The sequence below is a fragment of the Girardinichthys multiradiatus genome, chromosome 4 (genome assembly GCF_021462225.1).
Source record: "Girardinichthys multiradiatus isolate DD_20200921_A chromosome 4, DD_fGirMul_XY1, whole genome shotgun sequence".
NCBI classification, from domain to species: Eukaryota; Metazoa; Chordata; class Actinopteri; order Cyprinodontiformes; family Goodeidae; genus Girardinichthys; species Girardinichthys multiradiatus.
In genome coordinates, this window is record NC_061797.1 from 27,746,201 (window position 1) to 27,818,289 (window position 72,089).

Below are 72,089 nucleotides of genomic sequence, written 5' to 3' on the forward strand. Positions count from 1 at the left end.
GTGTGCTGAGCAGATAGCCTGCTAGCACTAAGATAGCTGAGTTTCAACAGAAACAAAACCAAACTTCATAAAACGAAAAATGTTTAGATTATTTCGTTCTAAAATACTTCTATCACTCTGCCCAAGCCTAACCTCGTGCTGACGAAAAGTTGTCCGGTTGACAACGAAGTTTGAAGAAAGCTCTGTGAACAAAAGATTAGCTTCATCTAATCTCCGTAGTTGTTGGGTGGGGTGGCTCGCTCTGTCCGCCGACCAAACTGCACGGTTACTGCCGTAACCATGGTGATGCGTCTCATTGTCTTTCCTTTAAGAAACTGCTTCACTCGGCTTGCTGGGAACTCTCTAGAAACAGTCCGCTTCTGCAGATCTCAGAGAGAAAAGTCAAGCAACGCTTGTACCTTAATTACCCCTTTTTATGAATGAATAAAAGTGATTCAAACTTAACTTAGTGCATATGACCACATGATCTTAATACACTCTTGGATCCAGTTTGAAGAGTTATGTCTGTTTGCCTGCAAAGAGACATTAGCGCACTGTGTCCCTCCTGTCCTGGTCATCACCGGTGTGGAAGAGATCAATTCATTGGAAAGGGGGTGTTTTTATACAGCCAGTGACATCACGGGAAGTCCGCTGTTATCACCTTTCCTGGCTGGCTGGAAGTACAGTACAGACCAAACGTTTGGACACACCTTCTCATTCAAAGAGTTTTCTTTATTTTCATGACTATGAATATTGTAGCTTCACACTGAAGGCATCAAAACTATGAATTAACACATGTGGAATTATATACTGAACAAAAAAATGTGAAACAACTGAAAATATGTCTTATATTCTAGGTTCTTCAAAGTAGCCACCATTTGCTTTGATTACTGCTCTGCACACTCTTGGCATTCTGTTGATGAGCTTCAAGAGGTAGTCACCTGAAATGGTTTTCCAACAGTCTTGAAGGAGTTCTCAGAGATGCTTAGCACTTGTTGGCCCTTTTGCCTTCACTCTGCGGTCCAGCTCACCCCAAACCATCTCGATTGGGTTCAGGTCCGGTGACTGTGGAGGCCAGGTCGTCTGGCGCAGCACCCCATCACTCTCCTTCTTGGTCAAATAGCCCTTACACAGCCTGGAGGTGTGTTCGGGGTCATTGTTCTGTTGAAAAATAAATGATGGTCCAACTAAAAGCAAACCGGATGGAATAGCATGCCGCTGCAAGATGCTGTGGTAGCCATGCTGGTTCAGTATGCCTTCAATTTTGAATAAATCCCCAACAGTGTCACCAGCAAAGCACCATCACACCTCCTCCTCCATGCTTCACGGTGGGAACCAGGCATGTAGAGTCCATCCGTTCACCTCTTCTGTGGCATACAAAGACACGGTGGTTGGAACCAAAGATCTCAAACTTGGACTCATCAGACCAAAGCACAGATTTCCACTGGTCTAATGTCCAATCCTTGTGTTCTTTAGCCCAAACAAGTCTCTTCTGCTTGTTGCCTGTCCTCAGTAGTGGTTTCCTAGCAGCTATTTTACCATGAAGGCCTGATTCACACAGTCTCTTAACAGTTGTTCTAGAGATGTGTCTGCTGCTAGAACTCTGTGTGGCATTGACCTGTTCTCTAATCTGAGCTGCTGTTAACCTGCGATTTCTGAGGCTGGTGACTCGGATGAACTTATCGTCCGCAGCAGAGGTGACCCTTGGTCTTCCTTTCCTGGGGCGGTCCTCATGTGAGCCAGTTACTTTGTAGCGCTTGATGGTTTTTGCGACTGCACTTGGGGACACTTTCAAAGTTTTCAATTCAATTCAAAAATACTTTATTAATCCCGAAGAGAAATTAAATGTTGTTGTAGCTCATTACGAAGGTTTCTTCAAAGAGCCGTTGTAGATGCTGATGGCTGTGGGCAGGAAGGATCTCCTGTAGCGCTCTGTCTTACAGCAGATCTGAAGAAGCCTCTAACTGAAGATCCTATGTTGTTGTAGGACAGTCTCATGAAGGGGATGCTCAGGGTTCTCCACAATGTTCTTCATTTTATGAAGAATCCGTCTTTCTACAATGATCTCCAGAGGTTCCAGAGGAGTCCCCAGAACAGAGCCAGCCATCATTATCAGCTTTTTTAGCTTTTTTAAGTCCCTGGCTCTGATGCTGCTTCCCCAGCAGATGATGGCAGAAGAGATCACACTTTCCACCACAGACTTATAGAAGATATGCAGATCTTGCTGCAAACACAAAAGGACCTAAGGTTCCTCAAGAAATGCAGTCTGCTCTGTCCCTTCTTGTAGACGGCTTCACAGTTGCATCTCCACTCTAGTCTGTTGTCCAGGTGAACAACGATGTATTTATACTCCTCCACCACCTCCACTTCTTCTCCCATGATAGAAATAGTTTTTGACTTATTCCTGTTTCTCTTAAAATCTACAATCATTTCCTGATTTAGTCACGTTCAAAATGAGATGATTGTTTCCACAACATGCAACAAAGCGGTCCTCCACCTTCCTGTACTCAGCTTCTTGTCCATCTCTGATCCACCCCACGACTGCAGAATCATCCGAGTATTTCTGCAGATGACAGGAGTCTGTCTTGTACTGGAAGTCTGAGGTGTACAGAGTGAAAAGGAATGGTGAGAGTACAGTCCCCTGTGGTGCTCCTGTGCTGCTGACTACCTGGTTAGACTCACAACCCTTCAGTCTCACAAACTGTGGTCTGTTTGTCAGGTAGTCTTTGATCCAAGAGATTGTTGAGGCCTCCACCTGAGTCTTCTGGAGTTTCTGACAAAGCAAATCAGGCTGGATTGTATTAAATGCACTGGAGAAGTCAAAGAACATGATCCTCACAGTGCTGCTGGCTTTGTCCAGATGACAGTGGGTCTGTTGAAGCAGGTGTATGATGGCATCTTCAACTCCAACTCCACAGCGATAAGCAAACTGAAGGGGGTCCTGATGGTTTACTGTTTGCTCACTCAGGTGGGCCAACAGGAGTCTCTCTAGGACCTTCATGATGTGGAATTTCAGGGCAACAGGTCTATAGTCATTGAGGACTGATGGGTGAGTTTTCTTTGGTACCAGAACAAGACAGGAGGTCTTCCACAGCTCCGGAACCTTCTTCTGGGCCAGGCTAAGGTTGAAGGGGTGCTGCAGAATCCCACAGAGCTGCTCTGCACAGCCCTTCAGGACTCTAGGGCTGACATGATCTGGACCTGCAGCCTTATTCCGATTCAGTCTCTCGAGTTGCATCTTCACTTGACTTCTTGAGACACACAGGTGGAAGGGGGAAGCAAAGGAAGCATCAGCATCTTCTGATATGGTTGAAGGCAAACATGTAGAAGCAGAAGGGTCTAGGGCTGAGGTGGAAGATAAAATATTTGAGGTGTTACTGGACAGCTGTGGGTCCTGTGGGTCAAAGGAGGGTGGAATGTCTGTTTGTCTGTGAGCAGGAGAGGAGGATGCCGAACTTGTTTCTGAACTGAACCTATTGAAGAATGTGTTCAGTTCATTGGCTCTGTCCAGACCTTCATCGATCCGATCATCCTTCTGCTTGAAGCCTGTGATCTTCTTCATCCCTGTCCACACATTTCTGATATTGTTTTGCTGGAGCTTGCTCTCCAGCTTCTTCTTGTGCACCTCCTTGCTGTCTCTTATCTTGACTTTAAGTTGCTTCTATAAACTCCTCAATAATTCTGTCTCCCTCTCTGAAGGCTCTTTTTTTCTTGTTAAGCAGGTCCTTCAGGTCACTGGTGATCCAGTGTTTGTTATTGGGGAAGCATCTCACGGTTCTGGTGGCTTATATTTCAAGCAGAGAAAAACAAGATTGTGATCTGATTTGCCTAGAGGAGGTCTTGCTGTAGAGATGTATGAGTCCTTGACATTTGCATAAAACAAATCCAATGTTTTGTTTTCTCTGGTAGAGCAGCTGACAAACTGTTCAAACGTTATAAATGTTATATATAATATAACATTTGCACTACTGTGCTTTTGCTGAAAACATGTTTTTCTTTTTTTTTTGAGAAATTGGTGCTCAGACAAAACTTTTTTCAAAAGGTCCTGTATTTTGGTTGCATTTTACGTGTTGTTTTTGTCAAGTAATCAGAAAAGGCCTTTTTTCTAGCACCCTTTTACATTGTCAATGTCTTAGACTTCTGCTTTGAAAGCATGATGTTTTTCTAGCTCTAGTTATAGTTTCTAGTTGTGCCTGTAGAATACTGAGACTAAAAGAACAAATATGTGGTTAGCACGAGTGATCAACATGGTCCAAAACCTATTTTTCCCCCAAATCAGTCTATCTTTTTTTTCATGCTACACCATTGAGAATATTTTAACTTACAACTGAAGTATTTGGTGATGTGTTGAAGTGCAGAAGAAGGCTTCGAAAGAGCGATCTAAACAGCTCAAAGATCTACTACCACCTCACTTGAGAGACATCTATTTAAGCTGCATCCATGAGCAGAGCTTCAACATCTTTGAAGAGCTCTTCCACCAACACACTCCCTGTTCACCCTCAATGAGTACACTGAGAAATATCTGATCCTGAACAAAAACTGGACTGCGTGCTTCATGAGAGCTGCATACTCACATATGTAATTATTAAATGTGAAACAAATGTAATTTTAGTTTGTTATATTCAGTGTTTTTGTGTCATAACATTTTGAATAATGATGAATAATACTGAATTCACTTATGCTAATTTACACCTACCAGAGAAGTGTTAGATAACAGGTTTAGCCACAAGTATTAAGTAAAAGAACATATCCAAAATAATCTGAAAAATGAAATATGCTATTGGTTTGGCTTTTACATATTCAACTGAAACTGTAAAAGCTATTTCCAATACATGTTTAAATGGAACATTAACAGATAAATTGAATTGTTTATATAGGTAATGAAAGGTTAATATGAAACTACTATTATGCCATGTGAGCCAGGCACAGTACCGTGCCACAGAATTAATATCCTTTAATTAATATCTTTTTTTAATTTTTTACCCATTGCATCCTCAAAACCCATGTTTTTAGCATGGTTTATGTGGTAGATTAATCCAAAGTAATGAAAACCTCTAAAGTGGAAAGAAAATATTATAGTTTTCAAAATACAAAAACAATCTATATATTAATTTTAATTCAGTACTTTATAGACCACTTTTCTTTGTTCTTTACTTGGGGTATATCTTACTAGTTTTTAACATTAAGAAATATACCATTCTGTCAAGCTAAGTCATTTTATTTTTTGCAAGGATAGTCTTTCATTTAAGTCTAAACACCTTCCTTGTCCCTGCTGAGGAAACAATTCCCCACAGCATGATGCTGCCAGCATGTTTCACTACGGGGATGGTGAGTTTAGGGCTATGTGCAGTGTTGATTTTCCACCACACGTTGCATTTTGATTGTAGGCCAAAATATCCTATTTTGGTCTCATCATACCAGAGCTCCTTCTACCATATGTTTGCTGTGTCCTCTACATGGCTTGTGGTAAATTCTTAACAGAACTTCTCATGGCATTGTTTTGAAAATGGCTTACTTCTTGGCACTATTCCATGAGCTCAGAGCTGTGGAGTGCATGACCAATAGTTGTCTTTTCAGCAGATTCCCCCACCTGAGCTATGGATCTCTGCATCCCATCCAGAGTTACTTTAGGTCTTCTGGCTGCTTCTCTGACTAATGCCCTGCGTGCACAGCCAGTGATTCTAGTTAGACAGTCATGTCTTGGTAGGTTTTCAGTTGTGCCAAATGATGGATTGAACAGATCTTTAAAGCTTGGAATTTTGTTTTATAATAAAGCCTTGATCTAAACTTCACTGCACTAGATTATTTAGGGGTATCAGAGTAAAGTCACCTGAATACAGATTTGCATTAGTAAATCAATTTTGAAAACTGTATAATTTAATTTTCCATTTCATAACTGGGCACTATTTTGTGGTAGTCTACCACATAAAATGCTCTAAAACAAGCTAAGGCCTATAGCTGTAATGTTAAAAAACTGCAAGGCACTATTAATCAGTTCCTCTCCAGTGCAAACCTTTTAAACAAATTTATAAATATTAAATTATATTGCTGTGAAATGATTTAAAAAACGTTGCCTCAAAGGTTTAGCACACGCAGCATCATAGCACTTTCACATATCTGTGTCCTTCAGACATTTTGTTTCTGGTCATCTTTTGAGGCATTTTGACAGAATAGTCTTTTTCGAAAAAGCTTTTAGAAGTCTCACAAAACTCCAGACTCCAAACTGTGCAGCCGCAGAATTACACGGCTGGTTTCTGCTAAAAGTGTGTCCATATTTGTCTGAGAACACCAAGAAAGCAATTTATTAAAGCTTTATTTCAACTTGATAAGAACATGATGGAATGGCATTTTAAGCCTTTACTTCCTCTTCATCAAATGTAGAGAGCATCCTTGTTCTTGTTGCATCCAAAAGTGGTATGATTTGCTGTCTAATGTTTTTGCCAAGCAGGTCTCTGAGGAAGTGAAGTGTTGTCCATTAGCACCCTCAGTTCGCCTTTAGGACTGCTGCTAATTGATGTGACAGGCGATTCAGTCATGGGGAGTAATGTTTATCTGATGTTCATACAAATGCAACATGCTGTTTCATGAGCTTGCCGTCATCTCTTGTCATAATTCCTGTTACATCGAGGCCATCAAATGCCTAACGGCCTCATGAGAGACAGAATTTATATGCAGCAAGACACTAATGCTGGGCTTATGTGTACTGTTCAACTTGTAACAAAAAAGGAAATTTCTTCTGAGACTTCTAATTTACAATTCAGATTACTTGTGTTTCCAACAATAGACCTCCAAACTGGTTTAAAAACCCAGGTTTGTCAGTGCATTGTCATTTCAAAAATGATGGTACGACATTTCATTGTGGTTGGTCTTTATCAGTGTCACACCATACCAGTCAGAATTTTGCAAGTTGTTTACATCCTTGCTAAATGTTTTTAACACCATGTGTGAGAATAATGACGTTTATTGTGTTTACTAAAAATTTGCAGATAAACACAGGGTGGGTGTACAAGCTTTGTTGAACATTTCAACGTAACATACACAGTATATATTCACTGTCTTTCACTGAAGCAACTGGAATATCCAGATATTGGGTTTACACTGGCATCTTGTGTTTATATAAAAAAAAGCAGGTAAGAGAAACATTTAGTAATGCAATTTAACAATTCAAATATCAGAACCGTTGGATAATTGATGAAACTATCTTTAATTAATTTTACTGCAACTATTGTGGGCGTTTGTTATATTTGGGGATTCAGCCTTTCAAACAAACCCTTGATGAAAACTGCAGTCACGTGATACATTTTCAAGTACACCAGAAAGCCTCTTCATGTTTATTTGTAATGTAATATAGTGAAATGAGGGGACTAAACTGTTATGTCCCACCAACTTAAGCTAAAAAAAAGGGTGAAACTGCGGGTGTGAACTTGTACTGTGTGTGTATTATCGGCCATAGGTACTCTAACCTGTTAGGGCTCTTGTTGAGGTTGCAGATGGAAAGGCTTTTATGTCAATAAAAGCCTTTCTCCACTTACATGGCAGGAAAGTAGCTCATAAGAGCAGGCAGGCATACTCTTGGACACATTATTTGCTTTTAGAAGGAACAGGCTTTGAAAAGGTTATATTTTTTGATTTAATAAAGAAATTAATGTAATTTTTACATAACATTGCAAGATAGTAACTAATATTTTACATATATGCAACACTATCTGAAAATACATGTGGATTAACTTGTCACTTGTAAAGCAACATAGTTTTTTCAATGTCAATGTTGCAACTTTTTCTTTTTAATCAAAGCTTATAGTTAAGCCCATCATTATTCAAAAGAAAAACAGAACTATTAAAGTAAAAAAAAAAAAGCAGTACAAAATATTTTAAATTCTAGACAGAATTTTCCAAGAAAGCACTGAAAAAAGACTTGATGTAAAGAGATATAATGTGCAACATTATACTGTATATAAGGATATTTCATTATATAATCATTTTCCATCTTAAAAGATGGGAGCTCTCCACTGATGAGCCTTTCTGTTGTTGTAAATGCAGACAAGCTCATTAACACCTGCTGTTGTCTCCATACTGTGCCCGTGTTCATTCAGTCACTCTGGGTCACTTTATCAGTGTTTAAACATCCACTGTTATGAATTTTTGGCTAAAACTAACAGCTTACGCTAGGAAAGGAATTTGAGTATTGTAAATGTATTATATACATGAAACAATTTCACATGTAATGCAACTGATGTAGAGCTAAATCTGACTCCTGCTTCTTTATGGAAGCCCATTTCCACCACTCTGAAGACAAAAATAAACTTGTATTTCATAATTATGACTTACTGTCATATTTATGAGATACAGGTTTGTTTTTTCATCAGAGTGGCAGAAATGGGCTTCTGTACGAAGTAGCAAAGCATGCAATGTTGAAGTATTATTTAAAAACTGTGCACCGAAATACACAATGAATATCACTTATTAGAGACCGGAACAACCAGAGTGGTTACTTTGGAAGGTTTACCAAATGAAATAACTGGCAGATACAGGGGTTGGACAATGAAACTGAAACACCTGTCATTTTAGTGTGGGAGGTTTCATGGCTAAATTGGACCAGCCTGGTAGCCAGTCTTCATTGATTGCACATTGCACCAGTAAGAGCAGAGTGTGAAGGTTCAATTAGCAGGGTAAGAGCACAGTTTTACTCAAAATATTGAAATGCACACAACATTATGTGTGACATACCAGAGTTCAAAAGAGGACAAATTGTTGGTGCACGTCTTGCTGGCGCATCTGTGACCAAGACAGCAAGTCTTTGTGATGTATCAAGAGCCACGGTATCCAGGGTAATGTCAGCATACCACCAAGAAGGACGAACCACATCCAACAGGATTAACTATGGAAGCAAGAGGAAGCTGTCTGAAAGGGATGTTCGGGTGCTAACCCGGATTGTATCCAAAAAATATAAAACCACGGCTGCCCAAATCACGGCGGAATTAAATGTGCACCTCAACTCTCCTGTTTCCACCAGAACTGTCCGTTGGGAGCTCCACAGGGTTAATATACACGGCCGGGCTGCTATAGCCAAACCTTTGGTCACTCATGCCGATGCCAAACGTCGGTTTCAATGGTGCAAGGAGCACAAATCTTGGGCTGTGGACAATATGAAACATGTATTGTTCTCTGATGAGTCCACCTTTACTGTTTTCCCCACATCCGGGAGAGTTACGGTGTGGAGAAGCGTACCACCCAGACTGTTGCATGCCCAGAGTGAAGCATGGGGGTGGATCAGTGATGGTTTGGGCTGCCATATCATGGCATTCCCATGGCCCAATACTTGTGCTAGATGGGCACGTCAAGGACTACCGAACCATTCTTGAGGACCATGTGCATCCAATGGTTCAAACATTGTATTCTGAAGGCGGTGCCGTGTATCAGGATGATAATGCACCAATACACACAGCAAGACTGGTGAAAGATTGGTTTGATGAACATGAAAGTGAAGTTGAACATCTCCCATGGCCTGCACAGTCACCAGATCTAAATATTATTGAGCCACTTTGGGGTGTTTTGGAGGAGCGAGTCAGGAAACGTTTTCCTCCACCAGTATCACGTAGTGACCTGGACACTATCCTGCAAGAAGAATGGCTTAAAATCCCTCTGACCACTGTGCAGGACTTGTATATGTCATTCCCAAGATGAATTGACGCTGTATTGGCCGCAAAAGGAGGTCCTACACCATACTAATAAATTATTGTGGTCTAAAACCAGGTGTTTCAGTTTCATTGTCCAACCCCTGTAGGTGAGAAATGTTTGGTTTACACAAATAAAACTAAGTACAGCACGCTTTGATCGTGCTGTACTCTGGTTTCACAGACTTAAGACCACAAGTATTTATACACCTGGCACATTTAGTTTCAGAACAATCTGTTATTTTAACTAATATGTGTCTTCTGAGGGGAAAGGTTAAAATTTTGGAGTAACCAGCCAGATCCCAAACTTGAATCTGATAGAGATTCTGGGGAGGGAGCTAAGGCTTAGAGTGATTCCAACTTTACAGACATGGAGTTCATTTTTTAAAAATACCAATGGAGACATGCAAAATGCTGATCAGACATTCTTAGGTTTTGAATGCTGTTCTCCCAAAATGTTTAGGCGATTATTCAAGATGAGAATCCTCAACACGGCAGTTCTGTGTCTTATCAGAAACAAACAAACCTTCTGCTTAAATGAAAATAATTTTAACTAAATCTGGGGTTTGAATACTTCTGGGCCTAACTAAATTCAGTAACAAAAAATAATCTGAAAGGATGTTTCAGGTTGGAAGAAATTGAATCCCAGCAGTTAAAAGATCCTATATAGAAATATTCTCACTGGAAGACTTTAATTTATATAAGATAACCAATCAGACATTCAAAGCAATGTTGATTTAACGCATCATTAATCTTTATGCAGTTTTCTATGATGGTACTACTTTATTGTTTTGAAAAGCTGGTCAACAGTAGGAACTGCTTTTACAAACAGGCTAAAAATAAAAACCGTTTCTTCCACTCTAAGCCTTGACCAACTGTTAAAAAAGTTGAACATGTGCTGCAGTTTTCTGAAAACCGCCACAGGCAGAAATAATTTCAACACTTTAGTCAATAGTAACACCTTTTTTGAAAACTTCTTTAATCACATTGTACCAGTTCTACATACATACTGTATGTTTGTTTACAAATGTGAATGATTAAACAAGCTGCTTTTCAGTTCAAACAGAGCTTGAATGTTTGGAAATGACAAGAGTGCAGAAATGACAGAAAAGCATCTTTTGACAAATTTCCATTAGACATCTTCAAGTAAAAGGAACAAAAGTGTTACAAGTTCTTCTTTGAAACTTATCTGACAAGAAGTACTACAATCCCTACAGAGGTTCTGCTGTAGGATGCAAGACCCGCATTTATGGTTCTAATGTTAAGAGCAAGTTCCCAAGTTTCCAAACAATACATAAAACAGGCTAAACTTTCTGGTAAACTATCCCTACAGAATCTGTACCTCTCGCCTTGTGTAGTAAATGGACTTTAATGATAAAGAAATAACACCCCATCAGTTAAACAGCATAGTGCTGAATAAACTCAAATAACACACGTTATTTCTCAGGTATTTACTCCTATTTATTATACCAAGGTACTAAAACATTATTATTCCATGATTTTATATAAGGAGACTAGTGAAAGCACAACCTCTTAACTTAAATAATCACATAATATAATTCACCATGACAAAAAAAAAAAAAAAGGAATAGAAAAAAGATTTAACCCCTCATATATATTTTGGACAGATTGTATTTGCAAGAAAGTGACGGATGCATCCAGACATGGCTTAAACAGCACAACTGTTCACTGAGGAAAGAATGACAGGAGCTCCTGATTTAAAATGAGATTTGGTTTCATTTCTCACTGTATGAAACATCTTTTACATTATTATCTAGAATAGAAATAAAAGCGTGTTTACATCATTATCCAGAATAATAACTGTATGTCTACTTTTCATCCGCTTGGTGTCAGACTGCCCTTCCTCACACCATCACGCTAATCCGTGTGTCCATGCTGTCTGTTTAATTTCGGTGTAGGTGCATAAAAATATTTCGCTTTAATGCCAAATTACGTGGATGAAGAGAAAAAATGTCAAAGCACATTTTTCATTTTTGAAAAATTTCATAATTACATAAAAAAAGAGAAGGCTGACCTTTTAATAAATCTTCTTTTAACTTTCTGTTACATGCATACTATACAGCCAAACAAGGACAAAGATTTCATCAAACGGATCCTTCTTTCTAGTCGGGTTGATAAAAAAAAAAGAAATAATAATAATAATCATCATCAAGGCCTCCAGATGAAAAGAATGAGACAAAGATCTCAAGATGACTTGTGTTCAAACATAAAGTAACGATACAGGACACCAAGAACAGCTGCAGCAACAGTGGGTATCAACCACATGGCCCAGGAGCTGCTGAAAAGAAGGCATATAAAATATTACATTTAAATGTTCCATTCTTTATTTCTAAACATACTATTTGCAAGTTCCCAAAGTATCATTTGTAAAAAGCCTGACACATTGTCTCACCTCAATTCTCCGGAGGTTTTAGCTTCTTCCTCCTGCAGCATTAAAAAGGATATGAAATAAAAAATTTAAAAAAAGGTTTGGGAAATGAAAACGCAAACTGTGTATAAGTTAGTTGATGACAGAGTGGTGCCTACCTTTGTGTTGTCCTTCTTTCTGTCATCCTACAAACACATAATATTCACATAAGGAAAAAAAATATATATATAATTCAATCTATAAGTAAACTGCAATATTTGCTATTATCAGTCAGAATATTTTACAGAATATTTACAGCCCAAAGTTTGCCTTTTCGAGATGCATTCAGTATCATTTATCCCCTACGCATACTGATTTGTGGTCCATTAAATTTACAATGTTGTCAATATTTGTTTTAAATAGTATTTTAAAAGATAACAGGTTTTATGACACTAATTGAATATAAACTGTGCTATAAAGTAATAGTATAAAGACCTGGGGCAGCATTTATTCAATTGAATCTATTTTTTTGTGTGTGCTCTCGATCCACAGCTGATCACGACAGACAGACATTCACACTGAGCTAGCTGGGTTCTGCAGGTTTCTCTCTGTAAAACGAGGGTCATTCCTTTCCACTCCAAATATGTGCTTGCTAAGGATGAGAGATTGCTGCAAATTCAATGACTGCAATCGGCTGGGCTTCATTAGATAGATATTTTTGCATTTAAGAGTAAATTTGGGCGCGGCGCTTGGTGTAGCAGTTGAGCACGCGAGCCATAAATGGAGGTTTCAGTCTTCAATGCATCTGTCCCTGGTTCGACCTGTGCTGCATGTCTTCCCCCTCTCTCCACCCCACCTTATGTGTGGCTGCTTTCAAATAACACAAACAAAGGCCACTAGTGCTGCAAAAAACACTTTAAACCAAAAACTGAATTTGACTGCATAAAAGTCACTGGATTTGAATGAGCCTATACATTTGGATTGTGCTGATTTGATGTGGTTAGTATACAGGATCACAAGATCCAGAACGGCTGCTCACATGATGAGCAGGGATGTCAGGGAGTGTGACAAACCAATTCTTAAAAGGTTGGTAAAACTTGAAATCATGCAGAACATCATACGGACACGAATAAAAATCATTCACCTTCTTGGGTTTTAACATCAGTTTTATTCCACAAATCATGAAACAACACAGTGCTGATGGTTGCTTCTGTTGTAGTATCGGAACCAACTTTAATCACTCAAAATATATATTAACTAGAAACACATACTGGATTATCCTAGATTAAATTTAGATCTTTTAAATCACAGTTGGACTGGGAAAGCCTTACTTTCCCCAAATTCCAAAAAAAGTGCAATTTCAATGCTTTGTTTTACATTGAACCTGAAGCCACTTTAAAAACTTTGGGTTTAGTTTTAAACAAGTAAAATGATCAATAACCCAAGAAAACTGTGAAATTAAGTAAAACTCAAGTTATGGTGGGGCAAAACCAAACAAATACATCTAAATTTATATTACTGTAAGAAGTCCTTTGCTCTAGAAATTCTGATTTTAATACTTTAGATAATGGAATAAGATAGAAAGTTTGGAAAATCCAACTTTTTCCCATACTTATCCAGAATTGGAAAATCATGAAATTAAATTCCAAACTTTTCAAGATTGTGAAGGGACCATGTAGTACTCCATAAGTGTAGAAATGGCATACCTTCAAAACGGTATGAAAGCACCTGTCTTCTTACCATGTGAAGCTCTCCAATATAGTACTGCTGGAGCATCTCCCTGGCATCTGTAGAATGACCCACATCCTCAAAGCTCTCTGTGGCATCTGAACCTGCCTGCTCCAACAGAACCTCCTCACCTCCTGGATGCTAATTCAAAAAAAAGTAAACAGGGACTATAAGGAAGGTTTGTTGCATTTGCCAAACTCTGAACATCATACAATATTAACTATATACGCTGCATTAAGCAATGGCAAAAAACAACAAAGGAACAAATAAAAAGGTAAAACAGGAATGACTTTTCAACATGTTGAAGTTTAATATGTTTCTATGTAAAAGAAGATGCTTCTCTGTATATATACTTGAAACAAAAAGTAAGTAAATTTGTGTTTGGTCGATTATTTATTTTTTGTAACCATGCCTCCTGGCAATCCATTGGAAAGCCTGTTTATTTCCCCTTAATTCAGCTAATGCAGCCATTTTAATATGGGATGCTGCAGCGGTGACACATCAATAACTTGCAGGAAAGTGGGTCCTGAAGACCAGGATAGGCGACTACTGATGTAAAACTTGCCGGGCTGTGCCCAGGGACCAGCTGTAACACCACCTAAAGGTAAAACAATCTGAAAAAAGACTAAATTGAATAAGTAACTGTGGAAAAAAACTTTGAGATACGAGATTAAGCTCTTGATCATGATGTCAATTACAAACAGTGATGTCAAAATCCTAAGAAAAGCCATTAAACATTTTGGGTCAATTGGTTGTTTTTGGAAATTTGTCCAAAAACTCAGAATACTGGAGGTGCGTCTCGTAAATATTCTGTAATAACATACTTCCAGAAACACGGGAGATCAGCTTCCTCTCCTGTGCGGACAACAGCGACTCCCTTTAATGCTAGTATGCACATTTACTCGTCACCGTTATATGAACATTTCACTACTCTGATATACCTTTAAAGCTAACGGATGCTAACAGTTAAAATCTGCTAACGCTGCTCAGTTTTACAGAGATGACTGGAGACACAGACGAAACTCCAAATTAGACTTTGTACTGTGCCTTCTGACTGTTAACAGCCTCAATGAACAGCCAACAAACTTTACACGTCCATACAAGACGTTATCAAACCGTTTGGAGTTCCAGGAAGTAGTATTACACAACGTCGCGCCCTGACATGTAGCGTAAAATATCCTGATAGAAACGCTGATGTCAAAATAAATGCTACCATTTTAATAAAAGGGTCACTTACCTCCTCTAGGAAACTTGTGATGTCGTATATCTTATTATGGATGATTAGCCATGTGTCATTGCTCATGTTATGAACTCGTATGTCCTCTAACGTGTAAAACTTTACTCCCCCATCAGCACTTTCTCCGTTTTTCTCATCAATGGTGGTGTTAGAAGAAGCGCTGCCCGTATTATCATTTGTTTCCTCTCCCATTCTTGAGTAAAACAAGCTAGAATCTAGCTCCTGTTAGCCTCTGTTACCACGGTATTAGGCTAGCTCGCTAGATGAGCCGTTCTTCGTTTTGGGCAAAGAATTCAACAATATAACAGAAAGTCCAGACAGTAACAAAAAAAAAAACAACAACGAATAAAAGATACAAAACAAATACAACTAGCCAAACTAGGACGGGTAAGTGGTATTTTTATCAGTAGATTATCAAACATCTACACTGGGTACCTCAGCAGACATGTGAAACAGACCAATGACGTTTATTTGTTTTAACTTGAAGTTTCACATATTATGACTGACCAATAACGGACTGACTTTCTGCGTCGTAGCCAATCAGATTGAGCCCTTCCAGATCATGACATATCATCCTTTTCTGGGTGCGCATCATTCGTCATCCGGCCAGGCAGTTGTTGCGCCGGTGTCGGTGTGGGCTGATCAGCATTTTAAACGGGATACCAATGGTTCAGATGTGATCATGTTGTCATATTGAACAAAATCTGGGAATCTAACGCATATTAACTACGAAGCGGTCCCTACTAGGTTTTATTATTGTTCATTTACACAGACAAAAAGTAATGGCATCATAAACTCTGGCAGGTTTTCCCTGTTCCCTGCCAATAAAAACGATTTGGCATCCATTTAAGAGAAAACTTCCCGTCACTGAGATCCGTCCTTACCTCTACACGGCTTAATCCCCGGTTGTCTGCTAAAGATAGTGCCCACTAAAACGTAGAGGTTCATAGTGCGTTGGGATAAAGCAAATATGCAAAACACGTTGGCTACTGAAATTTTCTGAGCGTATGCAACCTTTTAGTATGGAATGATATTGCTCTTTTTAACAACGGATCAAAGAAGGCTGTGCTTAAATATTCGTGCTGACAGAAGAAGATAAAAGGGGCTTCTTCCCTCTTGTCTTTCAATGCATTAATTAAGCGGTTAATTGATTATCAATGCTGACAAACAACTTTAATTTTGTTTGGTCCCTGTAGATTTAAAGGATTGGGGGTGGAGGAGGTAATAAGCAAAATTTAACTGGTTGCCAAAGTGACAATACCAAAGGTGTTTTAGGGTTAAGTGCAAATCCTTAATACAGAAGGAAAAGGCAAAACAACAAATACAGTAACAACAATAAAAAAACAAAACATTACAAATATTTTTTGACTGAAACATTTTCAGTTAACTTCCCCCCGTTTAATGCTAAACTGGGAAATCTTTATTGATATGGGCAAAGGTATTAAATATATACACAGTATAAACACAGTAAAAGTAGAAGCAGGGAAAAATTATTTATAAATGATTTACAATCTGAACCCATTTTACCAATGTTGTGGCATATTCAGCAACTAATTAATTGATTTTATTTATATAGCATGAATCCCCCCTAAAAATAATTGTTAAAGCAATTTACAGAATCAAATAAGCGCAACTTACTTGTAATTTTAATTAAAATGTTTCTTAATTGTAGGGTTATTTGTGATGCTTATTAAAAAGTAGTGTTTTTAGTCATTTTCTCAATTTTCTGGCCGGGTTATTCTTCTAATGACCTGTGGGTGGTAGTAACGCGTCTTTTTTGCTCACTGCAGAGGCAGAAGAAAACTGAGAAATATGGCTGCTTCCCTGTCTGTAAACAAACGCGTTGGACCAACGAAAGCGGTTTAGTCATTTTTTAGGACGCCATTAGTTCTCTCTTTCCACAGTACGTCCTAGTCTTGTACTATAAAATAATCTTGTTCATTTAAGAGATTTTGGATTATTACACTCAAGAGAAGCCGTAGCTTTTTGTATTTTGCCGCTTTTACTGTGACAAGCTAACATTAGCTGCTCAAACTGAGGTGAGTTAAATCGATTTATCAGTTATTTAACCAGAGTTATTATTAATACTTTACTTTAAATCTTCATTTATGGGTCTAAATGTATACATTTGATATGACACCGAGAATTTACATCACTTCTTTCAAATTTGGCCTTGGTTTAATCATTACTTATAAAAACAGACTGAATTGAAAGTTAGGCAGTTGACTTCACTTTAAAATGCTATGGTAAGCGATAATAGGTAAATTATAGTAAAATAGTCAAGCAGGCTGAATTACGATCTTAATTTAGAGAATAAATAAGTTTACATTATTTGAGTTCAGAAAGCTGACAAGTGGTACGTTTCTAAGAAAAACTGAAACTAACGTAACTTCTTAAATCTCATATCTTCTGTCACTAAAAGTTTCAAGTTGAAACACTGATGCTAGAATTTAATTTGAAAATGCTGAAATTTGACAGACTCACATTGAAAGGCTGAAATGTTTTGTGTTATTGGCATAGACACAGAAGCCCAACACAGTTGTCGACAACTAATTTAGAAGTGTTAATCCATCCCAAAACAGAGACTGGATATTACTGAATTAAACTTGATAAACGTGCTTCACGATAATCCACTAATATTATAACTAACCAACCAAAACTAGTGTGCAAATCTGTGTGAGCCTTTTGGATTTTGTGTCATTTTGTGGTGTCTAGATTTCAGTCTCTTAGCTGGTTCTGAGTGATATAAATGAATTAAAAATTACAGGCTCATATCTGCAATTCAAAACATAGATGCGACCTCTGAACTCTTACAGAAGCAAAGCGATAGCCAGCTTTTAAATTCTCACTTTCTGTAAGTTTTGTTTTACATTTTTATGAAAGTACAGTGATTTCAGGAATTTTACCATGATTAACTCATACCTGCCAATGTCTAATTAAAATACATATTAACTACATTTGTGTTTCAAAATACATTTGCAACAAAACATTATGTCCTCTTTTGTTTTCCTGAGCAACACTTCAAAAGAACTGGAGATTTTCCCCTGATCTGCATGTTTATCTTTTCTCATAGATTATGGATGACGATGATGTGTCAATGCATAGGCTGGAAGGGACTGAGCCAGGTGCTCAAATTGGAGGTCTGATAGTAAAGAAGAAGAGTGCTGCTTCAGAGCCTCATGTTTTTCGGGCACCTACACCACGCACCTCTCTGCTGGGCTTGGACCTGTTGGCTGCACAGAAAAGGAAAGAGCGTGAGCTTCAAGAACAAGAGGAGTCTAATGGCGATGAAAGAAACAGAAAGAAGTCAAAGGTTTCCTCCTACAAAGACTGGGAGGAAAATAAAAGTGACTCTGGATCTGATGAGGAGGATAATGATAAGAGTAGTGCCACTAAGAAGGAGAGGTATGTTCTAGCAGAACATTTGAGTAATGTCTGTTTAGTTTTAAGTCTTGGAAATATAGCAGAGTAACTGCTACTGAAAATGAAAGAGCTTGTTTTTCAAGTATCAACAAGCTCTTAGTTTTTATTTTAGCCTAAATCAGCAAATGCAAATCTGCAACCTAAAAAATGTGTACAAGCATCTCATTGTTTTTTTATATACTGATTTTGTTCTTGCCTTCAGGAAGTACCGTGTCACAGGCTCTGAGACTCCCTCCAACCCCGGAGGCGTCAGCGAAGAGTTCAGATGCCGACATGAGCAGCGGGAGAAAGACAGGCGTGAGCATGGAGTCTACGCCTCCTCCAAGGAGGACAAGAACAGAGACAGAGAAAGGAGCAGAGATAAAGGAAGGGAGCGACGGAGTGAGAGAGGTGATTTCTAAGATTGCTTAGGTTGTTAATGAGAACAGCCAATTGATTATAGTCTGGTATGGAACATCAGGAAAATGTCCAAACAGCAGTGTGTGCTCTTTAATTTCTTGATCAACTTAATCCAAATGTTTCATCCCTTGTATGTGTTTACCTTGACTGTCAGATGATGGAGACAGCAGACACAGTCGGGGCAACAGCAGCAGCCGGTCGGAGCGTTTGGAACGTAGTGAGAGGACTGAGCGTTCGCAGCGAGATGGCGGGTCCGAACGCATCAGCAGAGGGAGTAAGAGAGATGAACCTTCGACACCACAGCATCGCCCACGAGGTTGGTTTGTTTCCTTTGTTTTCATGTGAAAGAATCTTTTTAAATGTCCCTGTTTAATTGTTTAAATCCATCTATTTTTTCTTTACATAGATGCCTTTACACCTTCCCGATCTAACTGGGATGAAGACGATAGCGGTTATGCCAGTTCCAGGCATTCCCAGTGGGAGTCTCCATCTCCTGCCCCCTCTCACAGAGAGTCAGATCGCTCTGAAAGAAGCCATCGCGTTGGGCGAGACAGTGAGAAGAGGGACAGGTAACTATCATTCATTTTTTGAGTATTTTTAACCACCTAACCCTAAGCATTTACTATTATTATTGTAATCCTATTTAACAGTAGCCAGTTGTTTTTCAATAGATCTCAATTTGTAGCCCTGTTTTCATTTTGAGATTTCAGAAGAAAATGGTCATTCTGCCCCTTTCGTATAGGATTGACATGAAATGTGCTACTGCTGAAAAACTTTGTTCCATTTATCTTCTGCGATTTTTCAGATCAATCAGAGGTCGTTACACTGACGACACGCCTCTGCCCACCCCGTCCTACAAGTACAATGAGTGGGCCAATGATAGAAAGCATTTAGGCTCCACACCTCGATTGTCACAAGGAAAAGGTATTACTCTGAAAATTCAAGTTGTTTTATATTTTCACACAATATTTAGATGCAGTATTTTATACAATATTTTCTTGTATGTGTTACCTTCAGGCAGAAAAAATGAGGGAGGAATAACGTTTGATAATGAAGATGAGAAAGAACAGTGGGAGGAGGACCAAAAGGTGAGATTTAACAGTTATGCGTAGTTTATACATTACAGAATATGTTCATTGTTGCTTAATGATGGAGTTTAATCCCTTATTGTGCCTTTAAATTAAAGCAAGCTGACAGAGACTGGTACATGATGGACGAAGGCTATGATGAGTTCCACAACCCTTTCACTTCCACCTCTGAGGAATATGTGAAGAAGAGAGAGCAGATCCTTCAGAATCAGACTCAGAAAAGAATATCAGCACAGAAACGACAGATCAACGAGGTACAACCACACTTTCTGTTTTCATAGGCGTAGAATGTCTTGGTGTAGTTAACAGGGTTCCCACATAGTCTTGAACAGTATGGACATTTATTTGAGCATTTTCCAAGTCTGGATTAACATGGAAAAAAGAAAATTTAGGATGAAAATTTTTTTTCAGATTTTATTTCAGTAGAATTTTGGGAAAAAGCCTTTTTAACTTGATTTATATTAAGATGGCTTCCTTCCCTATTTTTTGTTATTTGCCACACTAAAAATTAAAATGCTTTTCAAATATTTATCCCAAAATAAATTTAAAAGTGTCCTGGTGCCAAGTGCACAAGGAGGGGTGTCCCTAGGCAGGAGGTCGATGATCGACTTTGTTGTCGTATCATCGGACCTTCAGCCGCATGTTTTGGACACTCGGGTGAAGAGAGGGACTGAACTGTCCACTGATCATCACCTGGTGGTGAGTTGGATCCGCTGGAGGAGGAGAAAGCCAGACAGACTTGGCAGGCCCAAGCGCATAGTGAGGGTCAACTCCCACCTCCAGGAGAGCTTCGACCAGATCCCGGGGGATGTTGGAGACATAGAGTCCGAGTGGACCATGTTCTCTGCATCTATTGTCGATGCTGCTGCCCGTAGCTGCGGCCGTAAGGTCTGCGGTGCCTGTCACGGCGGTAATCCCAGAACCCGGTGGTGGACACCGGCAGTAAGGGATGCTGTTAAGCTGAAGAAGGAGTCCTATCGGCTGTGGTTGGCTTGTGGGACTCTTGAGGCGGCTGACGGGTACCGTGAGGCCAAGCGTGCTGTGGCCCGGGCTGTGGCAGAGGCAAAAACTCGGGCCTGGGAAGAGTTCGGTGAGGCCATGGAGAAGGACTACCGGTTGGCCTCGAAGCGATTCTGGCAAACCGTCCGGCGCCTCAGGAGGGGGAAGCAGTGCTTTGCCAACACTGTTTATAGTGGGGGTGGGAGACTGCTGACCTCGACTGAGGACATTATCGGGCGGTGGAAGGAGTACTTCGAGGATCTCCTCAATCCTGCCATCACGCATTCCGTGGTGGAAACAGAGGCTGGGGACTCAGGGTTGGACTCTTTCATCACCCAGGCTGAAGTCACCGAGGTGGTTAAAAAGCTCCGCGGTGGCAAGGCTTCGGGGGTGGATGAGATCCGCCCTGAGTACCTCAAGTGTCTGGATGTTGTAGGGCTGTCATGGTTGACACGCCTCTTCAACATTGCGTGGCGGTCGGGGACAGTGCCTCTGGACTGGCAGACTGGGGTGGTGGTCCCCCTTTATAAGAAGGCTGACCGGAGGGTGTGTTCCAACTACAGGGGGATCACACTACTCAGCCTCCCTGGTAAGGCCTACGCCAGGGTATTGGAGAGGAGAGTCCGACCGATAGTTGAACCTCGGCTTCAGGAGGAGCAGTGTGGTTTTCGTCCTGGCCGTGGAACACTAGACCAGCTCTATACCCTCTACAGGGTGCTCGAGGGTTCATGGGAGTTTGCCCAACCGGTTCACATGTGTTTTGTGGACCTGGAGAAAGCATTCGACTGTGTCCCTCGTGATGCCCTGTGGGGGGTGCTCCAGGAGTATGGAATCGGGGGCCCTTTACTAGGGGCCATCCGGTCCCTGTACGAGCGGAGCAGGAGTTTGGTCCGCATTGCCGGCACTAAGTCGGACCTGTTCCCAGTGCATGTTGGACTCCGGCAGGGCTGCCCTTTGTCGACGGTCCTGTTCATAACCTTTATGGACAGGATTTCTAGACGCAGCCAAGGGCCGGAGGGGGTCTGGTTTGGGGACCAGTGGATTTCGTCTCTTCTTTTTGCAGATGATGTGGTCCTGCTGGCCCCCTCTAGCCAAGACCTACAGCATGCGCTGTGGCGGTTCGCAGCCGAGTGTGAAGCGGCTGGGATGAGGATCAGCTCCTCCAAGTCCGAGGCCATGGTTCTCGACCGGAAAAGGGTGGCTTGTCCTCTTCAGGTTGGAGGGGAGTTCCTGCCTCAAGTGGAGGAGTTCAAGTATCTCGGGGTCTTGTTCACGAGTGAGGGAAAAATGGAGCGGGAGATCGACAGACGGATCGGTGCGGCTGCCACAGTAATGGGGGCGCTGTGCCGGTCCGTTGTGGTGAAGAGAGAGCTGAGCCGAAAAGCAAAGCTCTCAATTTACTGGTCGGTCTACGTTCCTACCCTCACCTATGGCCATGAACTTTGGGTCATGACCGAAAGAACGAGATCCCGGATACAAGCGGCAGAAATGAGCTTCCTCCGTAGGGTGGCCGGGCACTCCCTTAGAGATAGGGTGAGGAGCTCAGCCACCTGGGAGGAGCTTGGAGTAGAGCCGCTGCTCCTCCACATTGAGACGAGCCAGTTGAGGTGGCTCGGGCATCTATACCGGATGCCTCCTGGACGCCTTCCTCGGGAGGTGTTCCAGGCACGTCCCACCGGGAGGAGGCCCAGGGGACGGCCCAGGACACGCTGGAGGGACTATGTCTCTCGGCTGGCCTGGGAACGCCTTGGGCTCCCCCTGGAGGAGCTGGAGGAGGTGTCTGGAGAGAGGGACGTCTGGGCGTCTCTGCTGAGTCTGCTGCCCCCATGACCCGGTCCCGGATAAGCGGAAGACAACGAACGAACGAACAAAATTTAAAAGTGAAAAAGAGCTTTTTCTATTTTCTTCTATATAAGGGATCTGTATTTAAAGTACACTGCTCAAAAAAATAAAGGGAATACTTAAACAACACAATATAACTCCAAGTAAATCAAACTTCTGTGAAATCAAACTGTCCACTCAGGAAGCAACACTGATTGACAATCAATTTCACATGATGTTGTACAAATAAAATAGACAACAAGGGGAAATCTTTGGCGATTAGCAAGACACACTCAATAAAGGAGTGGTTCTGCAGGTGAGGACCACAGACCACTTCTCAGTACCAATGCTTTCTGGCTGATGTTTTGGTCACTTTTGAATGTTGGTGGTGCTTTCACACTCGTGGTAGCATGAGACGGACTCTACAACCCACCCAAGTGGCTCAGGTAGTGCAGCTCATCCAGGATGGCACATCAATGCAAGCTGTGGCAAGAAGGTTTGCTGTGTCTGTCAGCATAGTGTCCAGAGCCTGGAGGTGCTACCAGGAGACAGGCCAGTACACCAGGAGACGTGGAGGAGGCCGTAGGAGGGCAACAACCCAGCAGCAGGACCGCTACCTCCGCCTTTGTGCAACGAGGAACAGGAGGAGCTCTGCCAGAGCTCTGCAAAATGACCTCCAGCAGGCCACAAATGTGCATGTGTCTGCACAAACGATTAGAAACCGACTCCATGAGGATGGTATGAGGGCCCGACGTCCACAAATGGTGGTTGTGCTCACAGCCCAACACCGTGCAGGACGCTTGGCATTTGACAGAGAACACCAGGATTGGCAAATTCGCCACTGGCACCCTGTGGTCTTCACAGATGAAAGCAGGTTCATACTGAGCACATGTGAGAGACGTGACAGAGTCTGGAGACACCGTGGAGAGCGATCTGCTGCCTGCAACATCCTTCAGCATGACTGGTTTGGCAGTGGGTCAGTAATGGTGTGGGGTGGCATTTCTTTGGAGGGCCACACGGCCCTCCATGTGCTCGCCAGAGGTAGCCTGACTTCCATTAGGTACCGAGATGAGATCCTCAGACCCCTTGTGAGACCATATGCTGGTGCGGTTGGCCTGGGTTCCTCCTAATGCAGGACAATGCTAGACCTCATGTGGCTGGAGTGTGTCAGCAGTTCCTACAAGATGAAGACATTGAAGCTATGGACTGGCCCGCCCGTTCCCCAGATCTGAATCCGATTGAGCACATCTGGGACATCATGTCTCGCTCCATCCACCAACGTCACGTTGCACCACAGGCTGTCCAGGAGTTGGTGGATGCTTTAGTCCAGTTCTGGGAGGAGATCCCTCAGGAGACCATCCTCCGTCTCATCAGGAGCATGCCCAGGCGTTGTAGGGAGGTCATACAGACACATGGAGGCCACACACAATACTGAGCCTCATTTTGACTTGTTTTAAGGACATTACATCAAAGTTGGATCAGCCTGTAGTGTGTTTTTCCACTTTAATTTTGTGTGTGACTCCAAATCCAGGCCTCCATTGGTTAATAAATTTGATTTCCACTGATGATTTTTGGGTGATTTTGTTGTCAGCACATTCAACTTTGTACAGAACAAAGTATTCAATGAGAATATTTCATTCATTCAGATCTAGGATGTGTTATTTGAGTGTTCCCTTTATTTTTTTTGAGCAGTGTATAATAACCCGTCAGATTTTGCATGTCTACTTATAACAGATTTTGTCTGTGATGTGACAATCTAAGCCAGTGAAGCGGTAAAATAGTTTTTTACTCCACCGTCGAATACAAAACCAGCTTCAATTTTATGTTTCATGAGTTGTAAAGATAATAAACTGCTACTGGGATTATGTTTTTTTACAAATATGTGCAACATTTTATAAAAACAGCTGGAATAATCTAGAAGTTTGAGTCTTGAAAAGGCATTGATTTTTGGCATGTAAACTTTGTCGGAGCCCTTAATTAATTTGTACATTTGTCTCATTAGTGCGTCTCACTGTTTTGTTTTTTTTTAGGTTTCTTTTAACAAACTGCATTTCTTCATTTAGGATAATGAGCGGTGGGAGACCAACCGTATGTTGACCAGTGGTGTGGTGCAAAGGCTGGAGGTGGATGAAGACTTTGAGGAAGACAACGCTGCTAAAGTTCACCTGCTTGTTCACAATCTGGTTCCTCCTTTCCTGGATGGAAGAATAGTCTTCACTAAGCAGGTATCAAACTCTTAGATTAAGTCCATGGCTTTTAATGCCCTAGTGTCTTCTATAAGCTGTTTCATGCTGGCTTTTTCTATGAAAAGTGCATCTCTGAACAAGTTTAAAAAAGTTATCACATGTACAGTACAGTTTATTTTAACACTCCACTGAACTTTGAAAATATCCGCTGATGTGTCATGTGTTTCCAATAAAAAACATGTTTTGCTTCATGTCTGAGCTTTTTTAAATTCTCTGTATGTGTGTTTGATTTTTGTTCTGCAGCCAGAGCCCATCGTCCCTGTGAAAGACCCCACCTCTGACATGGCCATCATCTCTCGAAAGGGAAGTCAGCTTGTCCGTAAACATCGTGAGCAAAAGGAACGCAAGAAGGTAAAGTCAGGAGGATGATACTCTAAGGGGGTTGGCACGCAACATAGATTTTTTTTGTACTGGTAAAATAAAGTCAAAAATTGAAAGTACTATAACACGTTTTCTATTCTAATTGGAGTGAACAGAGTAATACAGGTCGTGTGTCAAACTAGAAGTTTGCTTAAGTGAAAGGTGGATAATCACTAGGTAGAGCTTAAGTGCGCGCCTGGTGATGTTTATTCCTTTTTTATTGGGACAATAAACTTACTGAGGTAGATTCTATCAGGCAGTAGAGCATGAGAATATATGACCTATTGGGTTTCCATACATTCAGCACTGAGTCTGCCGCTCTTACCACATCACTGGAAGCTTGCGATGTTTGCTTGACGCTTTAAAAACAAGTAAGTCTTCAAATCCCTGCATGGAGTCATTACTGGGCATTATTACATTGCTGTTACACCTTTACAAAGTATCTTCTGCTCATTCTTTGTTGTGGGTCTCGGTGCAGTGCAATAACGGTAATGTGTGCGTGCTCTCTTGGATAAGAAATGTAATCATCTGTGGGAGGTCTGTTCATCATTTTACTGCATGCACCCCATTCCATCACTGAGCCAGTAGCTCTGTCTGGACCTTGCATTTTCTTGAAAACAAAATAGTTCTTCTTTGTTGATGGAGTGGATCTTTGTTGCACAGTGAAATTAGCGCTGATAAGACAAGTTTCTCTTTTCCCTTAATAGGCTTTATGATAATCCTTCATTGATGCCTTTACTTACTGGTTAATATTTAGTATTAATACTGGATGATATTTTCACAGTCGCTTTACATATTTGCTAAACATTTTGTTCATTGTTTGATGCTCTGTGTTCTCTGTGTTCTCAGAGTTTTTGTGAAAATGTATTCCTTTTTTTTTTTAGAGGCTACTCTAACATTTTATTACACTTCTAATTATTAACCATTATTTTACAGGCACAGCACAAACACTGGGAATTGGCAGGCACAAAGTTAGGCGATATAATGGGTATCAAGAAGACGGAGGAGGAAGAACCAGGGAACAAAGTGGTGGGGGAGGATGGCAAAGTAGACTACAGGTGAACAGACTCTACATTTTGGTTTTGAAACTCTGGGAAATAAATGTGAAACTTTTTGTGTAAATTGGTTAAAAAATTTATTTTAATTTATTTTTGTACATCACACAGGGCTGATCAGAAATTTGCTGAGCACATGAAGGAGAAGAGTGAAGCCAGCAGTGACTTTGCTAAGAAAAAGAGCATTCTGGAGCAGAGACAGTATTTGCCGATCTTTGCCGTCAGGCAGCAACTGCTCAATATCATAAGGTATTGATACAAGGATATATTCATTGCTCTCTATAAATCATGTTTCATCTACAGTATTTATAGGAAGTGTTTTAAATAAGTTCAGTGTTGTTGTTCTTTGATCATGTTGTAACTCTTTCATTATGTGAACTGCAACCTGCAGGGACAACAGCATCGTCATTGTTGTCGGGGAAACGGGTAGCGGTAAGACCACCCAGCTGACTCAGTATCTGCATGAAGATGGTTACACTCGCTATGGAATGGTGGGTTGTACACAGCCCCGAAGAGTGGCAGCCATGAGTGTGGCCAAGAGAGTCAGCGAGGAGATTGGCACCAACCTCGGAGAGGAGGTGAGACAGAACTGGACATTATCACCCTGATGTTTCTCTCATGCTGCTTCGCACAGGATGCAGAGTGGGTTGGGGTTATTGTGGGAGCAGGAGGCTGGTTTCTGGGAAACTAAAAGAGTTCTAGTAACCAATTTTTCTAGCTGGAGACCTGAAGGCAGGGTGTATTTCTTTTCCTGATGAGGAAGAAACAATGAGCAGCTGAAAGGGTACGGGCTCAGGATGTCGATTGAGTTTGGAGATTTTAGGCTTCTTCAGGAACTGCACTTAAAATAACAGCTTCTATATCACTTTAAGACGGATACACAGCCTTCTCAAATAACTATTTCTTCATAATGAGTAAAATTATCTATTAAATGGTATTTAGCTTTTCAAATGTAGTCATTAATCCTGGAAGCTATTTTATTATTTATTTTTAGTTGCCATGTCTCATCCTAATATGTTTAATGTTACAGTTGGTGACAGAACTTCAAATTCCTCATGTGCACTAAGTGACGGTGTTTAAAAATGTTGAGATATTCTATTGGAAAACAAAACCGCAGCAGTTTATAAGTATTTACATTTACGTTTGTCTAATAAATTTGAATAATATATTTCTTTAAGTAGTTATTGTAATGCTTAGTCTTAGGTAATGCATCTTATCAAAGAACATATTTGTATGCTGTATAATACTGCCATCTAGTGGGGGACAAAGAAAAGACAACTTTTAACCTAAGAGTAGGCTAAAGATAGTTGTAAGAAAAAACAGGGGATGATGGGAAACATGGTAATAGTATAATGTTCTTTGTAGTATGTATATACAGTGCAAACATAATTTTTTTTGCACTTTACTTACTACCATCCAATTTGTTGAAATGCCATACTATTATTTCTTTACTTGAATGTTCTTTCCTCATAGGTTGGATACGCAATCCGTTTTGAGGACTGCACCTCAGAGAAAACGATGATAAAGTACATGACTGATGGAATTCTGCTTAGGGAGTCTCTGCGTGAGTCAGACCTGGACCACTACAGTGCCGTAATAATGGACGAGGCTCACGAACGCTCCCTCAATACGGATGTGCTGTTTGGGCTGCTGCGGGAGGTTAGTACTGCTAACGGCATCTATTGAAAGCAATATAGGACACATTTGAAAGCTTAAATTTGTTTTCAGGATGTCTTCTGAAATTTCCAACTCTAACTCCGGTCATGTTTGCTGTTTCATGTCAGGTTGTATCTCGACGAACTGACTTGAAGCTCATAGTGACCTCCGCCACTATGGACTCGGACAAATTTGCAGCATTTTTTGGCAATGTGCCTATTTTCCATATTCCTGGAAGAACCTTTCCAGTCGACATATTGTTCAGCAAGGTATGTTAAAATCATATATTTTCACAATATAGAGTTTAACTGAAATGTATCACATTGGTGAATGATTGATAAGCTTCCTCTTTTCTTTTAGAAAAAGAAAAAAAAAATTGAAATCTGAATATATAGTGTATGAGTTAGAATAATGTTTAAGCTACTCTTTACATCATTTGTGTTTTTGTTATTATTTGTTTTGACGTATGTGGTACTGTGTAGACTCCACAGGAGGACTACGTGGAGGCCGCAGTGAAGCAGGCACTCCAGATCCACCTCAGTGGGATGGTGGGAGACATTTTGATCTTTATGCCTGGACAGGAAGATATTGAGGTAAATTACATGACAGCTATAATGTGTCAGATAGATTTTATTACCTATTCCTAACACGTTTAGTATCAAAAGACTGTTTTTTTAATGTTATTTTCTGGTTTAGTAAGATAATTAGTATTTTGTTGTAGTTGCCTCTGCATTATCTCACATGTTTTTTGTTGTCCCTGCAGGTAACATCGGATCAGATCGTGGAGCGGTTGGAGGACTTAGAAAACGCTCCTCCTCTGGCTGTGTTGCCCATTTACTCACAGCTTCCATCTGATCTCCAAGCTAAGATTTTCCAGAAGGTTTGTATCAGTCACCACAGCTAAATGTTTTTTGTTTTTTTTGTTTTTTGCATTTCAGCACTTTCTTTTTCCTCCTACTTGTCTTTGTATTCATTTTGTTTAAACTTGGGTAAGGCTCCAGATGGTGTTAGAAAATGCATTGTTGCCACAAACATCGCAGAGACGTCCCTCACCGTGGATGGGATCATGTTCGTTGTGGATTCAGGGTATTGCAAGCTTAAGGTACTTTTAGCCTAGATGTCAGTTTTTGCTTATGTTGTGTACAATATTAATAGAGACACTATTCAACATGATTCTCACACTTGCCTCATTTTGAAACCCTTTTAAATCTGTCAGGTTTTCAACCCTCGAATTGGCATGGATGCTCTCCAGGTTTATCCCATCAGTCAGGCTAATGCCAACCAGCGTTCCGGCCGTGCAGGGCGTACAGGACCAGGCCAGTGTTACAGGTGATGCTCAAGCCTTTACCAGCTCATATAAAAGGCAGAGGCAGCTAATGTAGGAAGTGAGCTGAAATTGCTGCGTACCTTTTAGCTCAATTCAATTTTTAAGTTTTTTTTTTTTTTTTGTATTTACAATTACTTTGTAAATCATCTAAGGAAGATTGTTTCATTTATGCTGTTTGCTTTCTAAAATATGTGAATCAAACATAACTATTTGGTGCTTTTGGGATTGCTAGACGTAGATGGGGAAAACAAAGTTGTCAGGAGATTGATTTTCTGAGGATTTTTATTCAGTTAAACTAGAAATGTTTTGACTTTTGCCTAAAGAAAAGACATTAAGTGACATTTAGATTTAGGTGCTATGCATCCCTAATGAGTTGTGATGATTATGAAAGCCCATGTTTTAGAATAAATCTCATCCACTTTGACCCTTCAGCAACCTAACAAAAAATCAGTTTCTAGCTTTTCACTTTTTCTACAGCACAGTGAGTCAGGCTGGTTTGCTCAACTCACACAGAGGATTTCCCACTCATTTACTGTCTGCGGGACCATTCACTCGCATACAGGCCAGAAATGCTCATACCTTATGAAAACATTCTGTGAATAGAATAGAGTCTCAATGGGGAAATCCAGTGTTTCAGCAGTAAAGTGACAGGCAAACGCAGATACTAAAAAAATGCTCTGGTGTAGTAAGATAATGGAAAAACTGTACAAAGGGTGATGTTGTACAGTGCAGACCAAACGTTTGGACACACCTTCTCATTCAAAGAGTTTTCTTTATTTTCATGACTATGAATATTGTAGCTTCACACTGAAGGCATCAAAACTATGAATTAACACATGTGGAATTATATACTGAACAAAAAAGTGTGAAACAACTGAAAATATGTCTTATATTCTAGGTTCTTCAAAGTAGCACCTTTTGCTTTGATTACTGCTCCGCACACTCTTGGCATTCTGTTGATGAGCTTCAAGAGGTAATCACCTGAAATGGTTTTCACTTCACAGGTGTGCTCTGTCAGGATTAATAAGTGGGATGTCAAGCCTTATAAATGGGGTTGGGACCATCAGTTGTGTTGTGCAGGAGGTGGATACAGTACACAGCTGATAGTCCTACTGAATAGACTGTTAGAATTTGTATTATGGCAGGAAAAAAGCAGCTAAGTAAAGAAAAACGAGTGGCCATCATTACTTTAAGAAATAAAGGTCAGTCAGTCCGAACAATTAGGAAAACTTTGATAGTGTCCCCAAGTGCAGTCGCAAAAACTATCAAGCGCTACAAAGAAACTGGCTCACCTCTGCTGCGGACGATAAGTTAATCCGAGTCACCAGCCTCAGAAATCGCAGGTTAACAGCAGCTCAGATTAGAGAACAGGTCAATGCCACACAGAGTTCTAGCAGCAGACACATCTCTAGAACAACTGTTAAGAGGAGACTGTGTGAATCAGGCCTTCATGGTAAAATAGCTGCTAGGAAACCAATGCTGAGGACAGGCAACAAGCAGAAGAGACTTGTTTGGACTAAAGAACACAAGGAATGGACATTAGACCAGTAGAAATCTGTGCTTTGGTCTGATGAGTCCAAGTTTGAGATCTTTGGTTCCAACCACTGTGTCTTTGTGCGGCGCAGAAGAAGTGAACGGATGGACTCTACATGCCTGGTTCCCACCGTGAAGCATGGAGGAGGAGGTGTGATGGTGCTTTGCTGGTGACACTGTTGGGAATTTATTCAAAATTGAAGGCATACTGAACCAGCATGGCTACCACAGCATCTTACAGCGGCATGCTATTCCATCCGGTTTGCGTTTAGTTGGACCATCATTATTTTTCAACAGGACAATGACCCCAAACACACCTCCAGGCTGTGTAAGGGCTATTTGACCAAGAAGGAGAGGGATGGGGTGCTGCGCCAGATGACCTGGCCTCCACAGTCACTGGACCTGAACCCAATGGAGATGGTTTGGGGTGAGCTGGACCACAGAGTGAAGGCAAATGGGCCAACAAGTGCTAAGCATCTCTGGGAACTCCTTCAAGACTGTTGGAAAACCATTTCAGGTGACTACCTCTTGAAGCTCATCAACAGAATGCCAAGAGTGTGTGGAGCAGTAATCAAAGCAAAAGGTGCTACTTTGAAGAACCTAGAATATAAGACATATTTTCAGTTGTTTCACACTTTTTTGTTCAGTATATAATTCCACATGTGTTAATTCATAGTTTTGATGCCTTCAGTGTGAAGCTACAATATTCATAGTCATGAAAATAAAGAAAACTCTTTGAATGAGAAGGTGTGTCCAAACCTTTGGTCTGCACTGTACATTTGTGGAAAAACAGACTATTTACAAAAATATGCAAACCTGTGCAGACAATAGCCGGCATGTGAAGATCTTATTGTGTTTGGAGCAGGGAGGGTTATACTGCATGGTGTATCTGCAGCTGTTAGAAGAAGAAGCTTATTTATACTTTGAATGTCTCCACAATAAAATGTAGCTTTATGAATTTGAATTTGCTTAATTTCAGATCTGTTGCTCAGTTTTAATAACCTTGAGGTTTACACAAAATTTTGCATTCTACTTACTGTGGTAATTTGGTTTTACTGTAAAATCATTATTTGTGGCTCATATTTCACACACACTGGGTGTTTCTGAATCACGTCTCTCTCTCTGTGGCTTTCTTTCTTCTCCACCAAGGCTTTACACTCAGAGTGCTTACAAGAATGAGATGCTGACCACCACCATACCAGAGATCCAGAGAACCAACCTTGCCAATGTGGTCCTGCTGCTGAAGTCTCTTGGTGTTCAGGACTTGCTCCTCTTCCACTTCATGGATCCACCACCTGAGGACAACATGCTCAACTCCATGTACCAGCTCTGGATCCTGGGAGCTCTGGACAACACAGGTGGGTCAGGCTGGCTTCGCTTGGAAAAGGATTCAAGGATTTTTATTCTCATACCAGCTCACATTTACATGTTATGGTACGAAATTCAGACTCAGGTTCCGGGTAAGAAGCCTAATACTTAAGTAAAACGAAAGCTAAGTATAAATCTAACAGTAAGCAGCAATCAGTAAAAATATATGCAGCAAAGAACAAAAAAAAGAAATATACACAGTTAAATAGTGAAGCTGAAAATAACTTCGCAAAGTACTAAATACACACGTAAAGCATGAGGTAGTACTTAGTATTGCCCCTATAAGTGAGTGAAATACTGCACCTTTGGTGGGTGAAGTGTTTAGTACAGGTCACACAGCGGTAGAAGATTCTCAGGACTGAGCTCCCAAGTCCAGCATTCCTCAGTCTCCTGAGGAAGTAGAGATGCCGGTGAGCCTTCCTGACCAGATGGGAAGTGTTGACACTCTAGGTGTTGGATATGTGCACACCCAGGTACCTGAAGCTGGGGACCACTTCCACAGCTGCTCCTTCGATGTGCAGGGGAGGGAGAGGGCACTTGTCCCTTCTGAAATCCATCACCATCTCGTTTGTCTTCTTCACATTTATGCAGAGGTTGTTTCCTCTGCACCACTGCACCAGGTGTTCCACCTCCTCTATGTATTTGGACCCATCATTATTTGTGATTCGTCCCACTGCTGCTGTCGTCTGCAAAACTTAACTATATGACAGCTGGGATGTCTCGCCAAACAGTCATACGTCAGTGAACCGAGTGAACAGGAGGGGGCTGAAAACGCAACCCTGGAGTGAGCCAGTGGTGAGGGTGATGGAGGAGGAAACAGTGTTGTGGATCCTGGGAGTCATTGGTTTTAAAATGACCCTGAATTTTCTTGGCGTATGTGGCTTTGGCCCCGCGATGCCTGCAGTCAGTCCCTTTCTCACCTCTCTGAGTGCTGATGGCTCCCCTGTCTTGAACGCAGCATCCCTAGCTTTCGGCAGAGCCCTCACCTCAGCGTTCAGCCAGGGTTTATGGTCCGGATAGCAGGTTACTGTCCTGGTGGTGGTGACATTATCAGCACACTTGGAGATGAAGCTCAGGACGGAGGAGGTGTATTCCTTCAGGTCCACCTCTTCCTCAATCGTAGCTGCCTCTCTGAAGACTTGCCAGTCTGTGCACTGAAAAAAGTCCTGGAGCACAGAGGCTGCATCCCTGGGCCACGCAGTGACTGTCTTCTTTGTTGGCCTGATCCGTCTCACCAGGGGGGCGGTATGCTGGCACCAGCAGGATGGAGATGTGGTCGGAGAGGCCAAGATGGGGGCGAAGCACACCACATTGTTTTAAATTGCTTCTTTCAGTTTTGGTTTTTAAGATGGATTCTCCACTGGCTCAGATCTGAGTGTCAGTAACGGCTTTAAAATGTTCAAGGAAAAGAAAATGTGTGAAAATAATTTAAACGTTTAAAAGTTTTTGCATTTTCAAGCAAGCTTTATTCTAACGTAAACTAATATGTGTTGTTTGAGTAACAGAATAACTTAAACACGCAAATAAAGCTTCATACTAAGTGCTGTAATAAAGTGAAAATATTTGGAATATCTGAAGGCAACAGAAATATGACTGAAAGTTTGACTTGTTAGAAATGTTTTGACTCTTTGGATTTATTGAATGTGACTGTAGATAAAATATAATAACTAAACATTATTAAAAAGTTCATTTATTTCAGTACCTCAGTTCACTAAAGGAAATATATTATGTAGATTAATTATGCACAGACTGATGTTTTCAAGCCTTTATATCTGTTAATTATAATGATTTTCTGTTTACAGCTACTGAAAACATAACATTTAAGATTAGAATATTTTATCAGACCAATACAAAAAAGATTTTTAACACTGGGTTTAATGAAAAGTATGTTTAATACCTTCTTAAAGGTTATTTCAAAAGGTACTTTTAATCTGACAAACAAGCCTCATCAGGACCCATAATCTAATTTACTGAATAGTTATTGGCCAACACGAGAATAAACCTCTATAAATAAGCCAATTTTGGCACTGTAATGTTAAATATGTTGCTTTGAAACTGTGTTTTTTACTCAACATTTAGTATTTAACTAAAAATTATTTTAAAGAATGTAGAGACGCTATTAGGATGAAAGTCTTGTGATTTAATTCTCATTTAGTGGTGGTGCTGACTGAAAGGTGACCACCAACATGATGATTCAGAGAAGCAAGTTGAACATACAAGCTTTTGGGGCCATTTATTTATGTAGTATTTTATTTGGTTTGTAGATGACCTCTAGTGGCTGTCAGTGATACTGCACATATCTTGTTCACTTCATGTTTCAGACCAGGAGACTTCAGCCAACTTTTACATACATCTTTTACATTTTGTGAGATTAAGCAACATTCAGTAAAAAGCCCCAGAAACCTAAATGACCAACAGAGAACTACTTCACCTATTCACGCATTAACAACTACTCTTAACTTGGTTTGCTAATTATCATTCCTTTAATCTCCACATAATGCAAATTTACTAAATTTCATATCGCAGCAGTATGATTATTGTGATTATTTATTTTTATCAATTATGTATTAAAATGTCACCCATGCTTGTAGTTGGTCTTAAATGTACAGTAGGTAGGCTAAACGCTCCTATTGATAATGATATCAAGTTTGAGATTTTTAAGTCTTATTTCCTACTCTGAGTCGTACTTTGAGTTTTTCTTGAGTGATAATGACACAACAAACAGAGATAGGAGACAGGCTTCTTTAAATGATGCTGCACTGATGATGTAGACTCTGCAGACAGGCCTGGAGGAGTTAGTTGTGAGGTTTAGCCAGTGGAGTAATTGCCTAGTTTCTGATCTCGTGTTTTATTTGACTGGTTGGGTCTAAGTTCTATCTCATCCTTAGCCAGATTCCTGGGGATTTAGGGATTTGAGGATAAGAGGGGACTTTTTGATGATTCTCTGTATGGTGTGTTAACAGCAGATTATCTCTGATTAAGGCTTACCTGCCCTAAACTGGCTGCTCTGCTTTTCCTCATCATAAGCTTCTTAGACTCTTTCGTCTAATCATTTGAATCAGAAAATGTAAAAGTTTTTGATCTTGCCAAAAGTATTCTAAGCTGTCAGCAGTTCCTTTTACCCTGTCATTTTGACAGATAAGTCTCACATAATAGTGATGTTTCCTTTATGCCAGCAGGTTTTAGATGGAAAAGAAGCTTTTCAGTCTTCTTAATGTTTGTCTCTCTAGCATTCCTTACATTTCATTTCACACTTGTGACGTATCTGTTTCTTTTGTCCGTTCAGGTGCTCTGACCCCAACAGGGCGTCTGATGGTGGAGTTTCCACTTGACCCCGCCCTCTCAAAGATGCTTATAGTGTCCTGTGACATGGGGTGCAGTGCAGACATCCTCATCATCGTCTCTATGTTGTCTGTGCCAGCCATCTTCTACAGACCTAAGGTTTGTGCCTTGCCAGCATAATGTTGTTATTTGACAGTTTCTATTTGTGTGAACAGAAAGTGAGACTCAAAAAGCAAACGGCGAGAGAAGTGCAAATTTGGACACTGAGGGGCCCTTTCTTCACTTATCGTGTGTTATGACCTAGTAGTCATATATTTGAGAATTAATTTGCAGCACCTTAGATTGTTGTTAAGTGTGAGGCAAATGTGTGTGTGTGACAATTTAGGGGGGGGGCTGGTTTTAACAATGAATACAGTTGCTCTTTACCTTTACTGCACCAGAGCAACCTGTGTGTGCTTTTATACTTTAGCTGTGGGACTATTTTTGTTCCTTGCTTAGAGTAAGATCTATTCAAAACAATATTTGCTTCCGAATTTCTTCTGATTTCGAACGATTTATTTTATAAAGGCCTAAAAGTTTCATCTAAAGTTTAATCGGGGAAAGTAGGTGTAGTTTTTTTGCAGCCAAGCTGTAAAAATACAAGTCCTTTTAGTTAAATGTGGAGATTAGAAATTCACCTAGCGACGGGAGAAATTGGTGCAGTGCAATTCATTGCATTTGTGTTTCAATTTAGTTTCCAAAGTATCATATTTCTGCTTGTGACTAAAGACCGTAGCCCGGCCAGTAACAGAACAGTAAATGCAAATTAAACCGATAAGAAATAAAATAAAAATCAATAAACTCAGTGGGTTACCTTTGGAGCCACGCAAGATGCATCTAGTACAGTTAGGTCCATATAGTATATTTGGACAATTGACTCAAAGGCTGTTTCATGGGCACGTTTGGGCACTTCCTTTGTTATATCTTTATCAATTAAGCAGATAAAAGGCCTGGAGTTGATTTGAGGTGTTGTGCTTGCATTTGGACAACATGCAGTCAATGGAGCTCTCTGTGCAGGTGAAACAAGCCATCTTTAAGCTGCCAAAACAAAGCAAAACAAAAAATATATATATATATATATACAGAAGAATAATCAGAAAATAGTTGTCTCTGTCCAAATATATTTGTGATGTCGCCCAGTCCTAATTATAACACTAAAAACATTTCTATCTACAGGGTCGTGAGGAGGAAAGCGACCAGGTGAGGGAGAAGTTCTCAGTCCCTGAGAGCGACCACCTCACATACCTGAATGTCTACATGCAGTGGAAGAACAACAATTATTCTAGCATTTGGTGCAATGATCACTTCATCCACACCAAGGCCATGCGCAAGGTCAGACTTGTGACTCTAGCTGTCATTTATTTCAATTTGTTGAATTCCCATAGGGCAACATTATTTTGTGATTTGTACAGTTTAATTTGTGAATAGTACTTCCATTTCCAGCACATTTTCTCTGACTTTTTAGTTGTTTTTTTGTTCAGGTGCGTGAAGTGCGCTCCCAGTTGAAGGATATCATGGTTCAGCAGAAGATAAACCTCATTTCCTGTGGCTCAGACTGGGATATCATCAGAAAGTGTATCTGCGCTGCTTACTTCCACCAGGCAGCCAAGCTCAAGGTACTGTCTGCACTCTGGGTTTTCCTCAGTTAATATGTTAGGCCCAGTGGCGACCAGTTGTGGCAGATTTATAGCAGCATAATTACAGAGTGGTAAAATATCCCCCCTGGCCTGACATTAATATAACGCTAAAATCTGAAAGGGAATTTAAAGTCATGACTATATAATAATGGTTTTCAGTTTGACTTACGAGTAGCCAGCCAAACCAAGAAATCATATTAAAGTTGGATATACTTCAGATAATTTTTTTTTTCTGCTGTTGAGAAGCAAATTAGCCCACATGACCTTCTTTGCTTTGACCTTAAAGTGCACACGCAGAAGCAGGCCCATTGAAACCTTAGCACAGACTCCTGTATTGCATTTTATTTGTTATTTATGCATGTATTTGATCACAGGGAATTGGTGAATATGTGAATGTGAGGACAGGCATGCCATGTCACCTCCATCCCACCAGCTCCCTGTTTGGTATGGGCTACACACCTGACTACATCATCTACCATGAGCTCGTAATGACCACAAAGGTAAACACGTGCGAAAGCAACGGAAACACAGTAAAGTAAAAAGCAACAATTATAGATGTTTTTGATGTTGAAGTGTCCGCTTTGTGTTGCAGGAGTACATGCAGTGTGTTACTGCTGTGGACGGAGAGTGGCTCGCTGAGCTTGGACCCATGTTTTACAGCATCAAACATGCAGGAAAAAGCAGACAGGTATGTTTGGAAAAGGTTGGAAAAATATGCTACCAATACCCTAAGTTGTACATATCACGATTTTGGGAGTTTGTTTTTTTGTTTTAGTCAACTCTCCTGATTAACCTTCACATCTATGATTCTGTTGATACCTTTCCAAGGAAAAATAGAGGTCAGGCCATTGCTCACACAGTGTGAAATTACATTCGTACATTTTTTTCTGTCAGTGAAGGTGTGTAAAACTGTTTTATCTACAAAATGATGGCAGAAATTTTATTCTGGACTTCATTAGTAATACCTTTATAAATGGGAAATCTTTATGGCTCCTTTGTTTCTACTAGTTACATATGTTTAATGGTTGAGATCAGTTCAGGAAAAAATTACAAATTGTCTTAAAAACAAAGCTATATGCATGGTACATTTATGTATGTGCCAATAATATATGTCCGTATATGTTTGTAATCTTTAGAGCAATACAAAATCTCTTGTATTGCCATGAAGATGTTTTTGCCGCTCATTAATGGGTTTTGCAATGAAACAAAGTTTTTATTTTTTATTTTTATCTAATTTCCAAAACAACAGCAGTACAATAATATTTGAATGGAAACAATGCATTAATTTTTTTCCTGTATCTGCTCCCACTTCTCCCCGTCTGACATTTACATGTGCAGTGAATTCCAAAGCAGACAGATAATAACACTACATATTTAAGTATGTTTGGTTATCAAAAGTCATTTTATCTTCCAAAACACCATTAATGTTATCCCATATCACATGTTTTTCTGTTATTGGGCGACCCTGCTTTGCATTTTGCCACATATTCAATTCAATTCAAAAATACTTTATTAATCCCAAAGGGAAATTAAATGTTGTTATAGCTCATATTATGAAGGTTTCTTCAAAGAGCCGTTGTAGATGCTGATGGCTGTGGGCAGGAAGGATCTCCTGTAGCGCTCCGTCTTACAGCAGATCTGAAGAAGCCTCTGACTGAAGACACTCTGTTGTTGTAGGACAGTCTCATGAAGAGGATGCTCAGGGTTCTATCATTATATCATTATAATCATTATAATCATTATATTATATCATTATATCATTCATGTAGTAATGAGCAGATCTCTCTTTTGCCATTAAAACAGCTCCAACAAATCAGAGCATTGACTAAATATGGTACACAGAGTTAGCAGTGGATCTTTTTGAATCTATTGGGTCTTGATGCTAAAAAAAATGGTATCTGAGGGTTTTGGAGGCCATTATAACAACCAAACTATATTTGTAAGGTCAACATCTACCATGTTAAGAAGGACCTGTTGCAGTAAAGCACTGCTGTTGCCATACGGGTGCAGAACTGGTCATGATCTGATACATTAATACTTTCTGTGCTCCTCCATCTGTCTGTGTTGCTCCTGTAGGAGAACCGTCGGCGGGCCAAGGAGGAGCTGAGCAACATGGAGCAGGAGATGGTCCTGGCTCAGGAGCAGCTAAGAGCACGTCGAGAAGAGCAGGAGAAGAAGAGCAATGCCAGCAGTGTGAGGTAAGTTATGCTTCTTCATCACATTGTGTTCACCATACAGCTATCATCCAGCAGGCGTTCCTCTTGGCCTCTCATTTGCCATGCACTGTCAAGAATAGAAAGGTTTAATTTACCTACCTCTCTGACTATCCACGCCTCCACCCAGCCATCGCCGTCCTCCTCTCCTCTCTCGACTCCACATTGCTCACTCTTCGTGATGAGCTTGTCTCACCTCTGGTCCCTCCAGACGAGACAAAAAGAAATAATATTGACTCCAGGCTGACCCCCATTACTGCAGCAATTTAAATTGTGCCACAGCTGAACAGAAAAAAGGAGGGGAACATTCGTTTTCAAATTAAACCAAAAAATTAATTTCACACCCATCTGCAAGCTTCACACAGAGAAATGAGGCTATAAAGGCTGATTTAAAAAAAAAAAAAAACTTTTACTGTTAATTAATCAGCTGGTTTATCTGCTCTGAGTTTAGTGCGACAGATGAGTTGAAAATAATCACTTTGGAGTTTTAGGATTAAAAATGAGATTTAAGTGGAGTAAGTTGATAATAATGTTGAAAGCTCTCCTGGGTGTGTGTTGGTTGCTTTGTCTACCTGCAGGTCTCGCTAGCGTGTTCTGTCTGATCTCCATGCTAGTGGGATGCATATTTGATCTGGTTTGCCTTGATCTGGCACCTGCTCATCATCATTCCTCCCACAGTTAGTAATACACCATTGACCAGTGCTATGTATAAACATAGAGCCATTTTGTGTGATACGAGGGAAACTGGGGCCTATGTAGTTTCATACTAGATTTAAAGGGTGATTTCTCTAAATTTGATTCCAATAATAATGGCTAATAATACTTATAGTGTTTGCAGATATAAACCTATTGTATTTATTTTTACTTCTTCATACAATAATAATACACAAAAAGTCTATTTTTATATAAACAAACATGTAGGCCTGATTCTGTGGGACAAGGGGCTTGAAAGGTTTGGATTTGTGGATGTACTTATATTCGGACAAATAAGTTCTTTACATGTTAAGCAACAGCTTTGGTGTTTAGAGTTTGCTTGAAAATTTCAATATTTGTTACTGCTAAGTTCATTTTTTTTTTTACGATATATAAAGAAATGGAATCACGTTATTCCTTTTGATGTTGGGGAAAAAGAAAATCAAAAAAATGGAAGTAAATTGTTTAGAGAAGGTAAATTAGGCATTTTTGGTTTTTTAGAGACATTCTAATCCAATATTAAAACTCATAAAAAGGGAGAATAAGCAGTTTGTCATAATTCACTGGTGCTCAGTGGTGGAGAAACGTTTTGTATTGAGGAATACACAAAACAATCTCCCAAAGAATTCGAGGTAAACAGGAGTGACTAGGTGTGGGAATCCTCTGGCACTTGGCGAATCGATTCGATTACCATTCAGAAAGCCTCAGAAGCGATTACAAATTGACTGATGATGCAACATTGACCCGTGCCTTTCCATACTTGCTGATCTTTTACTTCATCTGTAACTAAAACAAAACCCTTCTCAGCAATTTGTTGTTTCTCCGCTAGACACATATGTCTCTCCTTTATAATAATAGTTGGAATGAACTTGGTAATTAGCTTTGCCTCTTCTGAGTGAGAGGGAATCTGTAGCATTACTAGCTTGATGGGCCTCCAGTTTAAGGTGTTATGTTTCCACCTCCGGGTCGAAACATTTAGATCAGTTCCTCTTGTTTCTTGTGTTTCGAAAGGTTTTCTATTCATTTCACACATCTTGCGTACCGCATGGATCTTGTGGCATGGATACTCACTTCAGAGCCTTCTGCGCTCCTCTCAATTTGGTCATAAATGAACATATGATAAGTTTGGAGTTTTGAGATTTGTTAATGGAGTCAGAATCATCCATGTCAGCAACTTCATGCATCAAACATAGCTTTTATGTGATACCTGCTGTTTAAAGCAGGATGTATAACATTTTTTATAAACAGAGATGCCAATGGAGTTGCACGATGTGTGTTGTATTGGAATCAACATTCCCAAAGGAATGTGCAATATTGCAATCTCAAAGGTTTCCTGGTATGCAATTCTTGGTAGGCTATAACATTTGCTTTACCAAACACCAATAATATACTCTTAGTCTTAAATTTAACTTATTTAAACTTGTGGAAACAGTTTTAAAACAAAGTGCTGGAAGATGAGATACATTTGTTGTTGTAAAGCTAATTCAAAGTATTAATGGTGAAGATCTGAGAGAACTGGTGCCAAGTTATTAAGGGGGTCCCAGAATATCACAAGAATAGCTTTGGTGAAAAAGCCCCCAGTGGCGTAAAGGAGGTTAAGACCTGATGGTGTAATTGCTGTGTGTATGTAGGCAAGAGGGAGAGATGAGGGAAGTGTGGGCAGTGTCATTGTCACGTAATTAAAGATGATAGATTGTGCTGTCAGAGGCATCGGGGTCCATGTCTCGACACTTTTCACAGAGACTTGAAAAGTGACTGGATGGAAGAATGAAGCAGGTGAATAGATATTACCTTATTTCAGCAAATAAAATGTTTCATGCTCTATTTCCCCTCTCTCTTAATTTAGGGCAGTGAAAATCTGCACACCAGGAAGAAAAGAGGAGGCCCCCATGACACCCAGACGCACCCCAGCCCGCTTTGGACTGTAAAACCCACCTTGGTTTCTTAGAAGACATTGTCATCCAAACCTGGAACACATCGGCACAATGAAAACAACAAAAACATTTCACTTATCAGCTCCCACTGGTCTCCTCCGCAGTTCATGTGCAGGCCACTAGAGTGAGAACTTGCATAAGGCTTGTAGAGGTCTCAAACAACGCTGCACTGAACACCTCCCTCCTCCTTCAGCAGCCACTACCAGCCTCATGATACATATAAAGGAACACAAGACCCACTGGTTTTATTTTCGTTGACTTTTTGTACATTCTATATTTACATTTGCCTGCTTGACACAAAGTTATTTTTCATTAGGTGGCAAACTAAAACGTAAAAGTTTTTTTTCTTCCCACTTCTGTTGTCTGAGATCAAATGAAAAAGACCCAAAATAATTCAATGTTGCTCCTTTGTGTCTCCTTAATAGTTCTTGTGGGTTGAACAGTGTTCGTCACAGAAGAGCTTCTCCACAGACTGAAGCATCATTCTGATTATTTGTGGTATAAGAGTGTACCAACTATACAGTTGGATTGCAATGCACACTACTGTCATACTGGCTTTGAAAGTTGACCTTTTTGTCCTGGTATAGCTCCCGTTTCAACAAAGTAGTCCACTCCAGTATTGCTTCTTAACTTCATCATGTGTTTATCAGTGTTACAGTTTCATGGATCCTGTTTAAAAAAAAAAAAACTATTTACTTTGTCATCTGTGCCAAAAAGAAGTAGTTTTTAACAGGATCATTTTTGATGGACTCCCTTCTCTGCTCTCTCAAAACTATTGAGATTAGAGATGCACCAGTCAGGCTTTTTTTTTTTTTTTTCCTGGCTGATGCCAATTTCCAGTTTGTTTTAGCCCTGACCAACTAGACCCTAATCCCCCCCCCCCGCCCGCATGCAGGTTAATTTAAAAAGGAAAAAACATGTCCCCATTTTGCTTATATGTATCTTTAACTGATTTTTAATAATCTAAAATCAAAAATGCATCAAAGTACATGCTGTTTGTTGATGTGTTTATAGATTGAAAATGGTCTAAGTTATTTTGATGCATTTCAAGAATAGGGGAAAATCTGCTTTTTTTTTTTTTAGTATTGAGAAATCTGATGGTGAAGAACAAACTGACCAATTGATTGGTGCATCTCTACTTGGAAGGTCAATCAGCTGCAGATAAACTGTAAACAGTGTCTTTTTTCTTTTTAGCTAACATTCTTTTAACATTTGATGTAAATGGAAAAAAAAATAAACATTACCCATTTTATTTTTAAATCCAAGACAATTTGATTTAATATTGCAGGTTCTAATAGGTCTTTTTTTTTAAAAACAATTTTTGATTTATGCACACACATTTCAGTTAGTTTTGCGGTGGCACACATAATAACTTAATAAGTGAAAGCGATGCAAATTTAGGCCATAAATTGCCTACTTGCAGGTTCAGTGATTTATTTTTACAGATGCACAAGCAAGAGTAAACAACGGTGGGTGATTAATTTACAAGTTCTCAGTTGTGCACATGCAAGCATGCCAACAACTGAATTATTTCTTTCAGCCACAACCTTAATTAGGCAGTGGAGAAAATAAGACTCCCAACAAATAATTGAGGGTAATGATCAGTTGGGAAGTTGCTTGGATTAAAATTTGTTGATTTTGCTACAACAAATCATAAATTAGGTAAATGTTAAAATAAATTCCTTATAGCCTTCTGGGGACATCTGTTTTATTTAGTTCTCGGCAATTTCTCCTAAAAAACCTAAAATGCGTTTTTTTTTGTTTTTGTTTTGAGTGGACAGACAACAGAAAAAAGCTGCTAATAAAGATATGAAAAACCAGAGCCTAATGAATACTCAAAAAGCTCCTGGTGACGTTAGTACACAAGCTTTCAATGTACCAACTTTAAAATTTCATTGCACTTAGGAACTTGTTCTTTCAACAACATTTATATCAGTAATGTTGTTTTTGCAAAGCGAAGGAACACACATATCCAGCTCCACAGCTTTAATGGTTGTAATTCCCACTACATTTGTTTCCACAGTTTGTAACAGGGGTTAAGGGAAACCAGAGAAAAGGAAAAAAAGAAACCCACATCTGTCCTGTCTCTTACATCACGCAGCACATCTACCAATATGATCCCTGTGCTTTTCAATGTGTCGACGGTAAAGATATGTCTTGTTTGTGGGTTTGCTGAAGCTGTATGTAAATATTCAGGTCACCAGACTGTTGAGCAAAAGCGTGGATGATGCTTGACTGTCTTTATCACAGTTGCTCTTGGAAGCTTCTGCTAAAACCTGTCTTTCCAACTGGCAGGGATCCAGCGGGAAAGACGGAAAAAAAGCTCAATAACTAACAATGTTTTTCTCTTGGCTGAATCCTACTGCTTCACTCCTTTCTTGTTGGTCAGTGATCATCTGTCTGGCCATAACCCTTATGCAAATAAGCACATTATGAGTGTGCCCTCGACCCCCTCACTTCTCTGAGTTTTCTTGATTGAGTGTGGCAGGTGGAGGAGGGGACGGATATAATGGACTCCACCAACTTTAATGAGACAAATCTCAGCTACAGGCTGACATTTTGAAATAGTCCTTGTGAATGACAGTGTCAGCAGTCACCTTTAATATGGCTTTCTGGAGAAGGGCTCTGTAATGATGGAGAGAATTAAAATGGCCTCCAAGGTGGTGCAGATAGGAGCTGCAGGATTAGGTGCAAAGCCACGCCTCTTAAATGGGCTCCTCTGCCACACCCGAATGATTAAAGCTGCCTTTATGTAAGAGGGCATCCATCCCCTGCAGACTACATATCCATGGCCTGAGATTTGATGAAGAGATTATGGTGATGTTGGATGTTGACCAGTGAGAGATTTGTTGAAATGAGTTGTCCCTCATGTTAACTGCCCTTCCTGCTGGTTTAAAGTCTGCTGGCTGACAGGGACAAGCTCCACTGTCATTACAAACTTAATAAGAGCACATTGAGATTGATGAGAAAAACAGAGGCATCAACTGCTCTTTTAATTAACTCCTGTCCCATAATGTTGCCAGGACAAAGGCACTGAGCAAAGAATGAGACATTTACTTTTTCCCTTTACCCCCTTTTTTCTGTTTAGTTGCTTCGCTCACCAGCAATAATGAACAGCCTTTTGGGACCCAATTACATCCAAGGCTGCATTAGGAGCTCAGCAGGCCCAGTGGAAACTTCAGCTGAGTTCGCCCCCAATCCCTCCCCCCTGCCTCCACATGCTGTTACCCCACTGGAGATGTCCTTCACTTGATTGAATTTTGAATGTTACACAGCCACACACCTCACCCCTTGTTTTCTGTAGTCCCTTACGTTCAGCGGTTCTGAAACCCACATGTGGTTTATGTTGGAAACGGGAGGCTATGTATGCTCGTTGTTAGCTGTCCTTCACTCTTTAACTGCTTTTTGTGATAGAGTGGTTTTCAATTCGGTGTGCAATGGCCAGCTGGAGCACAAATGCCTGTTTGTTGCATCCCTGCAACTGACAGCATGTTCTGGGGGGGAGATTAAAACTACTGAACTGTGATATTTCTGAACTGAATAACAAAGACAGCAGGAGATATATAAGAAAAAAAAAACTAAATATAAACTTTCTGTGAGGGAAGAGGATAGTGCTAGAAAGTACATACTTTTTGCCACGCTGAATTTTTTCTTATTTTGCCACTATTAAATAAATAGTGAGTTTAAAAAAAAGCTAATGCAAATTTTCTTAATAAAATATGCATTCTTTCTAATAAATTGTAGGGGGCAGCAATCCCTCCAGACTAACACTGCCATTGAGTTTTCATCTTGGTGCATTCAATTTTCCACGGAAGTCGGATTTGGGAATTACATCACGCCCCTGTTTTAACCTGGAATAAATTTGTTGTGGTGCTAACTACTTAGCAGTGCAATCTGTTAACATATTTCTCTCCATTTCATGGATTTAAGGAATGTAGCAAAGTGTCTTCAAATAGAGATAGATCCCATCAGAGATACTTTTTATGAGAATGTAAAAATGTTCTCTGACAGCATAAACCACACAAAACCTTTGTTCCTTCCCCGCATTTACTCAGATTTGAATATGGATCCGGCCACATGAATTAATTTACCCAAATATTTTTAAAAAGGATTGTCTTTAACGTTAAATATTTAGTGCTGATTGCACACATCTGGTTTCTGCCGACTAGTACACTGTGCACTGCGCAAGCGTTCAAATTGGGAAAGTAAACATAAACATGAAATGGGTCTATTGGACATTGAACTTGGGGCCTGAACTTTCAAATTTCCAAAGCAGAAATGTTGATTTCAGGGGTGGTCTATTCAATTTTTCCAACTTGCAACTCAGAATGTGTGATTTCCCAGTGAGAACGTAACACCTCACTAGTGAAAGAAAATTTTGTCCTTTATCACATTTTAAAGAACATATGGTGTTTTTTTTTGTGTGTGAGTTTTGAATCAGGCCTGCATGGTGGCGCAGTTGGTAGCACTGTTGCCTTGCAGCAAGAATGTCCTGGGTTCAATTCCCAGCCTGGGGTCTTTCTGCATGGAGTTTGCATGTTCTCCCCGTGCATGCGTGGGTTCTCACTGGGTACTCTGGCTTCCTCCCACAGTCCAAAGACATGCCTGTTAGGTTAATTGGTCACTCTAAATTGCCCTTAGGTGTATGAATGAGTGTTTGTGTGTTGCCCTGCGATGGACTGCTGACCTGTCCAGGGTGTACCCCACCTCCCACCCATAGACTGCTGGAGGTAGGCACCAGCTCCCCTGCGACCCACTATGGAATAAGCGTTAGAAAATGACTGACTGACTGAGTTTTGAATCAATTTAAAACACTCCAGAGTCCTGAGCTCAAATTGTCGTTGACAGTTCTCATTCGGTTGGAAAGTTTGGTTTTAAGGTAACAAAGAAAACAAAAATCGTACACACTGCCAGTGCCATCATTATGACAGATATTTTAAACTGTAGAAACGGGACTTTGAAAATTACAAACAAATGTCTGTTTAAAGGGTTTGGTGCCAGACGTCTGAACTTCCGTCTAAGAATAACATCACACCCAACTTCTGCCAGTAACAAACCTCATCGATTTAATTACTGAATAGTCAAGTCAAGTTTATTTATATAGCACTTTTCAGCAACAAGGCACTCAAGGCGCTGTACATATGGAAAAACATTACAATGATACAGAAAATCAAACAACAGAGGTAATAAAAAAAAATAGAAATAAAAATAAAATAAAGAGAATAGAATGATGGATAAAAAAAATGAAAGGAAAATTGGACTGAAAATGTAACTAATAATGTTTAGATGGCACAGTCAAAGGCCACTCTAAACAAATAGGTTTTTAATCTTGATTTAAAGCAACTTAGGGTCTCGGCGCTTTTGCAGTTTTCTGGGAGTTTATTCCAGATTAGTGGAGCATAAGAACTAAAAGCTGCTTCTCCATAGAACAGAGTATCCCAAGTATCCTTAACAGTTAATTACTACAGTAATCAGTATGTTTTATGTGCAATGGAGCATGGTATTAATGGAGGTTGGGGTTGGCAAGATACCTCTAAGTTCTCTACTTTGAGGCCTGCTGATTTTTGTCCAACTTGGAGCTCACTGAAAATAGCACAATCTGCTGAAATCTTAATCTTTCCACTCATCTTTTTGGCTATCTCCGCTTTATATTCATATTTATGCTACAATTTAGCTTATGAAGGTTAATTAGCTCTTTATTGAATCAAAGTTTCTTCTGAGTACCATACTATGCACAATATCAGAGTTTAAAATGTATATCAACTGTCCCAACAGTGGCTTTTATTCTTGGCATTTCATTGCATCTTAACATTCGCGCAAAGGCAATATGAAGAACACTTGCAGGTCAAAACTGATTATAGTTGAGCTCAAAATCATTCGTAACCTTCGCAGATTTAGGTTTAAATTGATTTTCATTCAACTAAGGAGATTTCTGATTGGAAATGACACAACAGTCTCTCTCAAAATATTAGACATTGTACATGGAGCATCATCTTGGAGAAAATTCATTCTATTCTGTGCATTTAAATGAAAAATGCAATGTCAAGGATAATACCCTTCTCAATAATCAACATAAAAGCATTTTTTGGCCCTTTACAGCCACCAAACACTTCTCATAATTTATGACAAATGTTCATATGTTTTCACTGGTATCTTTGACCGTTCATTGCGATGACTTCCAAGTCTTTGAGGCCGGAAATACTTTTTACCATCACACAAGTCTTTAGCTCCCTCCAAAGATTTTGATGTTGTTGAGGATCTTGATGTAGCCTTCTTTTGTCATTATGCCTTGATTAGGTGCCTTTTCCACTGGTTAAAAAAAACACCCCCAAGATTTATGTTCCCACCACCATGCTTGATTATGCCAATGGTGTTCCCCCTTTTTAAAAACATTGATACAGGCTGCATTTTTGTGTCCAACCAATAAAATTTGTGTTTCATCTGAGCAAAAAAAAAGACATGCCCTTCTTAGAGAAATTGCCTTCTCACTGGTTTTCATCCATGGAATCCAGCACTATGCATTGACTGTCCTTTGTACTGTGGCAACTAGATCCTGGAGACTTTTAGCTATGCCCTTGTAGTCTTTTGCTCAGTGGAGCCGCAGGTCCTTACTGAGCTCTTTTGTCTTAGAAGTGACTTTCCACACACCAACTGCAGAGAGCTGCTGATTTTTACCTTTTGAGTTGATAAAATCAGTTGTTCTCAATGAATCAGGGTAATTAAGGAGCTTTAGAACAGCATGGAATATCTTAAATGGAGTCGAACCTTACATTTTTCCTCAGGCTCTAACAATTTGCAAATAGTATAAAAACATTCTGGGCTTAACTGTATACAACAAATATGGAAAAGATCCTAATATGGGTTCTCTATGTCATCCTTGTCTCAAAATGTCACATTAATCTTGGTGACTGAGTTCTGGTACAGTAATGCCCCCTACAGTGCATGAGTTGGCACTGATAACAATCCAAGACAGCAACACTACCTGCAGTTTTGATGAAAAAAGAAACATATGTTTTCCTATTTATTACCAGTCCAAATATTTGAAGATATTAGTTAATCCTTTGTAGGATATGCACAGTATCTTATAGCTGGATGGAGACCACATCTAAATACAACATCCTAATATGCAGAGGTCCATGGCATAATAACAATAATTGGTCATCTTTAGTTTTCTGACACCCAAAGTGTTAAATATTGACTATAATGCTAGAAATATGTTAGACATCGATTTAGCAACGGCAGTATACTTCTTAGCATCAAGACTGAAACAATCCATCCATGCTGCCAGTAAGTGAATAACTTACCTACTGTCACACTATTTTTTTTTTTTTTACTTACATCATATCCTCTATGATCTTCTCCTACTCAGCTCTGCAGAATGGCAGGATGCTGCTGGTAGAAGACAACACTTGCAACTTCATTGGGAAAACAGTGTAAGATGACATAGCTCAGCACTTTTATGTGGAAATTAAAGGGAGTAATTAGTTTTACCTGTGCCAACTTTAAAAAGAACAAAGATAGATTTGCAGAGAAGCAAATAGCAAGAATTAGGGGCATGTTGTGGCATCCAGTCTTGTTTTCAAAGGTCCATTGTTTCATCCTTAACCAGTACTTTGTGTATTCTGTACTACCAAGCTTGATCTACTTCCCTGTGGAGTGCATAGTTACTAACCGCTCATCCACTATTGCTTAGGGGTCTTATTTTATTCTAGAAGAAAGACTTTATACTGTCAAACTCAGACATCCCATGTGATTGAAGGCCGATGGGCATGGAACTCTCAGAGCTGCCCTCAGAGCTGCAGCAATGTCTGTTTGTGGTGGGTGCAGTGGAAGAACAAAGGCAGACTTGTTAAGGGTTTGTTACCTTTATTATTCTTTTATTCTGCTGAAATTTATTTTCTATCTAGCCAGACTCATTAAGATTTTGGCTGTTTTGCTTGTGGGCATTTTACTTTAGGAGCAGTTGCTGTATGTGACTCAAGTACAGCCTTCTCTGGTAGATGTCAACACACAGAAATACAATGATTAAAATGAAGGTCAATATATAAAACTGAAAGTACAACAATGTGCTTAAATGAATTCTGGCATAACATAATCAGAAGAAAATTACACAGAAAGATTAGCAATGATAGTAATTGCACATTCACAATAATAGAATTACAGCAGCCTTTATTGATTTGTTTTTTTTTTGTATTTTCATATTTTAAATAGGTCTATTATGCAATCTGAGGTTAAATACTCTACTTCAAAACTCATTCCTTTTCCCAATCAAGACTACAGAGTTTAAACATAGTTACATGTTTTAGTTCTTTACCCTGATAACTGAAAGTCATTTGAATCCTAAATGTAACATCTTCTCAATCAAAGTAATTTCCAAAATCTTAGAATTGTCTGCTAAAGGACAAGGTTCCCTCAGGGGACGTCATCAGAACATCATCCAGCTCTGCAACCATAATGGCTGATGGAAAACAAAGTTTAGAAGATTTTGATTCCTCTGCTGGCTCTCTCCTCTTGTAATCAGCACTCCTCTTGCACTCAAATCCCTGAAAAAGAATAACAGACATTCCAATAACTGGATGATCAAAGATCACAAAAGGGTGCTGGAAACTTGAGATGTTCATCTTTATGTACGGATTATGAAGGCAGGGGCTCTGTTTTTTTAATTTCGTCCTGCTATTGTCAGAAGTCAATCTCGTAATTTAACCAGTAATACCATTTTGTGTTGTGGTTGCAAAATACGTTTGCTTAAATATTTAATTTTTAAAAAACACAAATTTAAAAGAAAAATCACATTACCTTTACCATTGCTAAATATTTTCCCCCAATCAATAACAAAAAAGCTCTAAATGAAAGAACAATATAATGCACTGACCTGCAGAGCATAATAATTAATTAACTGAAAATAGTAAAAGTACTTAAATGTAAAGTTTCCTTGTAATTGATAATTAAATATTCTTGTAAAAAAATTTAATACTGCCACTGCCATATTCCACAAGAATGTAAATTCTTGAGTTTTGTCACTTTCATTGGTATTTTTTTATTTTTAATGCACTTGCATCTACACCTCTTGTGTTAGGAATATGGGGAATTGCTACATATCTACAATAGCTGCTTGCACTGCTAATAGTTTTGAGAGTGTGATTTGTTTCTGTTTTACCTTTGATAGTTTTTTATGTATAGCCTTTTATTAATATCTTACAAATGTATGTTATTGTTTTTTTATCGAATAAACATGAATAAATGAATTAATTAGATTCACATAATCATTTGTTTTCAATACATTCTAACATATAGGCCCAACTCCAGTCCTCATAGGCCAGTGTCCTTTTTTATTTAGACCTGTCCTTAGTCTAAGACAGCTGATGCAAATGCATGAATTGCCATGTCAGCAGGTCATCGAGTTCTGCAGAAACCTGGTAATGAACCATCATTTCTGGTGTGTTGACCCAGAAAACCACAACATCCCAGATACTGATCAGAGACGTCTACTGTTTTCATTCAACATAAATTTCAAATTTAAGAAAGGACCGGAAGTTCTCAATAGGGTTTTGGTCAGGTGATGAAGGGGGCCATGTCAATATTCTTTCATCTTTAAGGCCTATGCTGGTTAACCATACAGTGGAATAATTCAATATATGCAATGGAGCACTGTCCCTTATGGAAATCATGGTCTCTTTGAGAGCTTGGTGGCTTTTTGCTGCCTTTTACCAGCATCACTCGAAGTGTCTTCTAAAAACTAGCAGTTGATTTAGAAATTGATTTTGAGTCCACCTTCGACCTAAAAGGTCAAACTAGCAAATGTTTTACAATCCCTACCCATACGCCCTCACCTTGATTGCTACTGAGTGAAAGTGGAACTTTGTGCCTGTTAAAGATCCAGCCTCAAGCCCATCCATACGGTCCATGAAGGAATCACTTTCCCCTCATCAGTCCACAAAACTTTAGGAAAATCTGTCTTCAGATATTTTTTGGCCCAGTCAACTTATGTGTCTTGTTCAGTGATGGGTTGGTTCCTGCCTTCCTTACCTTAGTCATGTCTCTGAGCACTGAGCTCCTTGTTCTTTTGGGCACTCAAGGTAGGTTGCAGTTCTGGAATATCAGAGCACTGGAGGAGAATGGCTTCCTGGTAAAGTCACATTTAATTCTTCTCAAATCTTTGGCAAGTAATTTGCTTTTTTTTCCCTCAACACTTTTCTGAGGATCCTGTTGACCATTTGCAGCAACATGTTTGATAGTTTTGATCATGCCCGGATATCTTGGCAGCTTCAGGAGTGCTGATATGCTTAAATCCAATAAGCTTTGAATTTGAAAATATGCATAAAAATGATGATACGGTCAAATGCTGTGTATGACATACAGTTTCTGGTATTCTGACATTAAGAATTTTTTTTTTTAAAGTTCTTAACAGTTCAGTATCAAAGATAGTCTAAATCAGATACTATCTGCATGTCTGTAGATCTACATATCTACTATATTTCTGTTTTGCTTTGGGTCCAAAATGAAATGCTCAGTACTCGATCTTGATGCTCCTCTGTTACACATTTTTCTTCTTGTCACTAACATATCTTACTTTCAACTGACCTAACATTTCACAGAGCACTTTTCCAGCAGGTGTGGTGTCACTGAGGGCTGGTCGATATACAGACGCTTCAGGGAGAAAACACTGACTGTCAACAGAAAAAAAAGGAAAATCACAGAAACCAACAATGCTGCCAAAGTCCCTTGACTGCAGAAGGTTGTTAGGCTTCCTTTTTTGTCAAAACATTCCCTTAATACATGATTGGTTGATGGCATTTTCATTTGAAGAACACGTCCAAAGCAGAAATAAATTTTTAACTGAATGCAGATTTGCTCTGCTTATTGTGGCTGAGCTTCAACAGAGTCCCAATCCCTCTTAAGCTTCTTGTTGACCGCGTCTGCCAGCTTTGTGTACACAATTGGCTCCTCAGCTATTCCGACTGCATTGTTAATGTCTGGCCTTTTGTGCAGCTCAGTTCCACCGGAAAGAAAACATCACACGTGCAAAATTATTCCACAACTCAGATAATTAGTTGAAGAAACAAACCCGGCTCTGAATTGCAATGTGCCTCGGTAACATTAGAACTTTTAAGCATCGCAAAAGGAAGGATTTGAATGCCAAGAGATATTAGCTTATCGAATAAAGCTTGAAAATGTGCAGTGAATGAAATGAGTCAATCATTTTAATGTGGGATGGAAGCCCTGGGGAGAATAAATAAGCAATAGTCACCTCATCCAGGGGGAACAAATAAGCATGGTACACAATTAGGCAGTGTCACATTCTGCCAGAGCTGTGTGTGGGATGAGCTAATGAGCTGTGTGGGCGAGTCTGTTGGTTTGTTTAAATTTACAGGAAGCTAAACAGGAAGCAAAAGATTAAAAATGGGATCCACAGCCCTTAATATTTGGATGTACAGACCAAGGCAGCCAGACACACAGGCTATAAGTCAGGCGGGACACAGATAAAAGTCCGAGGGGCTGGTGCGGAGGAGGTGGGCTAAACAGTTGACTTGCCATCTGGGGCAAACAGACATGCAGACAGACAGATCAGCAGGCAGGTATAGCAACCAAGCAGACAAAAAGACAAGCAGTGCCTCAGAGGGATGGAAGCACAAAGCTTTCAAAGGCGACTTATAGTTATTAACTATTCAATCACATAAAGGAGAGTTAAAGGCGTGAAAGGTTGCGCACTGAAGCACTTTTGCTTCAGTGCATTAAGAGCCTGGTCCGGCACTTGGGCTGCGTAAAAGAGAAATGGATTGCCTCCCAGGAAGATGACTGCTCAAAGGGGCATGCTTTTTTCCCTTAACAGCAGTCTGCTGTGAAAATCTAATCCCAAGTACCATTTACACCAAATCTCGATAATGTCTGCTCGAAAAAGCATACAATATGTATTTTTCAGACCCCGATATACAAATAAACACAACAAGCTTTGCCATCAGTCAAGAGACAGCCAACAGAACAACAGTAGCAAATTGCTAATGAATACCATTATGCTTGAAATTCACAATTTAAAATAGCATATTGTAGATATTTTACACTGGCTGACATAAAAAGTCAATTCCTTACAAGAACTAAATACATTTGATCAGACAGAAATGGGTGAATATAACCCATATGGTCATAAAAATGGAGATAAAGTAATATTCTGCAAATCTTGATAACGTGAGTGACATTCTGAAATCTAGAAGCACAGAATGGAAACTGACTATGAGATGAATTAATAGCTTAATCTTTGCCATAACAGTCAGATATGGGTGCCACCTTTAAGCTCTGTCCTTTCCCTCTCATTGCCTTAATTTCCCCTCCTCAGTGGTGGATAAGAGGGATCAGAAATACATCCATAGGCATGGACAACTATCTGCAGAAGGGAGGTCAGGTCTCAGGCTGGCCAGCTTTTTGAAAATACTGGTAATGACGCTTAATGAAAACTGGGAGCTGAGGGCAAAAGGCTTGCTGTGTTATTTCCTAAGCCCCCACCCAGTGTCCGGACCAGGCCTGTAGATATCATAAATAAACAAACTTGCTGTGTGAGAATAGAAGTGCCATTTTCCTAGCTTCTGTTTTGTTATTCCACCCCTTATTTACCTATGTATAATCCCGTGTTAATTTGCTTCCAAGGCCAGTGATGCAATCATTTCTCTGTGCAGATTTTGCAAATGCTGCAAAACATTAGCCGGGCATTGTTCCAGTAACCCAGCAGGCCCTAATCAGCTGAGTTTGTAGTTGGGTTTAGCTAATGTGGAACACCCATACCACAAATACCTTATGAAGAATGCTGAAAATTCCTCTAAAAACTCTCCTTATATTACTAAACACAACTTATTGTACTTCTGCATATAAAACGCTAACTTGCTCATTCTAGTCCTGGTTAAGCTGACCTCTTCTTAATTGGTCTGAATGGCATACAAAGGTGTATGCCTCCCGTAACGCAGGTGATCCAGCTGAGGGTGCGATGAGAAGGATGCTTGTGTTGAAAGGAGTTGTGAAGTTCAAAGTAAACAGATGGAATGAGCGGATAGAGAGGCTTTTCTTAGCACAAGCCCCTAATCAGTACAGTCAACACGCCACAGATTGGGTTCACATCTTTCTCTTCGTACTTTCACGCCACTCCTGTCCTTCTATCACCAAAAACGAATCCTTCAATCAGCTCCAATTTCCCTGCTTTCAATTTAAGAGGATATGGGATAAGAATGTGTTGCAAGAAAATGCCAGATAACATAAGCTGGGCTTATTCCGAGGCAAGGAGATGTTGGCTGGGGAAAAATGAGATTGCTTTGGCTGTGAGATATGATTCCATCAAGCAACCCTTTCAAAAGCAACACATTGAATTCATATTTTATTTAGAAAGGGTTGAAATTTTCTGTTGTACTATAGGTTAGAAGATATGTTTTGTGGGCTTTCAGTGACCAGTAACAGAGACAAACACTTATCTGTCTGGACATGGGAAGGAAAGTCCTTGGGTTTTCTGTGTGGAAAGTTTGAAACCTCTGGAGGACCAAACTATTCCAAGGAGTGGAAACATTTTTCCCGTATTCCTTTCATTGTCCTTTGATTATGGACTCCTTTTGCCAGCATCAACATTTACCAGCTGCTCCAGAAATGTGTCTTCAATGTTAACAAGCTTTTGCTATCAGTCATTGATGGGGCACACAAGTCAACTGGAGCTGAACAGACTAAAAAGAGGGTCATTGCGGGTGAAGAACAAGAGATGGGCTAAATGTGTTTGTATGTAAATGAGAGCATCTGTTCTTAGACAGCAAGGACATTGTGCCAAGGCTTCATTAGCAACTGTACCCAGAGGTTCCACTTGAGAGGGTGATGGACTTCAAACACTCAGGCTGCTGATTTTACAGCTGGAAAACACAGACCATTAGTCAAACAAACCCACCAAAGCCTATGCTAATCCCAGGGCGAGAAGAAAATCCCCACCATGACAGACAATAGAGTCCTCAGAGTTATAAAGCATTTTTGTTTTTCAGTGTCTGTGATGTGCTGCAGAGTGTTTCTCTTGACCTGTGTATTAGATGAGCCACTCCAGGAACATTCCTGCTGTGCCTGAAAGCTTTCTTCTTTGTCACTGAGGTCTCTGGAGTTGACCAAAGCAAAAACAGGGAACACGTAACCACAGATGGGTTGTATAGATTTGGTGTCCCTCTTTTGGGAGATAAGTAAAGCCAGGACTATAACAGTAACGTAATGATGAACTGTATACTACCACTAAATTTTAGCCCTTCTTGGAACTATTTTCTGATAAAGAAGAAGACGTTTCTTTGATACTAGTAAAAATGTTTAAAATCAGATTGACCTAAAGCATACAACAGCTCTTCTCATTCCTTGATCCAATCAATAGGAGTTGGAGTACAGGCACCTGTTGAATAACTTTTTCATGTGGTATAACAGCATTACTTATATATATACAGTACAGACCAAAAGTTTGGACACACCTTCTTATTGTTGTCTTTATTTTCATGACTATGAATATTGTAGTTTCACACTGAAGGCATCAAAACTATGAATTAACACATGTGGAATTATATACTGAACAAAAAAGTGTGAAACAACTGAAAATATGTCTTATATTCTAGGTTCTTCAAAGTAGCCACCATTGGCTTTGATTACTGCTCTGCACACTCTTGGCATTCTGTTGATGAGCTTCAAGAGGGAGTCACCTGAAATGGTTTTCCAACAGTCTTGAAGGAGTTCCCAGAGATGCTTAGCACTTGTTGGCCCTTTTGCCTTCACTCTGCAGTCCAGCTCACCCCAAACCATCTCGATTGGGTTCAGGACCGGTGACTGTGGAGGCCAGGTCATCTGGCGCAGCACCCCATCACTCTCTTTCTTGGTCAAGTAGCCCTTACACAGCCTGGAGGTGCCTTTGGGGTCATTGTCCTGTTGAAAAATAAATGATGGTCCAACTAAACGCAAACCGGATGGAATAGCATGCCGCTGCAAGATGCTGTGGTAGCCATGCTGGTTCAGTATGCCTTCAATTTTGAATAAATTACCAACAGTGTCACCAGCAAAGCACCATCACACCTCCTCCTCCATGCTTCACGGTGGGAACCAGGCATGTAGAGTCCATCCGTTCACCTCTTCTGCGCCCCACAAAGACACGGTGGTTGGAACCAAATATCTCAAACTTGGACTCATCAGACCAAAGCACAGATTTCCACTGGTCTAATGTCCATTCCTTGTGTTCTTTAGTCCAAACACGTCTCTTCTGCTTGTTGCCTGTCCTCAGCAGTGGTTTCCTAGCAGCTATTTTACCATTAAGGCCTGATTCACAGTCTCCTCTTAACAGTTGTTCTAGAGATGTGTCTGCTGCTAGAACTCTGTGTGGCATTGACCTGTTCTCTAATCTGAGCTGCTGTTAACCTGCGATTTCTGAGGCTGGTGACTCGGATGAACTTATCGTCCGCAGCAGAGGTGACTCTCGGTCTTCCTTTCCTGGGGCGGTCCTCATGTGAGCCAGTTTCTTTGTAGCTTTGAAGGTTTTTGCGACTGCACTTGGGGACACTTTCAAAGTTTTCCTAATTGTTCGGACTGACTGACCTTCATTTCTTAAAGTAATGATGGCCACTCGTTTTTCTTTACTTAGCTGCTTTTTTCTTGCCATAATACAAATTCTAACAGTCTATTCAGTAGGACTATCAGCTGTGTACTGCATCCACCTCCTGCACAACACAACTGATGGTCTCAACCCCATTTATAAGGCTTGAAATCCCACTTATTAAACCTGACAGGGCACACCTTTGAAGTGAAAACCATTTCAGGTGACTACCTCTTGAAGCTCATCAACAGAATGCCAAGAGTGTGCGGAGCAGTAATCAAAGCAAAAGGTGGCTACTTTGAAGAACCTAGAATATAAGACATATTTTCAGTTGTTTCACACTTTTTTGTTCAGTATATAATTCCACATGTGTTAATTCATAATTTTGATGCCTTCAGTGTGAAGCTACAATATTCATAGTCATGAAAATAAAGACAACTCTTTGAATGAGAAGGTGTGTCCAAACTTTTGGTCTGTACTGTATATCATTATTTTTTCACACAAATGCTTAAACTGCACACATACAACCAAACTTAAACAGCAAAGTATTCAATAATTCACACAAATGAATTGCACATTACACAACACACACCTGTATAACTAGATCTTTCAAAAACAAAATGAAAAACAATACTGAGAACGTTGTCAGTATCTGTGACCAGCAAGATTGTTCAAAATATTAAAAGTGTGTTTAAATTGTAAGCCTAAAAGTCCTTTTAAAAGCTTCGTTACCTGACACACAAAGTGGTTAAAAAAACTGCAGATTTTATTCCAAAGCAAAATATGAAGAAAAATGCATGAAATTTGTTATCAATCTATAGACATTGAGTACAGGGGAGTAATAGCATGTATACAAATAGCTGTGTCTGCATTAACACTTTACAAACTCAATAGAAATGCTTGAAAATCTCTTCTCTTTCCTGAGAGCTGCTTCACATCTGTATTGATCAGCATCAGGCATCTGTGAACAGCAGAGCTACACAATATGTTGAATCCTAATAGCCATCACAATTTTAATGTCACGTATTACAGGCGTACTGCTTGAATCTAATATTAGAGTGGATTATGTGTTATATTAAATTTTTCCAGTGGATTCATGGTTAGCATTCAAGAATTTTATGTGACCCTTTGCATGGACGCTCACTGCTCTTGACGCCCAGACCTCATGGATACTTGTAGAGGCTAAGTTAACAAGCTAATGTAGAGTGGTTGGGACATTATGATGATGGGAAAGATGTGAAGTGCTCAAACTTGTATGCAGGAGCTTTACAACAGGAAGTTCTTTAAACAAGGGCAGCAATTGGATCAGGACCCAGGGAACAGAGACTGGAGACAGGTCAAGCTGTTTATGTAACCGGAATGCTTTCACTTAAATCTTTGTTTATTAATAGCTGAATTGGCCTGACTCTGCTTTGCTTTCATATGCTGACTTAGTACACCTGGACTCACCCACTGTGAAGCAAGTATTTGTCCTACTTGGTGTCCCAACTGTTCCTCCTCCATGAGTAAAGCTTCCTGGTGTACTGCTGCAAAATCCTCAGAGGGATGGTGACACACATAGGCTTACAGAGTCTGTAACAAAGCCTTCATGCAAACCCAACAGCATCTGCTCCCATAGGCACTCCTGAGTAGGTGCATGGTTTGGATTGCTGTATCCTACAATATACTGTAGCTCCCTTATTGAAAAGGTGAAGGACTTTACAGACTCGTCTTGCTTTTGTTGACAACCCAAAAACTGTGACCTCAACAATGCTCTAGAGGTATTGTCACCATATAAAGAGTCAAGATACGTGACAATCTTTCAAACCTGGTCTCAGCCTTTTTCTTCTGGCACATCAACATGCCACTTTGCCTCACGTCTTAGAGCCACGTTTAAAAGGTCTACTTTCCAGGCCATAGCTATTTCTTCTGCATTTAAAAGTCCTCATATTTGCTCTTTGCAATCTACATATGTAACATCAGTGTCCAAACCATAATATTACAAGGCCAAGTTGCACCAATCAACTTCATGTCTGAACCACAGGTGGTGCTCCCAAACTTGTATCCTGCTGACAATGCCAAAAAATTAGAAGCGATCAAGACAGAATGCATGTGCCTTACAAAGACAGAAAAGTGTCAGAGAAATGTGGATTAATCATAATCGATATCTTGAGCTGTAATGTCAAAATTATGCTTTCCTGATATTGTATAGCCCTAGTGAACTACTATTCTAGCCTAGGGCAGCTGGAAAACAATTTTCACAAATTCTCTGCATTGCTTGGCTTTGCCTCAGAAACAGCATGTTTAAGATCATGCCACAAATTTTTTATGGTATTAAGGTCCAGAGATTGGGCTGGTCAATCATAATCTTGCTAGTCTGGAACCAAGATGCTGCCTGGCTGCTGTTGGGTTTCAGACTGTTGTCTTGTTGAAACAATTTCAAGGGCATTTCTTTTTCAACATAAGACAAAAGAACCTCTTCAAGTATTCAGATGCATTCAAACTGAGCCATGATCCCTGGTGTGTGATGAATAGGCCTGACACTACAGTGGAAGAAACATCCATATAGCAGGATGGTACATACTTCACAGTGTACTGTGGCTTGAATTCAGCTAGTATGCTGTCTGATAAACTGTCTATGAACCCTAGCTCCAAAAAGAACAATCTTGCTTTCATCACTTCACAACATTTCTTTTTAAGCCATTGAATGTGTTCTTTGGCAAGCTGTAAGGAATTTAACTAGTGTCATTGTTTTTTAAACAAAGACAGGACATTTTACATTTTCTTTAGTGTCCTACTGGTTTTCATTTTCATTTAAAACATTTGAGATCTTTAAAGCAGAGCCTCACATCATATTCTGCAATACATTATATATTTCTACTTCTGCAATTACCTGCTAATTTAAAGTAAGCTGTTCTTCAGAACAGTGCCTCTACTCTACTACACCTACTGGTAATTATTTTCTTATGTATATATAAAATTTCTACCATAAACAGTGGTTTGGTTAGTTGCACTGCTGTTAGCTTAAAAACCACTGTTTTCTGAGGACAAATCTTTTTTTATTACACTTCAATGTGACTAAAAAGCAATTAAACTATTAAAGTAAACTATTAATTAAAGTTGCTGTTTTGTACCTAAAATAAAGCTGCAAAGAGATGTGAATATTTAACTGGCACAACAACACTGTGCACTTTTTGTCATATAGCTTTCCTTATTCTTTACTTCAAGCTCTGGTTTGAGCCCAGTGACCTCAATTTGCTGAGCTCAAACTTAAACAAATACAAACACTAAAAATGTGCACAACATTTTCTTTGCACCTCAGAGTAAACCCACTCTTACCATTTAAAAACAAAATTCCTGGTAGAGATGAGTGATTGTGATGTACTGCAGTTTTATTTTTATAGCCAGTTGTTCTATTTTGCTTGTCCACAGGTGAGCTATGATATGATAAAATGTGCATTAACTTTTTCTGAAACAAAAAAGGCAATGTACAGTAGGAAGAGAAATATTATAGTGCATATAAAAACCATTACAGCCTACAACTGACTGCATGACAGTAAATGACATATTTTGGTAATTATAGGCTGACTAAAGGTAGCACTGATACAGAGAGGTAGAGCCAGGAGAGAGAGACTCCATGCTCCAGTTTTTGAGAATTTGTTTCTAAGACCAAATAATGTGTAGTTTATGATCTATATTAAAGTAGTCTGTCTGAGAAATTAAAGCAACCTTTGGAGCACAGATGTTTCTGTGAGATACGATCATAACCTTTATTAACATAAAACAAACCTTCCACTGCCAATAATGAGAGAAAACATACTGGAAAAATGCATAAGCAAAACAAAAAACTAAATATACAAAAAATGCGCTCACTTTTGACTTGTGCAGTTCATAGACACATTATTGCTATTCAGAGATTTATATGGAATCATATTTGTTAGGACAATAGCTACAGAACATCATATTATAAAAATAAAAAAAAACACAGCTATAGAATTTGCTGCAAACTAGCCAACCTAAACACCTAAACACATTTAACTGCATTTGGCAGCCAACTAATTTGCAACTATCACAGAACTGCATATGTCTAAATGTCTATTAAGCGGATAGAAATCCTATGTTACACTGTACATAAATAATCTGTCTCTGTAATGATTCACGTTTTGTCATGCCAAGCCTGGAATTTATAATTGCTGTCATATCTCCATGTTCTTCCTGCCATGTCTCTCTGTTCAATCAGCCTCATTCAGCACAACTGTGCCATGTCTAATTGTCTCTGTGTTTCACTTGTGCCCAACCCTTCCAACACTTCATAAGCTCTTCTCAGCCCTGCCTCACTGCCAGATTATTGACTGCCTTGTGCCAGTAGAAGTCCAGCAGTTTTTTGCTGCTCTTATCTGTCTCCTTATGCGCAACCTATTCATGTTCTCAGATTTGTATCTTCTTGCCTTGCCCATGATGGCTCTCTACTGCTTATCTGATATCTGGTCAATGACCCTCAGTCTAACCTCTGACTACTGATTAGAACCTGAACCCTGTGCTTATACCTACTTCGGCCTCCTTATTAATGACTATTGCCTGTTTATTGAACACATTTTTTGGATTTTGGATTAGATTGTGGAATTGTTCTGTATGTGTGATGCCTTTGACATATCAGCATGCAAAATAAAGAGGAGCGCTGAAAGGATCCTCCACCTTCACACTCCCTCTGTACAAGATCAGGCTGTTTCCCTGAGTCCCCAGCCTTTTGCCCCTTCTGACGTCACCATAGCTGCTGCTTCCCTGCCCACTTCTCTGCACTGTAGGTTAGTGAAGCTGATCTTTTCAAGCTCACACTTCCTCTATCGTATTCAAGTCACCAACCTGTTCTTTCTCCCCGCAGAGCTACAAGTGGTGATCGGAGTCCAAAACCTTAAGCCTTTTCTCAGATCAAAAAACTATTTTCCTACAAAGCTTGCTTCTGTGTTGTGGCTGTTTTTTCCTGGTCCTCAGTGTAAACTTTTACAGTCTCATTCACTTTGCAAGCTATATCTATTTAAAATATGTCTGAAGGATGCCTTCTTAATCTGTCCCATTGACCAGCAGATTTTTAAAATTAAGATTTATTGCAATCTACCCATTTTCTATGCCCACTTATTCCTGCATGATGTCTATCTCCAAACTATTCACGGGTGCGAGTGGGAGGTAACACCAGACAAGTTGCAAGTCCATCATAGAGACGTACAGGACAAACAAACTTACATGCTGTCAGGTTTTTATCATAAGAATTTTGAGTTATGGTGACAACAAACTCTACAGTGATGTTTGCAGAACGGCCAAAAACTAGAGGCTTTGCTGAGATTGTTGCTTTCACTATTTTTGTTTTTCATTGTTGGTTTCATGAGAACAGCGATAAATATATCACTAAAAATATATTGTGTTCGATTAGTGATAAAACTGCACTACATACTGTAACTTGTGTTAATTGGCACATTTGATAATCTGTAAATTGTTTTTGGTTGATTCATTTTGTTTTTTATACATGTATTTGTGGAGCTTTGACTGCATTGACGTGATGAGTTTTTAAAAACTTTGTCACTTTTATCATTATTGCAATAAAAACAATAATATGTGATAAACATTTAAGTCCATATTGCTCATCCTTAATGCACGCACAACCTAAGTGCAGTTTAGAGTCCAATTAAAATAACATGCATGTTTTTAGACTGTAGGAGGATCCCAGAGTACCCACAGAGAACTCAATGCCTGAAGGCCAACATGCAAACTCCATGCAAAAGGGCCCCAGGTCAAGATTCAAACCCAAGAACCTTTTTGCTGCAAGACAGCAGTGCTAAAGACTGTGCCACAGTGCTAAAATATACAACAGTCCAAAGTAATCACATGTAATTAAGGTACTTACTGTATTATGAACCACACTAAGAACAATTTCCTTGTGATCTACTTGTGTAAACAAAACCCAAAATAAAACAAAGAGAGTAACTCTTATTGTATAATTTACTTTTATTGAAAAGTCCTTGAGTTGCGTGAAGCAGCTTCCGCCTCTGGTGTCCATTGCACAGGGTCAGCTGGTCGAAGACTCTTCACATGAATTATTGCTCCTAATGGGTCTTCCATGCATGAGTAATTTGGTATGAAATTTCTGCTTTACGAAGTCATGCCTAAAAAAGGACATACACTGTTTTTTGGTCACAGGCTTAAGGATGTTTTGCATAGCAGTAACTCGTTTTCGGGACAGCGTTCTTCCTTCCGAGGAGATTACATGTCCCAGAAAAGTGACCGGATTTTAGACAAACTGCAATTTAGATTGGCTGGCCTTATGCCACCATTCATGAAGGTGTTTTAGCATAGTGAAGTGTCTTTTTCACATTGTTGTTCAGATGGGCTGCAAAGCAAAATGTTGTCCAGATACTGCCATAAAAAACAGAACCTGGAGTGAGCTCCAATGGATCTTAGTGCAGCAAATACCCCCATCAAGGGGTATTTGTGAAAACATTGTGTCTGGATTAGGCCCAGTCGGAGCATGTGGCTCAATTGGAGATATAGTGGCCTTCAGATCCTGAACAAACCTCCATTCATCAGGTTGTCCAGCATCTCTGATCTTTTTGACAGGAAAAAGTGTTGCATACAGGATAATATTTGCAAGGGACAATAATTCCTTCTTTTAAGAGATTGACAAACTGGTTTAATTCCAGCAACTGCTTCTGGTTTGAGAGGGTATTGTTTCATAAAGGGGTAGTAATCAGATTTAGGGGTAACAGCCTTGTATTAACCCCACATCATATTTGCTTTTTGCCCCGAGATCATTGGACACTTCAGCAGAGGATGTGTATCCAACTCTGACTAAGAGAGGAAGCATGTTTCATAGTGAGATTTAGTGGTTGGTACTAATTTAACAGTTCTTGGACAATGCACTGTGCTCAGAAAAGGCTTTTTGAATGCTGACAATCGTTTGGAGAACATTATATTAGATTTTTTGGTACCGCTGTCCAATCAGATTTTTTTTCACATTCAGACACAAAATTTCACACTGTTTTCTATTCCCAATCAGTAGGTTTAGCCAAAGAGATGTGTGGGTAGGAATTATTCACATGAAACAGTTCACGTTTTTGTAATGTGAGAGACACAGCCAAGGCTGTGGTGTATGTGTTCCAAAATAAAGTGCAGGTAGACAATTTTTCACACAAAATGCAGAACCAAGCTGTCAGGCCCTTAGGAAACGTGTTGTGCAGTGTAGGTCAGCAGGCTGCATAAAAACAGAGTAGGGTAAAATCACAAGCTTAGCTTCCTACAGCAGCTGCAGTGAAAATGAATTTGGACGTTTCCTCTCATAAGCATATGTAAGGGCTGATAAGTCAAACTGCACAGCTGTAAAGACTTTGTCAGACTGTGTAGTAACCTGTACTCCATCAGGAGTGGAATTAAAATTATTCCTAACTTACACATGAGGTCACGACCCATTAGATTAATTCGGGAACAGTTCTGACAACAGGAAAGTGTGGTTAAAGGAGAACCCAGCAGGAGTTACACATGCGATGGGTGTGGTAATTTTCTCATTTATTAGCTGACAGGAAGACATGAAGTAAACATGGTTACTAGGAGGAGAATGAAACTCCTCACTTTTAACAACAGATGATGTAGCCCCAGAATCTACCATAAATGTAATCTGTTTTCCAAAGACTATTAACTGAAATATAGGAAATGCTTTATAAGCCTTAGAAGTCAGATGAGCATGAGTTCCTGTTTTTATGGCTGGGAACGTCTCTTCTAGAGTAGAAATAGCATGTAATCCTTTGTCAAGTCTGTGCCGGTCAAAAGTCTCTTCTTTGCAGGGAGCAGAGTATGAAAAAACAGGTATTCACTGCATTGTGTGTGTGTGTATTGTGTGTTACCCTCCTCATCTGGTATCTGATTCAGTTATGACCCCTTCCTGTCCACCTGTCCCTGTCAGTCTAAAGAGGCACCATGCTGCTTGGGGCATGCATGCTTCCAGTGGCTCTTCTGACTACATCTGAAGCACGTGTCTCGATCAACATGGTTGAATGAGTAGATTCTGTCTCTGTCACGTCCTCTTCCTCTGTCTCACCCGTTGCGATGTCCTTCTCTTCCCTGTGCACTTCAAGTCGCAGCTTGGTACATGGTTATGGCAGCCATGTGCAGTTCCTTATAAGTTTTGTCGTTTTTTGTTGTTTCCTTTGAATCTAATATTAGAGAGACCGGCGGCAACAGAGATGCAGGCGGCGACAGAGATGCAGGCGTCTAGGAGGCCCACAAAGCAAGGAGTCAGGTGGTCTGCGACGTGGAAGCAGGTCTGCGGCAAAGCCAGAACCGCAGCGAAGACTTGGGCAGGCCGGGCCCGCAGAAGCCTGGGCCTGGCGTCAGTCTGGCCAGGAGCACAGTAGGTCAGCTCGGGAGCACAGTCAATGGGTCCTGGAGCCAAGATCTGAGGCGGTCTGTCCTCGGACCCCTCAGGAAACTCAGGAACTAGGATGAGAGGCGGTCCGTCCTCGGACCCCTCAGGAAACTCAGGAACTAGGATGAGAGGCGGTCCGTCCTCGGACCCCTCAGGAAACTCAGGAACTAGGATGAGAGGCGGTCCGTCCTCGGACCCCTCAGGAAAATCAGGAACTAGGATGAGAGGCGGTCCGTCCTCGGACACCTCAGGAAACTCAGGAACTAGGATGAGAGGCGGTCCGTCCTCGGACCCCTCAGGAAACTCAGGAACTAGGATGAGAGGCGGTCCGTCCTCGGACCCCTCAAGAAACTCAGGAACTAGGATGAGAGGCGGCTCTCCTGTAGCTTGGCAGCAGGCTGTGAGTCATAATCCTTGGAGCTCTGTGCTGCTCTAACGGCCACAAGAAGAGGGTCGAAAGGACCTCCAGCAGAGAGAGGAGCTGGAGCGTCGAGCCATCCCTCCGCAATGAATTCGGCCTGTAGAACAGAGTGCACCAGATTCAGATCCTCTGGATGATCCATTAGACGAAGCACAAAATCACAGCAACGTCCCTTCATGAAATCCTCTTTCATTTTCTCCAGCCTGGCTTGAACCCAATTCAGGGCTGGAGGCTGCACCAGCGACTGGTGACCTGCAGAGGGCGCTGGGTGACCACCCACCCTCCGTCGAAGGGTTGGAGGCGCCCATCCGAACCTCCCCAATGGCGACTGTTCCGCGGCGACGACGTCGTCCAGGGCAGGAGCCAAAACCAGCGGGGAATTCGGCCGCAGCAGGGGCCGCTGCTGACGTGGATGGCTCCGGCAAAGCAGCTGTGGGCAGGTTGAGCTCGGCCGGAGCTGCTGCAGCTGGGGTGGAGCGCTTGCGGCAAGGGCGACGTCGCCTGGAGGAGGAACAAGCTGGAGAGGTATGATTCCGATCCGGTAATACATCCATGGGGACCCGGTCAGATACACCGAGACACTCCATCTCCTCCAGCAACAAAGGCGAAGGTAAAATCTCAACCCCCTCTCCATACATAGCTTGTAGCGTCTCCTCTTGCTGCTTTATCCACATCTTAAGTTCTTCAGCTCTGTCAGCTTGGTCCTGTTTATGGCTGGTTCCTAATATCACGTTATGGGTTTGGATCGGACCAAAGTGCAGATAAAAGCTTGGCATCTGCATGATGAGAGGAAGACTTTTCTTTAATTAAAGGTCTCCAAAACGTAACATAATCCAACAAGTACAAACATGAGTCGAGCCAAAAACTTACATGTGTACATAGTTCTGTAACATAGCAAAACTGAGCATAAACAAGGGTAGTGAACGAGGAATAGTGACAGAGGAACCAGCAGGGAACAAAGAACACAGACCAACTAAAATACAGGGAGAAAACAAAGGCAGGTAATCACAGGAACTAAGAACAGGTGTGGCAAGGAGACATGGAGGCATAAGGGACAGGTGGAACTAATTAACAATAAAGGAAACCATAGACCTAAGAACGGTTATTACAAAAACACAAACCAAGTCCAAAGATGTCCTACCATGACAATGGGGGGATATATATTCCTGTTTATTCAGTAAATGTCTTCACAGAACCCAGAAAATAAGTTTATCTGGCTTGCTCTGTCTCTAAATTATCCTTATAGAGGCGCCCTTTATTACTGATTGGGTTTTTTTCCTTCAGTGAATTTACTCTCACTAATTTTACCTTACCTTTAAGTTTTTAAACGTGTGATAGAAGGCTCAAATCAGATCCAGGCTAATCGGGCCTTGCCGATACTCCCAGAAACCAGTCGAGGGATAATTATAGCTTCACAGGCCCCTCTTTTAGCTCTGTTCTGAGAATGTGTCTGAGAGCAACACATTTTGGTTTTGTCTCTGTTGAGGCGCTTTACACTCCACCCCCACTCCAGGTCAAAGAACGCTCCACTTTGACCCGTTCAGACATTTTTGTAGTTTGATAACAATTATCTAGTGCCACAGAAACAAGACAAAAATGGCATAAACAACTGTTTATGTACTATTCAAAATACGCAGTACGGTTCTGTCCTTAAGTAGCTAAAGGCGAGCACACAGCACTAACAAAAGCAGAAGGCACGATGCTACTTCGATCAAAACAATGGCCAGGACGTCATATCAACACACAATATGTCTAAAATAAAGTTTGTCATCATTTTAGCGTTATTTGCAGCGTACCGCTGTGTTGGTCATTTCCATAGTCAGAAGGAACTGACCCCTAAATCAGATGACGTCTTTCAGCAAATCCTTCTTGATTCTGGCAGAGGCTGATGAAGCTCTCATCCTTGAAGAGGGAAATGGTATATTTCCATAAAAAATTTTATTTCACCGGGCACTTCCAAGAAGTTCTGATGCTGGGAGATGGTGTAATGAATTGTGTGACTTAACACACCCAACAACCCAACCGAACTTATCCTCTTTCAGTGTAGGCATACTTGAGCCTGGACTACAAAATAGCAGCAAGAAATAAATGTTTTGTTCCATTTCTCTTTCTGAACCTTGTCTGCGTCAGCGCACACCTGATCACTGCGAGTGTCTGAGGAAGAAATCGTCACAAGAGGCAACTTAAGGAAACATGTGGCCACCTACTCTGCAGCCAATAAGAGACTTCCTGTCTGACAGGAAGCAGCGCGTGAGGCTGGGGAAGCACGTCTCTGCCTCCCTGACCATCAGCACCGGTTCCCCCCAAGGCTGTGTCTCTCTCCTCTGCTCTTCTCCCTGTACACCAACAGCTGCACCTCCAGTCACCAGTCTGTCAAGCTTCTGAAGTTTGCGGACGACACCACCCTGATCGGACTCATCTCGGATGGTGATGAGTCTGCGTACAGATGGGAGGTGGACCATCTGTTGGACTGGTGCAGCCAGAACAACCTTGAGCTCAACGCTCTAAAGACAGTGGAGATGGTTGTGAACTTCAGGCAGAACCCAGCCCCACCTGCCCCCATCACCCTCTGTGACTCCACAATTGACACTGTGGAATCTTTCCGCTTCCTGGGAACCATCATCTCCCAGGATCTCAAGTGGGAGCCAAACATCAGCTCCCTCATCAAGAAAGCCCAGCAGAGGATGTTCTTCCTGCGGCAGCTGAAGAAATTCAACCTGCCAAAGACTATGATGGTGCACTTCTACACAGCCATCATTGAGTCCATCCTCACCTCCTCCATCACCATCTGGTACGCCGCTGCTACAGCCAAGGATAAGGGCAGGCTGCAGCGTGTCATTCGGTCTGCTGAGAAGGTGATTGGCTGCAGTCTACTGTCGCTCCAGGAACTGTACACCTCCAGGACCCTGAAGCAGGCAGGGAAGATTCTGGCTGATCCCTCCCACCCCGGTCACAGACTCTTTGAGACTCTCCCCTCTGGCAGGAGGCTGCGGTCCATCCGGACCAAAACCTCACGCCACAAGAACAGTTTTTTCCCATCTGCCACCAGCCTGGTTAACAAAGCCCGGAAACCACACTGACACTCTCCCTTTCCCCCACACCCCCCCTTTTTTTGCTGACAGGACACCTGTAACCTGTAACTCTATGCGTTACATTAACGCTCAGCTTGGACTCCTGCTTACTTGCACTGCTTTACTTGCACAATGATCACCTGCACTGTTGTATTGCTCTTGCATCTTATACTGCTCTATATTTACTCTCACTCACTTAAAACTGTGCACTTATATTTATATTATATTGTAGATATGTTTGTACTGTTTAATTTGTACTGTATTGCACCGACTACGCCAAAACAAATTCCTTGTATGTCCAAAAACGTACTTGGCAATAAAGCTTTTCTGATTCTGATTCTGATTCTGATGTAACCATTTAACTGAAAGAAAGACTTCACAACTTCTAAATCAGTAATGATGGAAAGAAAATTATTTATGGTTTTTAAAGCTTTCTGAACATCGAACTTATAAAACAAGATAATTTAAGAGATACTATAGTGTGAAAGATTTTGGGACTCCGGTGACTCAGAATAAGAGGTTGTTGTCACTAATCTAAAAGGTCAAGGATATTTTGAAGGTGCTTGGAGGAAGCACCTTTTAGGAAAATACAAGTACCAAATACTGTCATACTGCCGTACTGCTGTTTTACATCTAAGCAACCTGGTATGGATGGGCCCTAATAATGCACTTCCCCTAACCTGGTCTAATTCTGTCAGATAGCATCTTTGGCAAACATTGCACAAGCATCTTGAAGTAAAGGCCAATAATCTTTTTCTTTAATATCAAAACAAATTTGGTATTATTTTATGTAGAACTTGAAAAATAGTCATCTTAAATTGGGCTAAGTGGTCAATACCACACATTAAATACAACCAAAAATATACTTTTCTTGTGTAGAGCATACATCAAAACCAAAGAACATAACACAACATCTGTTCATTCGTTGCTAAGAGGTAGAACCATAAAGCTAAACTTTATTGTATTCTAATTTAAAATGTCAGTCACTGGAATTCAGAGAAAACACTTCCTTTTTCCTCAATATTGTGAGCAGGAGATGCAAGAAAACACAAATACGCCTTCAATCTGACGGCTGTCACCATGTTAAAGCTTATTGCCAGATATTACAAGAGCCATTACTTCTCAACACCCTGTTCTTTCTCAGATGATGAAGGTAGTCATTTTTAATAATGTTTATGCATTTTCCTTCATCTTTCTTTTTAATAATACTGTTTGCATATAATTGTCAGACTTGTTATTTTTGTGTAAATTTCCATTCCAAGGCTGCCATCAAACAGGAACCCATCTTATTGTTGAGATTATACATTGGCATACATTTACTTCACAGATTTACTTTTTAAATATGTACAATATAATTTATAAAGACAGTCCTTACTCATGATGTGTCTCTGTTTTCCTGAAAACACAGCCATTTTCTGCTCGTCAGAGACGGTGACTGTAAGCACACCACTGCCATTGCAATGACCTTTCCACATGCCCAGGGAGCAAGCAATGCAGAGGAGAGGCAATAAAAGTAATGAAAGAAGCAAAGGCAATTAAAGTGGTGTGTGTGAGGGGAGCATGGCAGAGATGAGCCTAACTGGGGGCAGCCCTGGAATGCTGCATAGCTCCATATCCCCCCATAATCCCTGTGTGATCACAGATCAGCCCCAGTCTGCTCCCATTCTGATCATTCTCCTGCAGCATCCACCAGCTAAGCCATGAAAAAGGACAGCCATGCACATAGATCACACACACACACACACACACACACACACACACACACACACACACACACACACACACACACACACGCACGCACACATTAAAGTTATCTGAGAAACACAGACATCTGCACACACAGGAAATTTAATCATAATGGATGCCACACAATATGCACTTCAAAAACAAAGGGAGAAAACAGCTAAAGCTACATTACCAAACACATTCAGGCAGAAATAGTAACATGCCATTTTTCACACATATTCAGCACAAGAGTAGTAAATAAGTTGCTCTCTTTCCAGCCCACTGCAGTGCAATGCCTCCTAGCAGCCAGCAAGAATCATTAATGCCCTTCCTCTGTTGCTCCCACACAACCAACAGCAATTATTTCTAAAAGCAAAAGTGAAAACAGAAATCACACAAACATACATGACACGCAATTATTATCATTATTTTTTGTCAGGATGGCTGTGTGGGGTATTGAGGAGGGGGCAGAATCTCGGACTTCATCTTCTCTGACGCAGATTACTGTCCGCTAAATGACAAGGGTGCTTTTCCTAAACCAATTAAGAGGCTTCAGCGTTGTTGTTTCCAGGTGACACTGACAGCACTTTAAAAAGCTGATCAGAAGGTTTTACAGTTCAGCCTGAAATTTGCTCTTCACTTAGGAGTCATCTAGCAATGCATACTAAGAGGCACATGTCTAAGCAATCATACAAATGCTGTCACTCACATTAGTAAAGAAAATGGCAATGCAGAGGAGAGATCAAGCAGCAACGTGTACAAAGCTAGAACAGTTATCTAACAAACAAAAGACAAAGCAAGCACTAAGCCCTCCCAATTGTCTGAATTTACATGCCACTCTGGCTCAGGCTTG

General features: G+C 40.4%; 2 protein-coding genes across 3 annotated transcripts; one reads left to right on the top strand and one right to left on the bottom strand.

Moving 5' to 3' along the window:
* Positions 1–10,608: 10,608 nt before the first annotated feature.
* Positions 10,609–15,449, bottom strand: LOC124866582 (cytochrome b5). Of its 2 annotated transcripts, none has more exons than XM_047362429.1 (5): positions 14,987–15,449; positions 13,762–13,890; positions 12,201–12,227; positions 12,067–12,098; positions 10,609–11,949 (listed from the first exon to the last, which is right to left on the bottom strand). In XM_047362429.1, exons 1-5 carry the CDS (start codon positions 15,176–15,178, stop codon positions 11,859–11,861), a joined length of 471 nt encoding a protein of 156 aa, XP_047218385.1. In that variant the 5' UTR covers positions 15,179–15,449; the 3' UTR covers positions 10,609–11,858. The 2 variants fall into 2 exon arrangements, with proteins under 2 accessions (XP_047218385.1, XP_047218383.1); XM_047362427.1 differs by having other exon boundaries at positions 10,609–11,952.
* Positions 15,450–16,782: 1,333 nt separating this feature from the next.
* Positions 16,783–43,319, top strand: dhx38 (DEAH (Asp-Glu-Ala-His) box polypeptide 38). The gene is made up of 27 exons (XM_047363768.1): positions 16,783–17,025; positions 18,060–18,391; positions 18,612–18,799; positions 18,963–19,124; positions 19,215–19,377; positions 19,614–19,732; positions 19,826–19,896; positions 19,995–20,150; positions 24,780–24,941; positions 25,206–25,313; positions 26,259–26,380; positions 26,489–26,626; positions 26,769–26,955; positions 27,851–28,036; positions 28,162–28,302; positions 28,516–28,626; positions 28,797–28,913; positions 29,028–29,135; positions 29,250–29,362; positions 32,043–32,251; positions 35,548–35,702; positions 36,759–36,914; positions 37,064–37,198; positions 37,594–37,719; positions 37,812–37,907; positions 39,296–39,417; positions 41,972–43,319. The coding sequence occupies exons 2-27, from the start codon at positions 18,063–18,065 to the stop codon at positions 42,051–42,053; spliced, it is 3,762 nt and encodes a 1,253-aa protein (XP_047219724.1). The 5' UTR covers positions 16,783–17,025; positions 18,060–18,062; the 3' UTR covers positions 42,054–43,319.
* Positions 43,320–72,089: the final 28,770 nt, after the last annotated feature.

What these genes read in the sequence shown, in the direction of transcription:
- LOC124866582 (XM_047362427.1), bottom strand. Translation starts at nt 15,178, where the DNA reads ATGGGAGAGGAAACAAATGATAATACGGGCAGCGCTTCTTCTAACACC. An exon ending in GAAAGAAGGACAACACAAAG is followed by an intron (nt 12,099 to 12,200) that starts GTAGGCACCACT and finishes TTAATGCTGCAG; the next exon opens with GAGGAAGAAGCTAAAACCTC. An exon ending in AAAACCTCCGGAGAATTGAG is followed by an intron (nt 11,953 to 12,066) that starts GTGAGACAATGT and finishes CCTTCTTTTCAG; the next exon opens with CAGCTCCTGGGCCATGTGGT.
- dhx38 (XM_047363768.1), top strand. Translation starts at nt 18,063, where the DNA reads ATGGATGACGATGATGTGTCAATGCATAGGCTGGAAGGGACTGAGCCA. An exon ending in AGAAACGACAGATCAACGAG is followed by an intron (nt 20,151 to 24,779) that starts GTACAACCACAC and finishes TTCTTCATTTAG; the next exon opens with GATAATGAGCGGTGGGAGAC. An exon ending in AAGCTAAGATTTTCCAGAAG is followed by an intron (nt 28,914 to 29,027) that starts GTTTGTATCAGT and finishes AACTTGGGTAAG; the next exon opens with GCTCCAGATGGTGTTAGAAA.